This window comes from Choloepus didactylus, chromosome 19 (genome assembly GCF_015220235.1).
Source record: "Choloepus didactylus isolate mChoDid1 chromosome 19, mChoDid1.pri, whole genome shotgun sequence".
In the NCBI taxonomy this organism is placed as follows: Eukaryota; Metazoa; Chordata; class Mammalia; order Pilosa; family Megalonychidae; genus Choloepus; species Choloepus didactylus.
Window position 1 is genome coordinate 1,203,466 of NC_051325.1, and position 72,089 is coordinate 1,275,554.

General features: G+C 38.1%; 3 pseudogenes and 1 gene segment (V, D, J or C); 2 read left to right on the plus strand and 2 right to left on the minus strand.

Moving 5' to 3' along the window:
* Positions 1–1,173: 1,173 nt before the first annotated feature.
* LOC119515572 lies at positions 1,174–2,230 on the minus strand (annotated as a pseudogene).
* Positions 2,231–33,291: 31,061 nt separating this feature from the next.
* On the plus strand, positions 33,292–53,863 carry LOC119515971. The segment is given in 3 exon segments: positions 33,292–33,383; positions 33,468–33,791; positions 53,556–53,863. Coding segments are annotated over 3 exon segments (678 nt in total).
* Positions 53,864–57,591: 3,728 nt separating this feature from the next.
* LOC119515802 lies at positions 57,592–59,115 on the plus strand (annotated as a pseudogene).
* Positions 59,116–71,215: 12,100 nt separating this feature from the next.
* The window catches only part of LOC119516137, a 1,062-nt pseudogene continuing 188 nt past the window's right edge, over positions 71,216–72,089 (minus strand).

Consider the following 72,089-nt stretch of genomic DNA (forward strand, 5'->3'; position numbering starts at 1 on the left):
CTTTGTGGGTCCTGGGTGACCCTGCCTCCCAGGTTCCTCCTGCCAACCTGCAGGGGAAGATTGTGTCTGAGCTCACACTGTCTTCCTCTCTCTTTTTCTCTCCTACACTGTAATACATGGCTTGGTTCTGGGCAGTCATGGAGCTCAGTTTATGAGAGATCTCATTCTTGGATATGGCACAGATGAAGCACATTTGGCCCATGGAATAAAGTCACAGTTTTTATTCCATGATGATCCACTGTAGTAACTATGAACCATCCATTACAGCATAATTGCTGGGGGCTCACAGATCCTGAGCCAGTTATAGTGACTGGTTCTAATGGACAATTAACAAATAACACAGGAGAGGGATAGGGTCTGTGGGGTCTTCACCAGTTCTTGGCTCCACTCCTACAGGAAACCTTGGACAGGACATGAGTGGACAACATGAACCAATCTTGTCAGACACAACCAATCTGATTACCAATATCCCATTTCTTAAGTCTGCTTCCTTATTGTGCCTTAGCCTTGGTCTAGCCAAGAGCACATCCATATCTGAGCTCATTACAGACAACATAGATCGTTGGAGGGTCAGTGGTGTACATGGCAAATGGCCATCTAGATGAAAGGAAACAAGGGGTTTCCAAATGTTGTCTCTTGTCTTGCTTGCTGTAGGATATTTTAGGGTTTTCTAAAACTGTTGCAAATTTCTTAATATTCAAATGTCAATATACATTTTTAAAAGTGCTGCTATAATTATTTATAGTAGTATTATCAGGCATTCACAGTATTTTGACTGATTTCATGCAAGTGCTTACTAATGGTAGCTTGAGTTTTATAATTCATCAATAGTCAAGACTCAATTAATGGAGACTGGTGTCAATGGAGAATCATCTCAAAGGCATTGACCTGATGTGTAACAATATTGATGAATTCTGGATTCTGATATAAGGAAAATATTGAGAAATCTACATAACAAAATAAAGCAAATTTTCTTTCCCCCATCTTACCTATATCCCATTTCCTTGGCTGTTATTTTTTTTTTTTTCAAAAGAAAACATTGATGCTTATTTTTCATTTCTTTTAAATGCCATACCAATTAGCTATAAGACAGTTCTGGAAAATGAAAATATTTACACATGGAATACAAAATAAATATAAAATAACTGAAAAACAAATTAGTTATCCATTGATTCATTTTGCATTTCCCCTGTTCATCTTCTGGTTCAATTTTCTTTGCCTTTTGTATAACCTTTTCTTTACTTGCTTTCAAATCGACTTTTGGCTCTGGTTTTACCCACTGTGTTTCTATGAGTTTTTCCTCAGCTGGTATAGCAAAAACATTTTCTATGGGATCATGTGAAAGAACAGTCTTTGGTTCTTTCTTTCTCAGTTTCTGCACTTTCACTTGCTCTTTCTCTTTGTATTTTGCAGCTGTGATGGATCTCATGATATGCTGATGCATGTTTGGTGACTAGTAATGCAGATTTTCATATAAAGTTGGTCCTCCAAAACTTCCCTGGAATATCTTTATGAGATTTAAGACAAAATGAGGTCCTATTTCTACAAGAGCAGCATCCTCTTCTATGATCTGAAAGTTCTGAAACCATAACTTATTATCCAAAATGGTGAAAGTAAACACATGGTCCTCAAATGTTTGGCTTTTGGGATGATACCATGGGGTATGAAAAATCTTAATTAGTTCTTTTAACAAAGCATAATGTTGTAATTCATCAAAAACAGGGTCAAAAGACAAAAGAGACCAAGTGCCTTTCAAACAGTTTCCAGTCAGCTTTAGTTCAGTTAAGGTATGAATATTTTGAACAAGGAATTTAGCAGATTGCCTATGAGGTGAATTTGAAAGCCACATATAAAGATCTTGTTTTTTCTTGGCTTCAAAATAAATACATTTATTGCAGTTTTTCATTTCACAGACTTCATTAATAACAAATAACTTATCCTTATAATCAATTTTAGTATCTCCTTTAGAATGAGGCATCAACATTCTTAAGTCTCACATTAAAGGTCTTGTTCTGAAATTTATTTCTCTGGAAGAAAAGATGAGAATCTGTTCTTTATTTTTCCACTGGCCCTTGCAAACACGGCCTGGGACATGGTCTTGCTCTTCTTTCACTGCCTCCTCTGCCATGTCTCTTAGCTTAACAGGTGACCCAACATCATTTTCATTTCTTTTTGGCTTATTGGCATGAATTGCCAGGCCTCCATGCTATTTTCTCTTGGCCACTGCCATCTTGCCTACCAGTCATTGGCCTTTTAAAATATACTGAACTGGAGGATGCAACCAGAACTGCACATCCATATGCAGCTCATGCATTCCCACATCCCTGATGCCATGTCTGGTATCTCAAGGACTCACCCTGCAAGCCCTGATGCTAAGAATGACTGCTGTGCAATATCCATTAAGCATCCTGGGCATCCCTTGTTCACCTCTTCTGCACTGGAAGCTCCTTGACTGGCATTAGTAGCAGATCTTCTTATTTAGCATCTTTTATTTGTGATAATCAACAATTTCTCCTCCCAGATCCTTAAACAATGAGCCAAATAATTACCACTTCATATTCGTGCATATCTATATCTCATCCTCCTTTTCTCTCCTTTAAAATAAAATAACATTTGGAAGAGTTCTGAATTTCTGATTTTATACAACAAAAAAGACCAAAAGTATTCTCATCTCCTGTATACTCATGTTCCTCTACTCCACCAGAACAAAATAATTATTTATTTGGAAGGTTATTTATAAGATTTTTCCTACACATAGACTTTATTCCACAGAAAAGCAAAGGAAGTCCCAAGGGCCAAGCTTCCTGCAACAGCCCAGAGCAAGACTTAGAGGTCCCTCTCAACTATACATTCATGTTCCAGGGCATCTGTGTGATTTCATTTGTAGACCTACCTGGAGAAATCTCTTGAAAAATACTGCACCCCTCTGCCTCTCCAGATATGACTCTGCATTTCTCTTCATAGAAAAAAAAAAAGAGAGAGAGTAGAGTATAGTGCACATCTCAACATCTTTCAAGTTTCATTCTCTCTTTAACTTATTTTAATTTTGGTCAATGTGAACAATTCTACAAACTGCCATGACACACCTAATTAACATTCAAGATATCAAGACAAATCAATCTTCTTCCTGATTCACTTTGCACAACATCCCTTAGCTTGAAATGCTATTGAACACTTTTGTATTATTGAAAAAATCACTTCTACTGGTTTCTCCTTCCATATGTGGAAATCATATCAATCCACTTGAACATTTCCTCCACATCAACCTGAGATAGGAAAGTTACACTTTCTATGACTGAATCTAGTTACCTAGTTTGATAATAATATAAAAACTATAACATTGTAAATTTCAGGTAAATGAGTTGATATTTAAAGTGAGCAAGCCACTGTAAGCTATGGAAAGCAGTTCTGATGCTTCTGAAGGTTTGGGGAAGTCAGAGTTCAATGAACCACCAAATGTATTAGTCCACCAAGTATTTCATCACCTGTTATGATACCCACTAGTTTCATATCAAAGCTTCACCCAGTTTGCAGTTTGGAGTCAGAAAAGGCCTGCCTCCCACACAAGCTGAGCTAGATCCCCCATTTGTGTGTGAACTGAAAGTGACATGAACCAACTGTATCATCCAATCTGACAACATTGCATGAGACCTCACACTAAATTATTGCTGACAAGCCAATTAATTTGACCATATCAACCATGGAAAGGCAACAATTTATCCTTGACTGAATTGATTTCTATTTAAATATGTGTTTGTTTTACTAACCAGGTAATCTCCAGGGAATGCATTCAAAGATACTGAAGGCCAGCATGGATGATATGAAATCTTCAAGTATGACAGCTGAAGTCCAGAAATCTAGTTGCTGCTTGGGGATAGAAGATGAGGACTTGGAGACATGAGAAATGGTCCTAGTCATCTCCATCCTTAGCATTACACAAAAACAGATGGACCAATAGAACAATGGAAGTCCAAATTTATTCCTACAAATGAGCCCACATCTGGAACACAAGCTGACATCAAATCCCATGTGGAAACAGACAATAACCATGCAGATGAGAAGTAGCAGAGGATACTTAATCATAGCTTGCTATAGGGACAACGTCATCAACCAGCTTATCATGTAGCAGAGACTCAGAACCAGGCAGGTGTGAAAAACCAAAGGATGTCTTTAGGCATAGTGTCTTTGGAAGTTGTTGGCATAGCAAAACTGGAATCAGTCAAAGTAGAAGTCAGTGCCCTTTGTTATTCATTAGAGGAGATTTGATTCTTTGATTTATTTGGTAGGGAGCATAGCAGTGGGGTGTATACTCAGAATCAGGTGCAGGGAGAAGCTCAGGAGGGGTTTTGTGATGAATAATTTATGTGTCAACTTACATATGTTCTGGTGCCCAGTTGTTTCATCACTTGATGCTCCTTATGTTACTGTGAAGATATTTTGTAGATGTGACTATCATCTCCAATTAACTGACTATAAATAGAGGTGATGGTCCTCAAACACCTGGGTGGTCATTGTCCACTCAGTTGAAGCCTAAATATCAAGAACTGTGGTTTCCATATAAAGAGGAAATTCTGCCTCAAGACTGCTGTTTCTCATACTCACTATGATTACATCCAGCAAGTTAGTCTATGGATTTTGGAGGACTTCAGTTTCAAGGTTTCAACATGTTCATTCTTACCAGAATTTCCAGCCTACTGACCTGCACTGTGGGATTCCAACATTGAAAAATGGAACAATTGCGTGGAACAATTCCTTAAAATAAATAATACATGCACACACACACACACACACACACAGAAATACAGATATGCAGATATCCTGCTGGTTTTGTCTCTTTTGAGAACCTTGTCTAGTACAGTTTCATTTACTGATGTCTTGGGAAACAGGAACTTAGAGATGTACTTCTTTCTGGATAACATCAGAGATTCTTATAAGTAAGGCCTTTAATCTGATTAGATTTATATGCATTAATGATTCCATTTCCAGTGGTAAATGGGGCACTGTAGGCCATGGTGTGGTGTTGCTGTAGATATAGGAAAAATGTAACCTTTAGACAACACTAACCCATTATTTGTATGAGGTAAGTTCTGAGGGCTATGTACTTTATACATTAGAACATTTGTATCAAAATATCATTTATAATGAAATTGGTTGTTTCAAAATGTGCTATAAAATGTGCAAGAAAAACAATAATACACTAAGGGCTTCAGATTCAGAGCTCATCTGCCACAGAATTGCTGTGCACATTTCTATGTGTGCCTTGAAAGATACCCTGTTCTCCTGTAGCAACAGATTTGTGATATCTTTGTGAAACTTGGAGTCTTACATTGTGAGTAGTTTCATTTAAATACATATTGTATTCCTAAACTCTTAGGTTCTCTGCATTTAAATTAAATGTGGGTGGTTTGGGAAAGAATGGGATTCTGAGAACTGGCATTGTGGCATATCGGCTGATCCTGAAGAAGCTGTGAAATTATACCCCTAAATTATACTCAGCGTCCCTTACTAGTAGAAGCAGCTCATCCACATGCATTTGAGGAAATTAATGCTGTAATGATTTTCCACTTAGCATTCAGTGCAGCCTTAGACAAAGTATTATAGACTAGTTGCCTGAAACAATAGGAATTTATTGTCTTAATTATTTGCTACTCAAAATGTGAAATGTAAAGTTCAGCAGGGATTGGCTTCCTCTGCAGTCTCTAGGGTTCTGATGGTGGCTTGCCCACCAGAATCTTTTCCTTTATCTCTGCTTAGTCATCTGTAACTCTTTCCACATTTATCTCTTTATAATTGTCCTATTCATATAAGTGTAAGGTCTTAATTCAGGTGAACCTTAATGCAATCTGGTCTCCTTTTAACTAATAGTATATTCAAAGATCCTATTTACAAATGGCTTAACATTCACAGGGCTGAGGGTTAGGACATAAACTTACGTGAGTACATGATTCATTGCTTAGCATTCTTTGGCCTGCATTTAAATTAGTTCAGGTCTCCAAAAGACAGGACATTCCCACTTGCACATTCCCCTCTTCTTGTACCAACACACCAAAATTCTTATGATATTTCAGTAATAAATCTATTGAAAAATCTCTTATATATCAGTTTTGGGTAATGTCCATTATAGACCATGGTGTGGTGTTGCTGTAGATACAGGAAAAATGTAACCTTTGGACAACACTATAGGTAATATTCTTCTCTCTCTTGCTAACTGTGAAATTCAGAAAATAACTCATTTGCTTCCAAAGTACAATGGTAGGACAAGCATAGGATAGAGATCCTCATTGAAGTGGAAAAAGAAAGGGTCACATTTATAAAGCAAGCCCAAAATCCTCTGAGACACATTCCAGTAGATCCAAAGACCAAGAGTCACCTGTGACTGGAAGCTCTGTCCTCCCAGCTGGCTAGGGAGCAGCCCTACACTCTCTACACAAATGCATGGCAGCTACTTTCTCCCTGACACTTGGGTGGCAGGAACTATATTTTCTGAAGCACACTAAATAATATAAATAATATGGTCAGTTTATTTACACCCTAACTATATGGAATTTTGAATAGGAGGTGAGATCTTGTAGGTTTGTACAGGATAGTGTAAAATTAATTTGGGCAGAGCATAAAAATGTATTTGCAGAGATCCCCTGAGTAACTGGGAAAATGTGGAAATATTCAACTTCTCCACCAGGGTCATTACTGATATTCTCACAAACATTGAGGACTGCCAATTTAGTAGGCCAATTCCTCAATCTTGGGGCATTCCCTTGTGAAGCCTGTTCCTACAAAGGAGAGGCTAAGCTGGTCTCCCAGAGGTGTAAATCCCACTGGCAACACAGTCATGTCTCCTGGGGATGAGCCTGTACCTGACATTGTGGGACTGAGAAAATCTTCTTGACCAAAAGACGGAAGAGAAATGAAGCAAAATAAAGTTTCAGTGGCTGAGAGATTTCAAATGGAGTTGAGAAGTCACCCTGGAGGTTATTCTTATGTGCTATATAGATATGTCTTTACCATTTTTAGTGTGTTGTAATAGCCAGAGGGAAACACCCAAAGATGAAATGTAACCCAGTAGCCTTGATTCTTGAAGATGATTATATAGCTGTAAAGCTTACACACTGTGAATGTATGATTGTGAAAACCTTGTGGCTCACACTACCTTTATCCACTGTATGGACAGATGAATAGAAACATGGGGACAGAATTAAAAGGAAAATAGGGTGGGCTGTGATGATGGAATATTTTAGGTGTTCTTTTTTACATTTATTTTTTGGAGTAAGGAAAATAAGTGTTCAAAATTGATACATATTTTGAAAGTGATTACTGTTAGGTATATAGATTAAAGTCCACAAAAAATATAAATAAATAAAAATAAATGATTCTGGTGATGAATGCACAACTATATGATGTCACTGTGTACAATTGATTGAATACTGTGGATGATGGTAGGGTATGTGAATATATCTCAATAAAGCAATAATAAAAAGTGAGTCCTTTCCTAATGCACACAGATCCATTCAGTAGATACTGAGATTTTGAGAAGGAAATAGTTTATTTAGCAATGGCTAGCCTCTTGAAGACAGGAGGATAATACTTTCCTCGGATCTCTCTTCTTCAGCTGGAAAGGTGAGGGATGATTATTGTAGTAAACACAGGGGGGCTCTGAATATGGATTTTAGGGCCATTGGCACAATGCGGATTGTTATTAAATTGTCAAATTAAGGATTTCAAGCTGGTTTTACCATTGACACTGTCCTCCTTAAAATTTTTGTTTGCAAGTTGGTTATTATTACTGACTGATCACTTTGTTAATATTGAGGGATTGGCTTGTGATGATGCTGGAATTTATGATGGTCAGACCCCTTGCTTTTTTCATGTCTGGTACTCCTTTTTCCTGTTGTTTCTGCACTTTGATTTCTCTCACAGTGTATCTTATGACCTGTGGTCATCCTAAGTTCAGGTCTGTTCTTTTCCCCACATGTTCCACTAGTTTCAGTTAATTCTGTGTGGAAAGAAAAGAGCAGTATCTTGTCCTGGGGTTAGATAAGGCCCTTGTTATTCTTGAAAGAAAGAATGGAAATTTTTAACAAGTTAGTAAGAGAGGGGCTATTCTAGAGGGTTAGTAAGTTGCAGTTTCAGTGTGGGTGATTTTTATTGTTATAGTTAGGCAAAGTTTTTTTTATAGGTGAACTGTCTTTTAACTGTGCATGTCTCTACAGTAAAAGCTCATTAAGGATGGTATGGCTGAAACTGTTAAAAATGAATTTATTTATGGGGTATGTAAGTGGGAATATTAGAGAAAAGAGAAATGAAAGCTTTCACAACCTAGTTAGGGAGGGAGGTTCTTAGGCATTAGGGGTAATGAAAAATGGCCCAGGATCCACTACATATGGACATGTGCCTAGTTTTCTCCAGGACATCTAGCCTCCTGGTCTTGAAAGAATAGATTCCTCTTTTTTGTGCCACCAAGTTGTGGTGTTTTTCTTAGAAAGAGTATAAATCTAAGACAATACACTGGCTATAATGTATACACCCAAGTAAATCTGATGATATTTTCAGCTCTCTAATTCTGATAGTCTATCTCCATATGAAGTAAAAGTTTATTGTTGGGTTTCTTTTGGACTGTTGAGGAGGAGACAGAGGGGATAAATTTATGGTAGTACTAGTCTGGATCCCTCTAAAGGTACTCAAAGCCACCCTAACCTTGAAAGACATTGGAAAGTGTGATGAAGAAAGAAATTAAAAGCCCAGATCAGATCCATGAGTGAAGAAGGTTGTATTATGCTTAAATGATGGGTAGGCTTTACGCAAATGCTAACATCTTGGTAGTAACATGTCCAAATTCCTACTTGTGTGTGGAAGCCCCTTAAAACAAACACTAAAATAATAAAGTCATTTTCCATTGGAGGGCATATTAGAAGAAAATCATATACTTTTATTTTCATTCTTCCTATACTTAATTTAAGCATTATGACATAACTTATTGTAATAAAGTTAAAATGTGAAAAAGAAAGAGAGCAAACAATCCAATGTGAACCCAAGGAATCAGTACCTAGAACCCAGATCCCTTAATTGGCAGTTGCATCGACTGAGAGGCAATAAAGCCCAGTGTCCCCAGTCACATGTCCTATCCTTAAGGCCCCAGGACATGCATTGCAGCCCCATGATTCCAGAAGAAAAACTGGTGTTTCTATTGAGAATCTGTGTCTGGGAGCCCAGAATACTTAACACCTTCTCTAAAGAGACAGAGAAACTCCCTCAATATCTGGATCCTCTGCTAGAATTGAATTGGAACTTGATGCCCCTGACCACACGGGTGCCTTGGACTGCAGACTCACTAGTCTTTTATCCCATCTGAAGCACTTTGTGTACAGTGAAGGTGTTCATGTTTTCATTTATTTCAAAAATTTTCCAGCAGAAAACAGGCAATGTTGACAGTCAGTCAACAAGTGTTCACCATCAGGCTAATTTTTGGTTGATCTTCTCTTGTTCCACAGATGAGACAAGTCAGGGACAAGAAGAAAGCAGGTGATACTTGCAAATTCCTGGTCAGAGACAAGGGCTCACACAAGCTCAAGGTAGTTTCAAAGGATTTAATACTAATGACAGTGACAGTAACATCTAACATGACTGGAATCCTATGAAGCTCACACAACATTACTACTGAAATTCCCAATTTACTTCTTTTCAGCTTGAAGCACACAGGGCTGTGGTCACATATTCAGGGTGAAACAGCAAGGAGGGGATGGAACTGTGCTGTGTGATCTCCACCTGGACTAACTTACAGTATCTCAGATACATTCCCAGGATTCAGTGACACAGGGTCTCACAGGAGCAGCCCTCAGGTGATTTTTCAAGAGTGTGTTACTCTCACACCATGGGATGCTCAAACCCTCTGCAAACCATCCATAGTATAAGTCTATTTCCAAGGTTCTTGCATATTAGTTCACCTTAGGGAGTGGAAAAAATTTCAATGAATTTGAATTCCATAATCATAAGTGTTAGAACTGGACACTTCTAGGATTCCTGGTACATAACACCAATTTCCTGTATATAGGTGGCTGGCCTCCTTCAACTAGCTATCTCTGTTTTAACCCTGAGTTTTTGAATTCCCAAAAATTCTCACTCACTGACAGAGTTCTACATATAATTTTCTTACTGATAAACAATTTGGATAAGAAAAGAAACAGATTAGGAGGCTGTGCATGATTTGTACAAAACTGATTGATTAGCAATCTAAGCATAAATGTCTATGCCTTTTCAAAAATAAACTTATTGATAGGCTTATGTCATCAAATTAAAACTCACAGTTAACCTTGAATATGCATTAGAATGAAGGTGCTTCAATTGGCAGTATATTACTCCAAGTTAGTGATTTACTGAAAGACACTCCTATTCACAGAAAAATGAACACCCAGTTGTCTCGGAATTCACCCTTTTTGCAAACTTAAGCTCTTCCCTCAAAATTTTGGAATAGATAATATACTTTGGAAAAAAGTAAAGTAATGTGTAAATATGTTTTTCTACAATTTTAGGTGAGCCTGGACCTGTGGTGGGTACTAGATATGCAAATACATCCCTGGGAATAGAGGCACATTGAACATATTCCAAAGCCATCCCTGACCTGTGACAAGATCTGGCTCCCTGATCAGCTCACACAGCATAATTCTTGTTTGGCAGAATATGAACCTGGGCTTAGAGAAAGAGGGAACTGGGAGAGGATGAGACAGCCCCAGCTGAACTCTCACAAGGCAGCACCAGAGAAAATCACCTTCCCTCCCCTTTTCAACTTGACACAGAAAGATAACACCTACATGCAAACGACCACGTTTGTCACCTGATGAAATGACTGGGCACATTGACTTCAACTCAGGCTTCTTCTCATTCTGGAAAAAATGTTTTCTGAAAGTCAAAGAAATCACCCATAAGAAAATGAAACACTCATGGTTCTTCTTCTTTCTTGTGGCAGCTCCGAGATGTGAGTGTCTCAGGATTCAGACATGAAGGTAATGAGGATGATGCCTCTGAGCACACGACTCATTTGTTCCCCTTGTCCTCAGGTGTCCATTCTGGAACTGGCCTGGTGAAACCTTCACTGACCCTCTCCCTGATCAGCTTTCTCTGGTTTTTCTTTATCCAGCAATTACTGGAGCTGGATCCACCAGTCTCCAGAAAAGTGGCTGGAGTGTGTTGGTAGGATAACTACTAGTGGAAGAACAAACTATAACCCAACACTTCAGTCACAACTCAGCATCACCAGGGACACCTCCAAGAACAAAATTTATTCACAACCAAGCAGCATGACACCCAAGGACATGGGCACATATTACTGTGCAAGAGACATGGAGAGGGGAAGTCAGGGTGAGCCCAGACACAAATATCCCCTAAGGGCACAGGAGGGTCTGGGCTGCAGGGGGTGCCCTGGACCAGGAGGGGTTGCTCAGGGGCCATCCCCAGCAACAGATGCAGAGAAGGAGGGGCTGGGAGGGGTTTTCTGTCTTTGCCTGTGGTTCCCTCTTCTTGCTTCAGTGCATGGAACTCCCAGAGAACTGCCTTTGCCCCTTTTCTGTGAAGTGCTATATTGTATCCAAGAGTCAAACTCAGAACAGGTTTATGTTTTTATTGTTGCCAAATGAGTATTATAATACAACATGCACACATAATACATAAAATTTTATGTGAAATCTGGTAATTTTTTTCTGTTCTTTATATGAAAGAAAATGTGAATGAAATTTGGGTTTGCCATCACTGTAAAAGTATTCCCCTCAATATAACTCACATATTTTGAGAATGCACAGGGAAAGAATCCCCCCAATCCTCTTGTGGAGCCCCATGTCCTCATGGGAAGAATGTGGAGATGGGAAAGCCTTACACTCCCTATGAGCAGCTTTCAAGGGCCTCAGTTTGATCCCTCCCTCTAATGTTGCACCAGAGATCAGGTCTCTGCTCCTATACTAATGTCCTTATCTATTATGACTCTATTACATAAAATGCCAACATTGTGTCAGACACACAAGTTTTACATATATAATAAAAGATATATATATATATATATAGATAGATAGATATATATATATGTATATGTATAAAGAAACAAGTTCAGATTGCAAAATTTTTAAATCTCATTGACATTCCTGATACAATTGATATTTACTAATTTCATTTCATTGATTTTTTCATGCCTGTACCAGTCATTTGTCACACATTATTTCTCCCTAAAATCATTAAATATTTTTCTATGAATATATCATGTGCACCATTATAATTTTATATGAAGAGGCTAGGTCAACAGAAATACTTTTTTCTTATTCCTAATATTCCCTGCATAACCACAGGCTTCTGAGTCAGAGCTTACCCAAGGGTCCTCAGTGGAAGACAGATATACTCAGATGTGTACTTGTATCTCACATTCCAGCAATCTTCTCCAAACTGCCATAAATAGGCAGGAAAAAAGTATCATCCTCTGTACTGACCACTGGATCCACCATTGCCTAACACCCTTGCCCATATGCACAGTATCATATGAATAATATTTTCAAGCCATGGTTGGTAATTTCCAAAATATGATAGACAGCATCAGGCACTCAGGGCCCTGCTTAACTCACCGGGAGCTCAGATCTCCTTACATAAAGCAAGACTCTCCTCATTTCTCAATTTGCAAGAAAGGATAGGAAAATTTACATACTCATTAAATACTGATGTTTGAGCCTCATCTTGATTCTCTAGGTAGGTGATGCATCCCATGGACATTCCGTTACTGTGACATCTATGCTGACAACACAGTTCATGTCTCCAGGGAGAGACCAGGAATTTTTTCAATTCTGGGTGATATCATTGCTTCTTCCACCCTACACCAGGTATCTATTATACCTGCAATCATCATTAACTTCCAAGCATAGGACAATAGTTAAATGGACAGTGAGAACAAGTATCCTTGGAATAACAGGTATTTTCAGCACTGAGAAAAATGATCACGTGTGATTCCACTGCCAAGGTCATATTCACTTGGAAAACTTTTGAGCCAGAAAAACATGCCAAGTAAGTCTTTTTGGCCTTGCATCCTCTCTGTCATATGACTCTGTTTTCCTTTCCCCCAAGCTGATACCTTGGCACTTCCACAATCAGAAATTTATTTGAATTTTCTGGAAGCTTTTCCAAAGATTGTGAAACTTCATATACATTCACCTCTATAACCAGATTCCTTTATAACTCCACAAATTATTGTCAGTACAGCTTGTGCCAAGGTAATTATGGTCCCCTTCACCATGCTATAGATGGAAGTGGAAGAGTTGTTTTCCTCTTCAATCCTCAGTATGCACCAATATGATTATTCAACATCTTATGGTCTAATGTCCCTGTTTTATGCAGATATAATCTCTGTGGGTTTCCACTTTTTATCTTACCACTTCTCTCTCAGTTTACCATGTTGATGTGATAACTGACAAGTTGGTTCCTAATTTTCTCAATTTCCCCAAATTGTGCCATTGCCTTCAGTCACTTCAGTGCCCAATTTGAGCCCTGCTTACCTTGCCTCACTGCCTCCCCCACTTGTCACTGGCTGGTGATGTACCTTCTACACCCCATGTTCCCCAGACATATCTAGTTGGCCCCTCTCATGCATTTCTCCTCTGGAATCTGGTGCACCTCCCATTATCCCACTTTCCCAAGGATGACTGGCACTGCTTCCCTACACACTTGTCTCCAAGTTAGTGATATATTTTCCATAATCCACCTTCCCTAGGGATTTCAGCCCCTTCTGTTTAACTCATGTTTCCCTACAATAGTGAATTACTCCCATACTCCTACTCCTCCATGAATGTCAATTTCTGCAATTAAAAAACATCCTCATTAGTGTGATGTATGTACCATTTCCCTTTTTCTCCAGGTATGAATGGGGTCACAACTTCATCTGCTTATCACCATGATAGCAATATACACCCCAACTGTGATATTAGAAATATGCTTTCTGCTTCTAATCTACATAATATCATAGGAGGTCAAATCTGCCTCTAAATCATCTCCAGCCTTGAGGTCCACAATAAATGGACTTCTGTTCTTAGTAAAATCTTGTGGTTTAATCATGTCTCCTTCTTGGCTTATGCTGACAATATGCTCATTCAGATATCTGATTTTAAAATCTGTTTAATTATATCACAATTCTTATTCATTATGATTCTTACAGTGTTAATTGAAGAAAAGAACACAGAATGCATAAACAATGAGTAAATTTATGATCTAATTAATAAGATGCTGAGATGTGATCTCCACCATGTCAGTGAATCCAACTGGCATACACTTGGGTATTTACCGTACATAATTTTACTTTGAAACATATGGTATGTGAGTTTCATCCATCAGTGGATGCCCATAATTTATGGACATGGTGACACAACAGCAAGGTCTACATGAAAATATGATGATGGCTTTGCAAGTCTTGGGTGTCTTTCTTGTGATGTGCCCTTCTAGAGGTCTAGAAATACCCCAAGAGACAACCTTTCCAGCCTTCCTGGCTAGAACCATGTCACAAGCCCACCAAGACAAAGTTCCTTGATGGGGTATATGAGATTACATCATTTAGGCTGATAATTTTAAGTATGAACTGATATGATTCAGCTCACCTAAATGTAGTTATTTGAATTATTCTGTGGTATTAAAATCAGATGTCAAGAAGAAAATGTTCTTTAGAAGAACATTGATACCCTTATTCCACCTTTGAAATGGATAGCTACATTACAAGTAAGATATTGTTGATAACCTAACTTTATCCCCATGTTGGTATGTACCAACTCAATGAAAATTTACCAGCTATGAATGTCATTCTTACATATTTTTAACTGGGCTTAGAAGACACCTAGAAAATACATACATGAGGAAATTGAAACCTGTATACATCAGCAAAACATAATTCAAGCCAAATGAGTATTCCCAAGGGACACTATTTTGGTGACTACATGATTTTGTGATTTCTTTTCATAATGTCTCCAACCAGAATCAGTCAATGTAAAGGCTCTGGGAGGGGTGTTGACCTGCCACTGTCACACAGGTGTGAGAAGTCAAGAACAAGAAGAGAGCAGGTGATACTTCTAAATTCATGGTCAGAGACAAGGATTTACAAAAGCCCAATCTAATGTCAAGAGAGATAATATTATTAATGACAGTGAAAGTAACATCTAACATGACTAGAAACCTATGAAATTCACCCTGTTACTACTGAAATTCCCAACTTACTTCTTTTCAGCTGAAGCACAGAAGATCAAGGTCACATATTCCGAGTCACCCTGCAAGATTGGGAAGGAGCTGTCCTGTGATCTCCAACTAAACTAACTTACAGCATTTCAGATATAATTCCAGGACCCAGTGACACAGGGTCTCACAGGAGCAACTCTCAGGTTAGTATTCATGTGGACCTGCTTCCTCCAGGCCATTTTAAGCTCAACCCTTCTTTGAACCACCCAATGTGCAAGTCAATTACCAAGGGTCATGCATATTACTTCTTAGGAGGGAGTGGAAAAATTTCACTGAATCCAAATTCCATAACCCCAATTGTCAAAACTGGACACTCCTAGTAAACCTGAGGGGGTACATGAAGACTCAGTTCCTGTATATAATTGTTTGATCTTCCATTAACTCTCTCTATTTTAACACTTAGGAGGGTTTGACATATTAAAACTTTCCCTCACTGACAGAGCTCAATGTAGTTTCTTACTGACATGCAGTTTGAAAAATAAATGACAGGATTATGGTGCTGTACATGATTTGCACAATACTGAGATTAATTATCCACTTAAGCAGAAATTTCTATGCTGTTTCAGAAATAAATGTAATTAATAGACTTATAATACCAAATTAAACCACAAAATAACTTTGAATGTGCACTGGAATAAAGTTGTTTCAGTTGCCAATATGTACAGCTTTGTTAGTGATTTGCTGAAAGCCATTACAGCTCACAAATAAATGCACCCATTGACTCATAATTCACTCTTCTTCCTACATTTCATTGCTGCCTAAAAGTTTCTTGTAGACAGCATATAGATGGGTCCTGTTTTTTAATCCATTCTGCCAGTCTGTCTTTTTATTGGGGAGTTTAATCCATTTACATTTAGTGTTATTACTGTAAGGGCAGTACTTTCTACTGCCATTTTGCTTTTTGGAATTTATATGCTATATCTTATTTTTTCCTCTCTTTTTACCTTCCCTGATAATCTTCATTTCTGCACTCTTGTCCAACTCTCTCTCTCTCCTGACTTTTCCTATCAGCCTGTAGCACTCCCTTTAGTATTTCTTGTAGTGCTGGTCTCTTATTCACAATCTCTCTCAGTGTCTGTTTGTCTGAAAATGTTTTAATCTCACCCTCATTTTTGAAAGAAAGTTTTGCTGGATATAGGATTCTTGGTTGGCAGTTTTTCTCTTTCAGTGTCTTAAATATATCATGCCACTGTCTTCTTGTCTCCATGGTCTCTGCAGAGAAATCTGTACATAGTCTTGTTGACCTTCCCTTGTATGTAATGGATCACTTTTCTCTTGCTGCTTTCAAAATCCTCTCTTTGTCTTTGACATTGGACAATATGACCAGTAAGTGTCTTGGAGTAGGCCTATTGGGATCTATTCTATTTGAGGTACGTTGTATTTCTTGAATCTCTAACTTTCTGTCTTTTATAAGAGTTGGGAAATTTTCAGTGAATATGTCTTCTATTACTCTTTCTGTCCCTTTTCCCCTCTCTTCTCCTTCTGGGATACCCATAACATGTATATTTGGGCGTTACATGTTGCCACTCAGCTCCCTAAGACCCCGCTCGTATTTTTCCATTTTTTTCATCATCTGTTCTATTGTGTGCATGAATTCAAATTACATGTCTTCTAGTTCACTGATCCTTTCTTCTGCCTCTTCAAATCTACTGTTGTGTCCCTCCATTGTCTTTTTCATCTCCTCCATTGTGGCCTTCATTCCCATGAGTTCTGCCATTTGTTTTTTAAGTTTATGAATTCTTCTTTATGGTCATCCAGTGTCTTCTTTATATCCTTCAGCTCTTTTGCTATATCTTCCTTCATTTCATCAAATTTATTTAGCATTAGTTGCCTGAATTCCTGTGTCGCAGCTGAGCTATCAGTTTGTTCCTTTGGTTGGTGCATATTTTCATGTTTCCAGGTATGGCTTGTTATCTTAAGTTGTCCAGACATCTGATTTTCTTGATTAGTTTATTTTGGGGCTTGTTTTCTGTCTTTTACTTAGTGGTTTTCTTGTTGGTTGGCTTTGTTCTCTGACCTCTGTTATTCAGTTCAACTTAATCTAGACCTCTAACTTAGGTTCTATTTAGTTGATCAGAATTTTTCCCCTCTTGTGTTTTCTGTTTCTTGCTCTGCCACTATGTAACCTTTTTGTGAGTGGGTCTCCTCAGATATGGTCAACCCTAGTCAAATTTTCCCAGTCTAGTGAGGCCCAAGTCTCATTGGAAGGGTATGGAGTTTTCCTGAGAATGAGACCCTCCTATGAGGCCTTTAGAATTTGTGCTTTTCCTCTGCTGTCCAGCATGTGGCCCTTGCCAGCCTGCAGCTCCCCCACCAGTGCAAGGAGGTATGGGGACTTTAGTTCTCTTGGTGACTGTAATCCTGTTGGGGGCATGGCTGACTGAAGCCAAAATCTGAATTTCAGCCCCTTGGGGTCTGAGTTCCCAAAAAGAGGACTGCCAGTTGAGCTGGACCTCCCTCCACTCCCCCAATCCTCAGAACTCCAGTTGTCTCTCAGGGGCACTATTCCCTTCTCCCCTCTCCTCTTTGGGACATCTCCAGCTAGATTCCTCGGTCAGCATGCTTTGCCAATTAAAAACGGTGGTGGAGACCTTCAGTAGTGAATATGGAACTCAAAGACACTGTGGGTACTCCGTCTCCCCCAAAGCCCAGCCTAGTCCCTCAACCTGGGCTTTCTGATAGAAAATAACCACATATATTACTTTTAGAATTAAAAAAAATAGAAAAGAAAAACAAGAAAAAGAAAAAAGGGAAAAAAAAAAGAGTCCCTTTTAAAAGTCTTTCCCCAGCCTGGAAGTTTTGTCAGTGTCAGAATAGAGCATTTAAAGATATGCTTTGGGCTATTGTCTGATAATTACTGCCCAACAGCTTCAGTTCCACCCCTGCCTGGGGCTATTGAAATGCAAAAAGATAAGGGATCAGTGAGAACCCAGATGGGACAAAATGTAGGGGGAAAAAATTGGCTTTTCTGGAGTCTGGGAATGGGTGCCCACATTTACGTGCCCCCACTTCTCAGAGCCCAGCCCTTCTTTAGCACCCCAGCTCCCAAAATTAGTTGATTTGTTAATTATTTCTGCAGTTGAGGCTGAGTTGAGCCCCCCTTCTTACCTTCAACAGATTGCTCTTTTAGGGGTTTTTTTTCCCCTTTCAGAGAGCCGGCAGCAAGACAGTCTGAGAGGTCTGAGTGGGGAGGGGCACCAGACACCTGGTCTGGGGAACTTACAATGTTTGCTGCGATCTCAGCTTTTCCTCCAATTCCAAACTTGCATCCGATGTGTGACTGGTTACAGGAGACCCCGAAAACACTGTTTCATATGGTTCTTGGGTAATTGCCAGCTGCTCTAGGGGAGAGACGAAATTCTGCACCTCACCACTCCACCATCTTGCCCCGCCCATGTATCTCCTGCTTGATTTTTATCTGTACTTTTTTTCTTTTAATTTCAGTCTACTAAATTTCTGTTGACCTGTTTTCAAATACATTGTTTCTGAAAGCTCTGCCAGGTATGCAGAAGACATTATAGAAATCCTTTGTCATATTGCTTTATTATTTATTTCATTTCAATTGGTACTTTCCTACATACTTGTCTATCCATTGGAGTTACTTATCAGGTTCAAATCTTTACCTATCTTTTCCCGTAAAATTTCTAAACCTAATAATCATATATTTGAAGCTTCTTGTTCAATTTTATCATTATGACAACCTTTTCATATATGAATCATACTCTTATAATTAGCCAAAGAGTGTAATTTCTTGCTCTTGTTTATGCCTTGTATTTTGTTGTTATTGCATATAAGAAGTGGAGTATAGAATAGTATTTGTGGAAATCTATTTTGTTTATTTGTGGATTTATTTTAATTTTTTGTCTTACATATGAGCACACACTTCATTTCCAAGATCTTTCTTATGAATGTTTCTGTTAATCTATTCAGTCATATATTTGAAGTTTTTGATGCCATGGATGCCAGTATTGAAGCCAGATTTTGGTATAGGCACCAGAGACTTCAGATTCCTCTTACCATAAGTGGATCCTGTCCTCCTGCTTAGCTTTGGGACTTAAGCTTCTTGGTTCTTTTCCTGATGGTGGTGACAGGGTTAGGGGGCATTTTTGCTCTAATAAGAGACTTATGTTTGTATAGGAATTTTGACAGTAAATTGGACAAGAGGAACCAGTCTTCTTGTCTCTTGCCCAGAAGCAAGGATGGGCCTCCCCATCAAACCTGACCCTGCCCCACATGGAATATTGTATTGTTTTCCCATATATTCCCTCCTGGGATGCAGTGACCATTTCACAGTTCAATGTGATGCTAGTATTGCTGAACTTCCCTAGATATTAAGGCCTTTATTCTTCAGGGAATAAGGAGGGTAATAAGGTTTACATGTTAGATTCTGTTTCTGTAACAGATTCTTCTGGTTTCCAGTATGTGAATAGGATAAAGTTCTGACACTTTCACCCTGGTTCCTAAGCAGCTAGTGGAAGTAGGTTTGGGTCATTTCAGCAGTGGCCTTGTTACTCTCCTGTGACAGCAGCAAAGGATGTTGTGGGAGCCTTACTGGAATCATAGACTGCAAGATGGTGGGAATGTGCTAAGAATGTGCCACTTGGGAGCTTCTCACTTTAATGATATCTGCACACTTGACATTTAGGAATTCTTTATTTCTCATTTAATCTCCCACAAGATTAGCTAGCACTCTGTGCCATTTTTCCCAGGTAAGTTAACATTAGGGTCTCATTTCTCCCTTCAGTCACCTACTTGTATTGAATTTCCAACATTATGTTTGTTCTATCACTTCAGTTTTATGAGGTGTTGACAAAAACTTGTAAAGTTGCAGTTATTCCATTTTCCTTATTATGTTGTTATTGCATTTGATCTGAGAAACATAGCAAATACTTCCACAGGTTTGTGTATCTCCAAGATGAGTAAAAGCCTTCTATACTATAGTTCAAAATTGCAAACATCCCCAATAATTATTGACAAGTAAATTGGTAAACATATTGTGGTATATGCATTTAGAAATTCTACTCAACATTAAAATCAGTAAATGCTTGATATAAACAAAACATGAATGTATCAATTGCAGTGATATCTTTCCATGTTTGAATTCCAGAAAGCACAGCTCTAAAAATCTCACTTGTTATACCCATCTATGCCCTGTATTTATTATTAAATTATTATTATTATATCCAGAGTTGAGGAGCTCAGTCTCAAACACAGGACCCACCCTTACCAGATACAAGCTCTTTGTCATATCACACATTATGTGATGCCTCTGTGTATGCATTTAATTGTAAAATTAATATCAAAGCTTTCTTTACATGTTCTCATCATATATTTAAAATGATATAAAATAATGGGAGTTAATTTTCCAACCCAGCACAATCAAATAATGAGAATTCATAAGTTCCTGAATGGCACCCATCTCCCCTAGGACACCCACAGCTTCTTTGAGCACAGCCATTCTGCAGGACTCCCACCCCAGATTCTGCTATATAGGAGGAGGACAAGCAAGTAGGGAAGCACCATCTGTTTATGGAAACCAGCCTAGTCCCAACCCTGCAGCTCTTGGAGACAATCACAAATCCCAGAATACCCATTTGTTAAAATCCTGAGATTGGGACTGAATAGAGAAGATTAAAACATGTAATGAGCATGCATAAATTGTTCATGATGATTAGATTAAAGGGACTTAAAACTACATTTATATACCACTACTCTCTTTCATCTAGAACATTTATCTAATTTTTAATATCCAAAATTGGTGAGCATGTTGAGAAACTTGAACTCTTTTGTATTTCAGACACTGAATACATATATAATCATGAACTAAGATGATGGGTGCCAAGTATTTAGTCCAGCAAAATTACATAATAAGAATTCACATTTCAACAAATGCTACCATTACTACATTTGTTCCTCTGGTCACACATGTCTGCTCTGGTCATTGTCTTCTCTGAAGACCACCAAGCATATAACTTGCTGCATGGAATGAGAAAATGCAACTTGGGAACCTCCCTCTGCTGGTGAAAATCATCCCAGTTCTTATCATGTGGCTCAGAGAACCTCCAGTCTAGGAATTTCCAGATGTTCCCTTAGTGACTTAATATGAACACAAATGGGAGTTTGTGCTGAGCTGGGCTTTCCTGATGGCTGTTTTAAAAGATCATTTTCTGGAGAACACATTATATTAAATATGTTGTTTCAATTGGATATGACTGAGTAAACAATTGGATATATGCAATAATTTTCCTGCTCAGAGTATCTGTTGCTTGCAGGTATTCAGAGGGAGGTGAAATTGGTGGAAGCTGGGTGGAATTTTGTACAGATTGGGGGGACTCTTACCCTCTCCTGGGCAGTAACTGGATTCAAATTCAGTAAATACTGAATGGACTTGGCCCTCCGGGCTCCAGGACAATGGTTGGAGATTCTGAAACAGATGGGGGTACAAGTGGTTTGCAAATTGCATGAAGTGCTGTTTCACCATTTATGGAGACAAGAAGGGTTTTTATCTGTTAATAGGCAAAATTATAACTGAAATCACAGTTATGAATCATGTATGAAATACACAGTGAACAAGAGTAATTGGGAACTCAGATTCAAGGCTCCCCTCCTGGGAGTTGGGAGTTGACTGGTCTGCAGGGGGTGCTCAGGTCCCACTGAGCACAGGGTCCAGCCCCAGGGAAAGGTGCAGATGTGAGGCTGAGGGCTGGTTTCCTGTCAGTTTTTAGGGCTTCCTCTCCAAATTAAAGTTTCACCCTTGGGATGATCTAGATTTTTTCTGTGTCTTCTACTGAAGACCCCAAATGGAACATTTTTTTCCCTATAATAAGAGGAAATGTTCACATTTTTTAACTGTAGACTCCCCAACATAATTTGACCTATGTCTTCACTTTTGGGGGAATATATCCACTAAAGTGGTTAGAAAACAGGGCACAAAAATAAATTTCTCTGTTTTGGAAATTCTATTTGTTTAGCATTCTCTACTGTTTGGCCTGTTCTGAGAGAATAAGGGCATTTTGCATTTCCTTCTGAAATAAACTTCTCTTTTTCTCAATCAGATTGCCCTCTTGGTATTGTCATGGAAATCCTTGTTGAAGAAGCCATCTACGTTAGAGTAATTTAGGATATAAGAACTTTCATACTTACACACCAACTTCCAGGCCAACTACATATTATCCTCTAATGGAAATGATGTAATATTAAATTAAGAATAAATTCATCACAAACTGCAACTGGATAAACTCTCTGAATATCTCTCCATTTCCTTGTCCCTGGGACAATGAGGGCTTAAACCTCAAGCTCAACTCAGAAAATTTTCATGCCCAGGTGACTTCTGGAACCCATGATGGTTGACCTCATCACTGTGGGTGACCAAGGGGCATCAGCCCATCTGGACAATGCTTGGGGTGATGAGACATATGGAACTGGAAAAGAGGGGTCCGGGGCTGCCTCAGGTATGTTGTGGATAGTAGGTCCCATCTTGTCTTATTTTTAAATTTTAAAGAATGAGAATGAAAACTGATGAACTCAATATATTGAGGGTAGGTACCAAAATCCCAAGTAGATTCCTTTATGGAGATATCTTTGCTTACAACACAGCACCAGTCTTCATGATCAGATCCATGTTTCTTGAATTCTGTGTGACATCATTCCTTCTACACCCTACAAGAGATGCCTCATAGAACTGCAATTATCAGTAACTTCCAATCATAGCACAACTCTTAAGTGAAAAATGAGGACCCATTCACACTGGAATAGCAGTTATTTCCAGCATGGAAAAACTGGTCACATGTAATTCCATTGCCAAGTTTCTATTCTCTTTGAAACTTCTGAGACAGCACACCATTCTTTTTGATCCTGAATGTTCTTTCTTATACTACTGTAAAGCTGCCACCCTGTGCTCTTTCACCATAATAAGTTTATTTTAACTTTCAGGAGACTGTTTCAATAAATGTAAGTCTTCAAAACCTTCACCTCAAGGAGAATTTAAGATGGCAGCTAGAAGAGACAGGGCAAAAAAACACCTCCATGAAAAGTACTAGATAAAAGCCAGAAAGTGACCCAGAATACCAGTTCCAGCAATGCACCAGCTGGACAAGGTCTGTTGATTCCACAGGAACCATGCACTTGGTGAAACCAGGAGTCAGTGTTCTTAAATATTAAGGCAATGAATATCCAGCAGCCATGCTGCAGTGTGGTGAAACTGAGGGTTAGGATTTGGAGGTGGACTAGTTCTTCTTTAAAAACTGAAAAGCAGCTGCAGATTCAACAGCAAGAACCACACAGTGAAGAATGCCAGGAGTGTGCTGTGTGAATGCCTCAATATCTGTCATGGAAGATAGCCTTTTGCATACTTGCCACTAATTTTCTCAGTGTGGGGAAGACAGAGGTGAGCCAAAAGGGGAAAAATAACCATGCCCTTTGCAGCCATCTTCCAGGCAGGCTGGGAACACTCCTGCCCGGTGACAGAGCCACAGCTCAGAGCCATGCCAAAAAACTCAGTGTGACAGGAAGTGTTTCCAGTAACATGTACACACCATGATATCAGGCATGGACAATAGCCTTTTGTGTACCTGCAGCTAATTGTCCCAGAGCTGGGAAGGCAGAGCTATGTGAAAAGGGGGAAATTTGCATGACCCATTCATCCATCCTTTCAGCAGGCTGGGAATGGTCCTACACAGCCTGGCAGCCCAGAACATCCCTTGAGGAATGGCATGCACTTGTGATGTTGCCCACCTTCCCCTCAGTAGAGGCCATAGAAAGGGCATGGTTTGGAAGAGGTAACCACTCAGTAATCCCAGGGACCATATGCCAATACCAAAGACTTGTGTGTCAGTGGCAGAGACAATCTGTGATTAGACTGAAATGAAGGTTTAGACTCTTGCAACAGCCTTCAATCTCCAAGAACACATTGGAGGTTTGATTGTTAAAGCTGCCCACCCTCCCTAACTGCTCAGACACACACCCCACATTCAGGGCAGACAGCAACAAGAACACACCCAAACTTGGTGCACCAATTGTATCCCACAAGAATCAGACACCCACATAACACAAAGACAAAGTTGGGGAGAACTGACTTGAGGGTAATAGGTGACTCACGGATGCCATCTGCTGGTTAGTTACAGAATGTGTATGCCAAAAAAGCTGTAGCTCTGACAAATTAGAGATTTGTCTTTGGATAATCCTACATATCCTAAAAGAACCCTATCAAGTAAAGCAAATGCCAAAAGGCCAAAAACAACTGAAAATTTAAAAGCATATGATAAAAACAGATGTTATGGATTACCCAAACCCAAACACCCAAATCAAAGGGTCAGAGGAGACACAGTACTTGGAGAAGTTAATCAAAGAACTAAAGACAATGAGAATATGGCATAGGGTATAAAGGACATGAAGAAGAACCTTCAAGAGCATAAAGAAGAAATTGTAAGAATAAATAAAAAATAGATGATATTATAGTAATAAAAGAAACTGTTGACCAAATTAAAAAGATTCTGGATACTCACAGTACAAGATTAGTGGAAGCTGAACAATGAGTCAGCAATCTTGAGGACCACAGAATAGAAAATGAAAGAACAAAAGAAAGAATGTTGAAAAAATAAAAAAAATAAAAATGTACCACAAGTATATGGTAGATAAAATAAAACATCCAAATATAAGACTCCTTGGTGTCCCAGAAGGGGGAGAGAAGGATAAAGGTCTAGATAATGTATTCAAAGAAACTGTTGGGAGAAACTTCCCAAACCTCTTACACAATATAAACACACAAAGCATAAATGCTCAGTGAACTCCAAGTAGTATTAATCCAAATAAACCTACTCCAAGAAATATTCTGATCAGAATGTCAAATACTGAAGAGAAATCACAAGTTCTGAAAGCAGCAAGAGAAAAGCAATTCAGCACATACAAAGGAAATGATGTAAGACCAAGTAGTGACTGCTCAGTGGCCACCATGGAGGTGAGAAGACAGAGGCATGATGTATTTAAAATTCTCAGAGAGAAAAATTTCCAAACAAGAATACTTTATCCAGCAAAGCTCTCCTTCAAATTTTAGGGAGAGTTTAAATTTTTCACTAACAAATGCTGAGAGATTTTGCTAAAAAAATTCCTGCCTTACTTCAGCTACTTAAGGGAACCTTACCAATAGAGAAACAAAGAAAGGAGAGAGAGAGATGGGGAAAGGTTCATGTTAAACAACCTTTAGTATGAAGAATCTCTTCATAATAAAGAGAATCAAATTGGTTCATTAAAAGACGTTAAGAGAGGGAAAATATATCTGAAAAATATAAACCAAAGGATAGGATGGATGATTCAAGAAATGTCTTCACAGTAATAACATTGAATGTAAATTGATTAAACTCCCCAATTAAAGGATATAGATTGGCAGAATGGATAAAAATATAAACCATCACTATCTTGCATACAAGAGACTCATCTTAGACACAGGGACAGAAAGAAATTGAAAATGAAAGGATGGAAAAATAATTCATGCAAGCTACAGCCAAAAGAAAGCAGGAGTAGCAATATTAATCTCAGATAAAATAGACCTTAAATGCAAGGAGGTTCTGAGAGACAAAGAAGGCCACTACATATTAATAAAAGGGGCAATTCAACAAGAAGTATTAACAATCATAAATGTTTATGCACCCAATCATTGGGCCACAAAATACATGAGACAAACACTGGCAAAACTAAAGGTTGCAATGGATATTTCCACAATAATTGTGGGAGACTTCAACACATCACTCTCTCCTATAGATAGATCAACCAGACAGAAGACCAATAAGGAAACTGAAAAACTAAACAACCTGATACGTGAATTTGATTTAACAGACATATATAAACATCACATCCCAAATCACCAGGATTCACAGTTTTCTCTAGTGATTATGGAACTTTCTCCAAAATAGAACATATCCTGGGACATAAAAAAGCTCCAATATATTCAAGAAAAAGAAAAAAAAAAAAAACTTCCACCTTGATTCTCAGATTCCTTCCTATCCCCCCAAATTATCATCAGTCTAGCTTATTCCTATGTAATTATGTACCACTTTCCCATGTTCCATAAGGAAGTGTAAGAGTTCTTTTCCACATTTATCCTCATTGTTGCATGAAAATGTCTATTAAATAACCTCTTAGAGACTAGTATCTATTCTTGACTGTGCCATGCAGATATTATCTCTGTGCATATCCAATTTTATCTCACTACTCCTCTCGCATGTTACCCTGATGATGTGGTAACTAATATGTTGGCTCTTAATTTTCTCCATTATCTCCAAATTGTGCCCTTGCCTTTGGCCAGTTCAGTGCCCAGTGTGAGTCCTCCTCAACTTGCCTCACTGCCTCCACAACTTGTCCCTAGCTGGTGATGTACCTCAACACCCCATGTTCTCCAGACATATCTAGTTATAACTTCTCATGCTTTATCCTCTTGGCACTGGTGCACATCCCATTCCCCCACTTTCCCAAGGGTGACTGGCCTGCTGCCCAACATATTTGACTCTATGTTAGTTTATATTTCCCAAATCCATCTTCCCTAGGGATTTCATGCCCTGCTGCCTCACTCACATGTCTCTACATTAGTAGTATACCTCCCACACTCCTTCTCCATTATTGTCAAGTTCTGTCTCTTCACAAATTATCCTCATTATTGGATGTAACTCCCATTTTCTTTATTCTCCAGGTACATATGGGACAACTGCCTCACCAACTTAAAATCATGATAGTGATGTACATCCCATCCCTCTTCTTACTGAGATACAAATATGATTTCTGCTTCTAACCCATGTGATATTAGAACAGTTCAATTCTGCAAGTAAATCAATTCCAGCCCTGATGCTCTCAAGAAGAGGACTTCCATTCTGAGCTCAATCTTGTGATTTAACCACATCTCCTTTCTGTCCTATGCTGACCATACACTCACTGAGACATTTTATTTTAAAATCTGTTTAATAATATCTTAATGTTTATTCATTCACATGTATGATCCTAAGTAAAGGAAAGAGAACACAGACTGCCTGAAAAAGGAGAAATTTCTGGTGTAATTAATGTGAACCTGAGATGTAAGGACCACCAGGTTGGTTAATCCAACCAGACACACACTTGGGAATCTACCCTTCAAAATTTTGAACTATTATTTTTATGGCATGTCAGCTTCATCCTCCTGTTGATGCCTGCCATTTATGGACATGGTGACAGCATCCCAATAATGGGATTGGCAGGGATAGCCATTCTTCTGAATTGTTCTTCTAGAGGTCTGGGAATGCCCCAAGAGGAAATCTCTGCAGCCTGCCTATCTAGAACCATGTCACAGTCCCACAGAGGCACAGATCCCTGATGTCAGAAAATAAGATTGCTTCAATTAGACTGATTATTTTAGCATATGTACTGACATGAATCAGAGTCTATGTGTCTAGTTATTTGAAGTATTCTTTGGTTTTTTAATCAGTGGACAATAAGAAAATGATTCTGTTTAGAACAATAATGATACCTATTTCATCCTCTTCCTCCACCTTAGAAACTGACATTTACATTATCAGTGAACAGTTTGTGATAACAAAAACTTTAGTATCCAGACATCCGAATGTACCAATTGAATGAAAATTGGTCAGGTATGTATGTATTATTTATCTTCTTCAGAACTCTGGTTCAGAAGTTTTAAACCTATTAATCACTTATTTTAAATTTCCTGTTCAAATTTTTCATTCTGTCTTTGTCACATAGGAATCTTACTCTAATACTTAGCCAAAGACTGTATTTTATTGCTCTTAGTTTGACCTGTATTTGGTAATTACTGAACATTAGAAATGCAGTATAGGGCAGTATTTATGGAAATACATCATTTGTTTATTTATTTATTTTACTTTTTTTGCTGTGGAGTTGATCACCCACTTCCACTGCAAGACATTTGTAGTGGATGTTTGTGTGAATCTAGTCTGGCCTGAAATTTAAGTTTTTTGATGCCATGGATAGCAGAACTGAAGATTGATTTTGTTATAGTCACCAGAGACTTCAGATTCCTATACTAATTCATGTTATTTTCTCTCTGCTTAGCTTTGTACATTTTGCTTCTTGGTTGTTTTCCTGATTGTGGGGGTAGCATTAAAGGACATTGTTGCTCTTCTAAGAGACTTAAACTTGTACAGGAATTTTGACACTAAGCTGGACAAGAGGAAGTGTTCCTGTTTCTTGTCCAGAGGACACTCTGGGCCTCCCCCTTTTTCTCGACCCTTCCCCACAGGGAATAGGGTACTCTTTTCCCATCTGTTCCCTCCAGGGATTCAATGGTCATTCACCAGTTCCCTCAGCTTCCAGTTTTGAGGACTTACCCTGCAGATTAAGGCCTTTAGTCCTCAGGGAGGAAAGGGAGATAGGGTTGAATTGGTGGAATATGTTTCTCTACCAGTTTCTATCAGATTCCACAATGTGCATAGGATAAAGATCTGATAACATTCACTCTTGTTCCTAGAGAGTTAGAGGAGGTTTTATTTGGTAATTTAGACAGTGACAATATTCCTATCACCTGACAGCAGCCCAGGATTATGGTGGAGCTTCTACTGTAATCATGGACTGCCAGAAGTTGTGAATGGCCTGGGAATGTCCTGGTTATCTGGGAGATTCTCACTCTAATTACTTCTGCACAGTTGGCATTCAGCAATTGCATATTACTCATTCAATCTGCTTCCTAGTTTAATTATCACTCTGTGCCATCTGTCCCATGTAAGCTAATGTATATTTCTAGTTTCTCCCTACAGTCACCCACTATTGTCCAATTCTCAACATTGTTTTCTGTCTTCTGACTTCAGTTCTCTGAGAAGTTGGCAAAAATTTGTAAAATTCCATTTACTCCAGTTTTCTTGTTAGGCTCTCCTTACATTTGATCTATGAAATAGAGGAAAAATTTTCACCAGTCTATCTCAAAGCTAAGTAATGTCCTTCTATAGTATATTTCAAAACTGTGACTATCCCAAATAATTATCATCAAGTAAATAGGTAATGATAGTGGGGTATAGGCATATAAGAATGCTACTCACCATTCCAATCAATAAATGATTGATGTGCACAAATTATGCATGCTTTCCCAAATATTTTTCTTAGTGAAGGAAACTAAATAAATACAAGTATATATTTCATAATTGCATTCCTATAAGATATTAGAAGAAATCTAAAGTAAAATGAATAATTTCAGGGGTCACTTGGGACATGGTGGAATGTGTAAATACAGAGGAACAACAGGATAATTTTGTGGTGATTGATTTCCTAACTATCCTCTTTTCAGTGATCATTGCCTTAGTGTGCACATTTATCATTATTTAGCAATTTTTACACTTTGAATAATGTGCAATGTTTCATATAGTTACATGCCATAGAAACTATTGTTAAAATACACAAATGGAAATGTTAGTAGGAAAAGACAGATAAAAAGAAAGATAATGAAATGTGGAGTCTCAGAAACAACTGAAAATTCATCTGTCTGGAAATTTGTCTTCCTATACTCTGTGTGTAAGCATGGATTGCAATTGTACCTTGCCCTGTTCTAATTCCAAGAAACACAACCCTAAAAATTTAACTTCTCATGTCCATCTGTGCCCTGCATTTACTTCAGGGGAGCACTGGTGTTCAGAGATGAGGAGCTCAATATCCAGACTCTGCAGCTCATTGTTACTACATGAGACCTTTGGTGTATCACACATCACTCTATGCCTGTTTGTATGCATTTAGATCTGTAAAATTAACATTGACACTTTCCTTACATGTTCTCTATATATACTTAAAAAAGAAATAAGATAATGGGAGTTAAGCATCCAGTACAGAACAATCAAACAATGATAATTCATAAGTTCCTGAATGACACCCATCTCCCACAGGTTACACACAGTAACTCTAGACATATTCTGAAGGGCTCCAATCCCAGAATCTGCTATATAGGAGGAGGGTATGCAAGTAGGCCTCCACTCTCTGTGTATAACAACCAGCTGAACCCCAACCCTGCAGCATTTGGAGGTATTCCCATCCTGGTATTGGGACTGAAGAGAGAAGATACAGATGTGTAACAAGTATGCTTCAATTGCTCATGATTATTACATTAAAGGAACATAAATTACAACTTTATACCACTTCTCTCCCTCATCTAGAACTTTTATTACCTAATATTTAATATAAAAACTTTGGGGTAGGCATGTGAAACTTAAACTCTTATGTATTTTAGACACTGGATACATATATACTAATGAACACAGAGGATGGGTGCCAAACCTTTAGTAAAGCAAAATCACATAATAATTCACATTTCCACTAATGCTACCTTTACAATATTTGTCCTTCTGATCACTCACGTCTGCTCTGGATATTTTCATTTCTGAAGATCAGGTACCATAAAACTTGCTGTATGAAATGAGAAAATGAAATCTGATGCCCTCCCTCTGCTGGTGGAAATCATCCCAGCACATTCTCTGCACCTATGAGAGAGGAACTCCAGCCCAAGAATTTTCAGGTATTCCTTTAGTGAATTAGTATGAACACAATTAAGGAGATTGTGCTGAGCTGGGATTTCCTGATGACTGTTTGAAAAGATCATCTTATAGAGAACACACAATATTAAATATGTTCCTTCAATTGTATACAAGTGAGAGAAATATTGGATAAATACAATAATTTTCCTGACCAGTATACCTTTGTGCTTTCCAGCATCCAGAGGGAGGTGCAGTTGATGGGATCTGGGGGAGATTTAGTACAGCTTTGGTGAGTCTTTCACACTCTCATGAGCAGTCCCTGGATCCAACTTCAGGAATATTGAATGGACGAGGTGTTCCAGGCTTCAGTAAAAGAACTGAAAATTTTAAGACATATGCAGGTACTAAGAGGTACACAGCTTCTGTGAAGTCTCTGTTCATCATTTCTGGAGAACAGAGAAGAAAGGTTGTATCTGTAGATAGTCAAACTTATAACTGTATTAATAGTAATGTAGAATTCAATGAAATACAGAGTGAAAAAAGGTCATTGGGAACTCAGACTCAAGCCTTCACTCAAGGGTTTGGGAGGTGGCTGGTCTGCAGGGGGCACTCAGGACCCACTGAGCACAACCTACAAGGGAAGATTGTGTCTGGTTCACACTGCATTCATCTTTCTGGGTGTCTCCTACACACAGTAATCCTCATCCATGTTCTGGGTTGTCATGGAGTTTTGTTTCAGAGACTTCTTTCTTGGATATGGCACAGGTGATGTATATGTAGCCTTTGATAATAGGGCACAGTTTTTATTCCATGATGATCCACTGTAACAACCAGGTCCTATCCATTGCAGCATATTCAAAATGACATTCTCCAAAATGTCTATGTCAGCTCCCAATGGCTGTCTTCAAAATGTCTGTCTCAGCTGCAGGAGTGAGCTCCTTTTGTCTGAGATTTTATATGGCTCCAGTTGAATAATCAAGGCCCATGCTCATTGAGCAGTGTCACACCTCTATGGAAATTATTTAATCAGTTATCACCTACAGTTGGGTGGATCAGAACTCCATGGAAACAACTCAATCCAATATTCCAACTTAATCAACATTAATATGTCTGTACCCACAAGATTTCATTGAAGTAAATGGAGTTTGGGGGACATAATTCATCCAAACCAGCACAACTCACATACAGAATATGATCTCAACTTTACATTATATCCACAAAAAAGGTGAGAAACCAGTGCAGAAAATTGAGTCATTTTGGGATTTCTCTATTTTGGGAACTCTTTTTGTTTAGAATTCTCTTCTATTTGGCCTTCTATGAAAGAATAAGAACATTTTCCTTTTTCTTCTGAAATAATTTTTTTTTTTTTCTCAAGGACATTGCCCACAAGGTGTTGTCATGGAAACCCTAATCCACAAAGCCATCTATGTTAGGTTATCTATGTTAGGTTAATCTCATCCTTATACACTCACTTCCAGTCAAATTAAGGTTATAAAATTAAGTTAATAAATTATATATTACCAATATAATATACAAAAAGTATACATTATCTTTTAAGGGAAAACAGTGTACTGTTACATTAAATATTATGCCTTCACAAACTGCAACTGGATAAACTCCATGAATTTCTCCCAACTTCCATGTCTCTTGGAAAATGAGGAGGTAAAACCTCAAGCTCAACTCAGATAATTCTCCTGCCCAGGTGATTTCTGGGAAATCTCTGACCTCAACAGCATGAGTGACCAATAGGCCACTGACCTGCTGGACAACACTTGAGGAGCTGAGACACCTGGTACAGGAATGAAGGGCCATCAGGGTGCCACAGAGATATCATTGCAAGGCATGTCCCATCTCTTTCTCATTTCTCATTTTGTAAGAGGGAAAAGGAAAATTGATGTACTCATTATATACTCATGTGGGAGACTCATCTTGGTCCTCCAGGTAGGCAATGCACACCATGGAGATTCCATTTCTACCCTTTTACAAAAATAAATGTAATTTATAGTCTTACAATACCCAATTCAACCACACAGTAACCTTAAATCTGCACTGCAATGAAGCTGTTTCATTTGACTAGATGTACACCCTGGTGAATCATTTGCTGAAAGCCATTACAATTCACAGATAGAAGAATGCACCCACTTGTCCCATAATTCACTGTTCTTAGTATATTTACTTTCTCCTCAAAATTTTGGAGTATATCATGTACTTTCGTAACAGAGAAACTTAATATACAAGCACATGTTTCCACAAATTCAGAGGGTCCTTTACTTATGGTGGTTATTTGCCATATAAATACATCACTTGAAGTACAGTCAGATTGACTCTATTCCAAAGCCATCCATGATCCCTGAAAAGATCTGACTCCTGATCATCTCATACAGCATCTTTCCTGTGTGCAGGAAGAAGAATCTGGGCTTAAAGAAAGAGAGACCCTAGGAGAAGATGAGGAAACACCAGCTTAACTCTCTCAGGGAAACACCAGAGAAAATGTCCTTCTCTCCCCCTTTCACCTTTACATAGAAAGATACCACCCACATGCAAATCACCACCTAGGTAACCATATGAAAATCAAGACACATTTTCTTAAATTCAGGCTTCTTTGTTTTCTGGAAAAGTGTTTTCTGAGAATCAGAGGCATCATCCCCAAGAACATGAAAGTCCTGTGGTTATTCCTCTTTCTGGTGGCAGCTCCCAGATGTGAGTGTCTCAGGATTCAGACATGAAGGTAATGAGATTGATGCAACTGAGCACCAGACTCACTACATTTCTTTTTGTCCTCAGGTGTCCTGTCCCAGGTGCAGCTGAAGGAATCGGGACCTGGCCTGGTGAAGCCCTCACAGACCCTGTCCCTCACCTGCTCTGTCTCTGGATTCTCTTTATCCAGCAGTTATATGGACTGGATCCGCCAGGCTCCAGGAAAGGGGCTGGAGTGGGTTGGTGCAATAGGTAGTAGTGGAAGCACATACTACAACCCAACGCTTAAGTCCCGACTCACCATCACCAGGGACACCTCCAAGAATGAAGTTTCTTTAAAAGTGAGCAGCCTGAGAACCGATGACACAGCCTTGTATTACTGTGCAAGAGGCACAGTGAGAGGAAGTCAGGGTGAGCCCAGACACAAACCTTCCCTGAGGGCACAGGAGGGGCTGGGCTGCAGGGGGCTCTGTGACCACCAGGTGGAACCCAGTGGCCAACTCCAGGGGCAGATGCAGAGAGGCAAGGAAGGATTTTCCTGGCCTTGCCTAGGGTTCCCTCTTCTTGCTCCACATGTAATCTCATAACATGCAATCAGTGATAGGATGAAACTAAGATTCAAACTCAGGAAAGGACTTTTGTTACTAAATGCATGTTTAAATACATACATACCTAAATTATTTACAATGTTATATGAATTGTATGAATATGCCTGAAAGTTAGAACAAAATTTGCATTTATCATCTCTGTGAAATTGTTTCCCTCAACTTAACTAACATTTCTGAAAATATTCAGGACAATTTTCCCAACCCACCATCATGTTGAGCCCATATGCTTAGGGGAAGGATAAGGGGGTGGGAAAGCCTGTCCCTCCCTAGGAGTAACTTCCAAGTGCCTCACTTTCTTCCAACCCTCTCATGTTGCATCAGTGACCAGGTCTCTGCTCCTTTATTGAATTCCTTATAAAATATGATTCTATTACATGAATTGCCATCATTGTACCACAAACATGAGTTTTCACAATATATTTATAAAACTATAAGCTAAAAATTGGAGATTCATGTCTCATCTTTAATCTAAATATCATTCCTGATACCATTTATACTTAATAACTTTCTTTTTATTATTCATGTCTCTATAAATCAATCATTGTCACATATTTTATTTCCCTAAAATCATCAAACTTTTTCTATAAATATAATATAAAGCTATGTTTACAGCTTACTTAGAAATAGTTAATGTCACCAGAAAGAACTTGTCAAAATTCTAGTACTCTCTGCACAGCCACAGGCTTCTGAGGACAGAGCTCACCAGAGGATCCTCACAGGGATGCCAGATCTAGTAGATGTGTTCTTGGAGCTCACATCCAGTGCATCCTGGGAAGCTGAGCCTGCTCCCGACTGCTTCTTCTCTGCCCTAGCTCTGCATCTGGAAAAGTTTTCTCTTCACTGTGACTATTGTTAACAGTATGAGAGTTCCTGTACCAGCTGTGCAGGACAAGATTTACCTATAGGGTCCAGCACCTTTTCAGGACATGACTATCATCTGATGCATACCTGGCTCTGTACCTACTGGATTCTCTGATTCTCAGATCCCTGGGGAGAGGCTGGGATAGGGGCAGGATGGACAGTGGTGAGAACATCATCTGCATGAGGCAATGCTTGAACTGTCATATATTTCTTCCCCTCCCTGGAGGAGAGTGTTTTTTATCTGATGTTCCTGGCTAAGCAGCAATGTTTCTTTCAACACTGTCTTCAGCTGTCAAATTCAGATCTTTCTACTCAGGTTAAAGTTGCTATTCCTCAGTGAGGAAAGAGGAGGTTTTTCTGGGCATACTTTCCATGGTGGACTCAGTTACCGGCCTCTTTCTACAGCATCCCACTAGTTCCTATAGGATGATAGTTTCTTTGCTCTCCATATTTGCATTAATTGTTTTGATTTGTGGTGGAACTCTGGAGGTGGTTGTGGAAGCATTTCTACCACTGTATCCCCAGCACCACTGAGGTAAATAGCTTTGCTTTTTTTGTGTGTTCTGTTAAGGTTTTTCGTGGATTATTACTTTTTTTTTTTTTTGGAGGAAAAGCCTGCAAGAAAGCATGGTTATGGCCTCTGTGACATACAATCTAGCAATTTTATCTCAATTAAAGGTAGAAATTAATTAATGGAAACTTTTTAATCTTCTAGCTAACTTATATGTAATCTGGCAATATTTGCACCGACTAGAATTTAAATTGAGTCTTCTTTCTTTTTGGAGCAATATTTTAGTATTATTTACACTGTGTCTTCAATTTGGTGACGTTTTGAATACATTTTGATATCTTTTTGTTACTATTCATTTTGTTATTATTTTCTTACTATTTTCTTACTATTCACTTTGTTTGAATGTATGTTTTGAATACATTTTGGTATCTTTTTGTTACTAGTCATGTAAAGACAAGAAAAATATTTTTCACAACTGCTAGATGTTCAAGATGATTTGCAGGTTGCATTGTATTGTCCATTAATTGGAAACAAAAATACCATCATCAGGGTAAACTATAAATAAAATTATGTAAATGGATATATTGAAAAACTGTTTAGTACACATATCAACAGATGCTTGATATGCAAGTACATAAGAATGAATTACAATAAATATGCTGAAGGATAGTATCTACAACAGTAAACCTGCATAAGAGGGGTTTCTTCCCAGGAAGGGCAGGACACCAACAGGTCTCACCCTGACCAGATGCTACTCCTGACACTAAGTGCAGAGTGAGAGAGATTCAGGAAAACTGCTTCTTTCTTCTGCTCAGTGCACACTCATGGATTTGGAGTTCAATCTTGGGTGTGGGTACCTAAGAATGTGCCTTTTTTGTTCAAGGGTTCATGATCCCAAGCCAGGAAGGCAAGCATAGAGGAACTCAATAGGTTCCCTCTCCTTCACCAAATACTCAGTTCCTAGTGTTGGGGTCTGTCTCAAAGTGAGATTTCATTTCTCATCCTAGCTTTTAGTTCTGATCCAAGACCTTGGTAAGATCTTCGTACAGACTTGGGAGCAGTTTAAACCCAAGAATTTTCACAGAAAGCATGGGCACTGTGAAAGGAATTGGAATAAGATCCCAGCATCCAGTGATTTAATAGTCTACACTGAAGACCACATAGTTTACAAGTGAGGAATGGTGAATAAGGCAGATGAGAGTACATCATTTTTGTGAGAAAAAAATCACCAAACACTGAATTCACAAGCAACTATCAGAAGTTTCCTAATTCCTTTTCTTTAGATAGTAGATGCATTTAGGCTTCAGGGTAGGATACTAAGGAGTAGAACAATTAGCCAACAGTAAATTTTGCCAAATAGTGATGTGTGCCTGAGCTTTTCTGGTGGTTCCTGGAATATGGGAACAAAATCCTCAAAAACAAAACAAAACAAAACATTTCAGCTCTCATGCCAGGGTAACTGTGGAAGGAACCAAGTCCTCCCTGAGTTAAAATATCAGATAATCAGCACAGTGGGGCAGGGACACACCGTTGAATTATTCCAGCTAGTCATTAAACTAGGAAGGAGACAAAACACAAGCAGTGAGGGGTGGGCTGGCAGTATCTGGAGTTGCTGTAATATATTTGCAATGAGAAAATTCCAATGAGAAATTATGAAATATACAAATATGTATGAATATAGGACCTGGGTGCTTGAAAAAATGCATGCAACAGAAACTGCTTGTTGTTAGGTCATATGTCATATTTAAGAAATTAGTATTTTAAAGGAACTATTATAATTCTTCTACAAATCTAAAGGAAATCTTGACTAAAGAAGCAAATGAAGATATATACTGGCACCAAATATTTAATATAAATAAATTATAATAATTTTTAAAAGAACCAAAAGGAAATCATGGGGATGAAATTAATAATTGAAAGTTAAAAAAATACCAGACTTTTAAAATGAGAGAATTATGTGAATTTCTAGAGTTACTAAACAGATCACATTCCTGAAAACAAAACATAAATAAAAATGATTATCTTGAACACTTTTAATAATTGTGAGTCAAAACATTAGAAAGTTTAGATGAAAGGGAAACATTGCTAGAAATACAAAAGGAGTAAATAACATGAATACATACATTAAAATAAATAGATTGAATCAGTAAACTTAAATAACTGTGAATAAAGGTCAAGGAGAATATAGATTCACAACTGTATTCTACCTATCATTCAAAGAGGAATGAATCACATTGCTTCCAAATTTGGGACAAATTGTTCCAAAAAATAGAAGAGAAAGGAACACTTCCCCAGTCATTATATATGGTGCCTATTTTGCTAACTCCAAAGCCAGAAAGAGTCATCAGAAGGAAAGATAACAATATACCAATATCTCCTTGGAAAAAAAATTACCAGATAGAAAATTAAAGTAACATAAAAATAATTATGTGTCCTAAACAATTGACATTTAACCCAGGGATGCAAGGTTGACTTATCATGCATCAACTACTATAACACAGGAAATCAATAGAATAATGTGTAAAATCACATGATCATCTCAGTAGAGATGAATGGCCATCTCCAGGGGCACGTGCAGAGAGGGGATGAAGAGGAGATCCCTGGCCTTGCCTGGGGTTCTCTCTTCTTGTTCTACAACACAAAATCCCCAGACAATCGCCACTGCACCTTTTTAAGCAAGTTGTTGATCAATGCAAGATTAAAACAAAGTAGAGCTTTTGTGTCTTTTAAAACCCTTATTACATGTGTGTGTGCATGTGAATTTTTCCCCTTCTTCTAGATTTGGATGTAAGCATAAATAAAAAGATCACTTAACTGATTTTGTGAAATTTCATTCTCTGAATTTAAGTCAGTGTCCAGAGAATGGAAACAAAAAATAACTTTTCCCTACCATCAAGCAGTTTTTGAGTCTTCGGGTGGAAGTAGGAATAGATGGAAAAACTTACATGGACTCAAAGGCAGCCTCAGTCCCTTGTGGCATCCAGGATCAGGTGCCTTTGCTTATTTTAAATCTCTTATAAATTCAGATTATGTTATATGGGATGTTACAATTTTGTTGCACACACATAAAGCACACAAGATTTCAATGTATACATTACAAGAGGATAGTAGACAAAAATAACAAGCTCATATTATTTTTCACTTTTCCAAAATGCATCTCTGATTCCATTTACATTTAACTATCTTTCATTAATTTTAAGATTTCTTGGATATATTTCTAAGATATTACAAAAATCAGTTTGTTAATATCTAAACTATATCTTCAGGTATTTATTTGCATTACATTTTATTTCATGATCAAATAAGGAAGAAATGACATTTTGAGTTGTTTCCAATCAATAAATATGGTATGTCAAATGAGATAATATTTCCTTTTTGTTTCTCTTAAATGAATTTGGATTACCTAAGTTCTTTAGTATCTCTACATCAATATCTAGGAGAGATATAGGTCAGCAAATTCATGCTCTTGTTATGGACTTGTCAGTTTTGTTTCTTTTTTTTAATCAAAGTTATACTTGCAAAGGAGTATTACTGTAATTGTGACTCTGACAAATGTCTCAGCTAAAATCTCCCCATCTGTGGTTATCTTTCCTTTTCCATGTGACCTGTTTGCACTGTCAGGAGATCCCTCTACCCTTGGGGAAAATTCTTCATAAAGTAAGGAAGACCAGGGACAGCAGCGTAAAAGGCAGGTCACAAGTTTGACACCAGGAATTACTAGCATCCTTTTCCAGACAAAGAGAACATCCTCCAAAAAATTCCCACAATGCACATAGAGAGGTGCAGAGAGGCACTTGTTATAACCTGTCTGTACTGTCATTGGACAAGGAGATCACCTGAGCTCAAGTCATTGGAAAACATGTACTGCTGTCGTGTTTACAAGATCTGCATTTCCTTTCATTCTCTACAAACACTTTACACTTTTGGGGAGAACAATGATTTATAGCCCCAACTAATCTAGATACTTGAGTGGGAAGTATAAGTCCTCTAGGCATGTTTCCTTTTCAAGTCCTTTGTGATTTTCCTTGGTGATGAGTTCATACCTTAAAAGAATCTAGACAATGTCCCATTGGAGAAAAGGAAGGGGTGACAGACAAAGCAGCTGTGCATCAGGTCCCACAGATCCTATTCTACCTGCCTTCTATGGGATCCAGAGCCCGGTGAGGGAAAAGCCCTTCTGGGCACTCATATTAGACTTTATGGAGAAAGACATTCAACTGCCCACCTCAGCCTCTGTCCTTCCTTATGGTCCACCACCATGGGGGCTGTGCAGATTTGGGTTTCTGTTCTCCTCACTGTCAAATGTAACATCCCTACTGCATCAGGATCACCTGTGACAACTCTACCTGGGATGGATTTCACTCTGTTTGCTCTGAGTTGGCAGATGTCCTGTGTGAAGTTCAGCTGGTGGAGTTGGGAAGATATGACACTTTATTTTGTTTCATTTATCTTCCATCTTTTGGTCCAGCTTCTCAATCATATGGTGCCAAATCTAGGCTCATCCCCAGAAGTCATGTCCCATGTTGCCATAGTGATTTACTCCACTGGGTGTCATGTCCCATGTAGAATGGAAGACAGTGAGTTTACCTGCTGAGTTGACTTAGAGAGAGGCCACATCTGAGCAACAAAAAGGGTTCTCTGGGAGTGACTCAGACACAATTATAAGTAGATATAACATCTCCCTTGCAGTAACAAGCTTCATAAGGTCAAGCCCCAAGATTGTGGGCTCAGCCTGCTAAACTGGTGGTCCCCAATGTTTGCAGTAATATCAGGAATTTCCCAGTTGAATTTTAATATTTCCACATTTTTCCACAGTCCCTCAAGGGGGCTTTGTAAATACTTTTTATGTCATGCCCAAATAACTCTGGGATGTATCAGGTCTTCAAACTAACCTGTACAAACCAACAAGAATTCACTCCCTATTCAAGGTTCCATGTAATTATGGGGGTTGAGTAAACTGACCATATAAATTAAATTATATAATGTGCCACAGAAACTATAGATTTTGCCCCAAATAAATGTCTGTTCCTTACTTCCTACACAAAAGACAAAGCTTTACACACAGTTAATATCACACCCCTTTAGTGTGATCCACCCCAATCTCAACCAAGACCATTTCTTTCAAATTTCCAATTGAAGTCTGATCTCCTTTTCAGCCACTTTAACAGTTGCTGCAATAGGCAATGCCTACACTGCAGCTGTTTTAACTCTGGCTCTGATTCCCAGTTGCCACACAGATACCCTAAGCTCAAGGAATTGACCAGTCACACCAAACAGTTCAGCATCCAGAAATTTAAAAATAACTCTCTCAACTCATGAAGAGATGCAACTGCTGTAAGAGCTTACGATCAAGAAATCCTTATATAAGCCTTCCCCTGATAACCCATGTTTCCAGATTCAAATCTCAGAATTTGCAAGTTATTGTTAGTCCATATTAATGTGACATTATAATGTTTCTGTTTTCATTTCTGACTTACTTCAGTCAAATCACTGTCCTCAAGTTTGATTCACATAGTTACCTACCCCACAACTTCTTTTCTTCTTGCCACCACTCCATTGTATGTAAGCACCACAGTTTACCATTAACTTTATCAGTTGCTGAATCCTTAGGCCACCTCCATCCATTGCAAATCATGAAGACTTGCACCACAAACACCAGGTGTAAATATCTACTCATGTCCGCACTCTCATTCTATCCATGTATACAACAAATATACAACAAAAAAACAGGACAAATTACAGGACTGTATGGACACCCCACACTGCCCTCCAGATGTGCTGTACCATTCTTATTCCCAAACAACCTGAATATGTTCATCTCTCTTTACACATTTCCTCCAGCACTTGAATCCCTCTGTTTTTAAAGCAGATTTATTTGTAGAGATTACAATCCTTCCTGAGTAACCAAACAATATTTCCCAGGATAATCACATAGTTATGCATTTAATAATGCAATCTATTTGTTGATATTTCTATTTCTTCTACAATGAAGAATGAGGAGAAAAAATATTGAAGAATAAAAAAGAAAGAAGAAAAAAATAAAATATAATGAAAACATAATACACCACCAGCACTAAGAATCCCACAGTACTCCCTTGTGTCCCCTTCTTATAATTCTTTAGTTTAGTTATTTTCTCTGGATTCCTCTGAGGACTCTAGACTCTGTCCTTTTTCTATCCTGCTCAGCAGGTGATGCTTGTCAGCATGCAGTTCCCTGCTAATGTAAAGTGCTCCTGTTATGGCCATGGGCTGATGGTGTCAGAAGCTAAGCTTAAGTTGTTTGTGTTTTTGTTGCTGTTTGTTGTTGTTGTTAACTGAGGTGCTGAGCTCTGAATTCCCTGAGGGATGGCTGCCAATTTAGCTCCCCACCTCTTTTCTTAGGGAAGATATGCTCTTAGGGAATTATCTCCTATACTTTGTCTCTCTGACTGTCTCAATTTCTTGCCTGGGTCAGGGCTGACAATCTAAAATTCCTAAGGCTTTCTCTAATGAGCTACTTGGAATGGGAGAAAAAATTATGAAACAAATCTGACTTTCAGAGACAGCCCCCAGCCTCCAAGTTACACTAATCAACCAAAGATGGTACCCAGTTCTAAGTGTCCCCTTTCTTGGGACAAAACAATTTTCCAGTATTCTGAGCTCAGCTGTCTACAAATGCTTCTGTATTTATTTATTTATTTTTCCATCAGTCCCACTTCCCCTCTGCCAGCAGAGACCTCAGGGTTACTTTCCTGCTTGCTCTGGGTTTATGTGTGCTTGTAGCTTGTATTTAGCAGTGCAAATTTGTTAATAAAAAATGAAATTGGTGTTTGGTTGAATTACTTTCCCTCACTCATAATAGCCTACTTCGTTTTACATAGGTAAGTTTGCCAACTCAGTCTGCCATGCCAGTGGGAGAGGGGAACCAGCTGAGCTCTGCAGTTTGGGGTTAATTCCTTACACTTCTATGCTGTGATCTCGGTGCTTCCACCATTCCAGACCAGTGCATGATATGGGCCCAGTCATGGATGTCCCCCCAACAGTAGTTCCAAACTATTTACTAGCTGTCCCTGGCTATTTAGTAGTTGCTTTAGAGGACTACCTAATTCCACTCCTTCCTATGCTGCCATCTTGCTCCACCTCCATTTGTATACCACTAATATCCTTTTAAAATTATTTTTATTAAAGGAGTTGTAAGTTTATAGGGAAAACAATACATGTAACTCATCTATAATTCCTATATACAACCCTCATACACTTTTCTCTATTTTTGACATTTTGCATTAGTTCACATTAGGACTCTCTCTTTGCCTACTATAGTTCTATTACTTTTTCATTTTATTCTGGTTATGTAAATATGCACACACAGTCTGAAGTTGGCATTTTTTCTCTTTCAATGATTGTGTAAATTTTGGAGCACTACCTCACAGTATAAACAAAAGTGACTACAACTGAATCCAATACTTAGAAAATTCATTAACTGTGTTTCTGTGTTTCTTTGTGTGTGCTGTGTGTGATTATGAGTGTGAATGAGAATTTCTAAAATATAAACCTATCTGATTATAAAGAATCTAAATTTTTAACATGCTGAAAGGTCATGGGATGCAAAAATCATTAAATAATTGTGAATTTTAATAATACAGTAAATAAGGAAGTTAAGGTGTGATATTAAAAATGGAAAATACATAGATTTGTTGGAAAAGTGTAACTTGCGGTAGAATATGCTATTTTGCAATTTAAAGAATATCATTAAAAATTCCTAAATATAGAATGTACTCATAGTCACTGTTGGATGAGGAAATGCTAAGAACAGTAATAGAATTCATGCTTCATATAAGAGCAAATAAAATGAATGAATAAATATAACTTCCATCTGTGGAGTTCAGAATGTTGTGCACTGCATATATTGCTGATAAAAATGTATATTTGTCAGTTTTCTGATAGCAATTTGACAATCTGTCTCTGTTATCAATTCTGTTAGGTATATGCCAGGAAGTGGGTATGTCTGGTCATATTATTAATATCCTCTACGGTTTTACAAAAATAAAATCTAGGACAGCACACTGTGTTTAGCTTTTGCATCTCCTAATAATTATGGCCAGTCACATTTTGTGTATTATGTTGTTTTTCCATGACTCTTCTATAAATGATAATTGAATCAAGGATGCTGAAATTTCTATTTATGTCATATATATCTGTTCTTATTAGCTTCCTATTTTATTGAACAATTAGAGAGAGTGGAAGTTTTTAACCATAATGTGTATTTGTCTATTCAATTATTAGTTCAATAAATTGGTATTTGTAGAATTGACCTCTATTTAAGTATGCAATGTCAACCTATATTACCGATAACCAATATTTTAAGAACTCTGCATTGTCCAAAATTAACATTGTAACTTAAATTTTCTTTTGGTACATCTATTCATGGCATAAAAAATTTTACAGTTTACCCCTTGATGCATTAGAATTTAAAGTGGCTTTCTGTTAAACAACATATATTTAGCAGATTTTTGAAGCAACACATAAAAATAATATTCAGTTGCCTACTTTTCTTGTTGTTTTTACAATAACAAGAACAATTTTTCTCAGATTTCTATGCCATCAACATGAAGAGTAGAGTCTTCTGTACATGTGGAAAACTGAAAAATATCCAAGTACTCATCAACAGATGAATAGACAACCACAATGTTTTATTAGTAAACATTGGAAAAACACTAAGCATCAAAATCGTTGACAGCCAGATACCCTCTAAAAAATGTGAAATCTTAAACAATTATTCTGTGAGGTAGAAATTATGCAAAAGTACATACTGTGCAATTCAATTTATGCAAGTCCTGGAAGATGCAGGCAATTAAAAAAATAATATGAGTAGATGCATTGGAACACAGTAGGAGGAGAGAATGGTTTGTAGGAAGGAATTAAAGATGAATAAGGGAAACTTTGAGGGTGATAAATTTGTTCACTGTCTTGATTGTATTTATGATTAATGAGTATACACTTATGTCTTTACTTACCAAATTGGAAAAAACAAATATGTGCAGTTTATTTCTTGTGAGTATACCTCATTATGCTTGTTGCAAATAAACAAATGAATGTGACTGTGCAGAGGACACAATTGTAAGAGTTGAAATATCAGAAAATCCTGCAAATTCATCTGCATGAACATTGGTGTTCTAAATGTTCTTGAAATAAACACAGAATGGAACAAAATCACACCATGCTCTCATTTTAAAGAGGGGTTTCCTGAAACCCTCACTGGGAATGTCACAAGTTTTCCAGTTGCTGGTTCAGGGGAGCAGATGGGTCCAGGGTGAGGAGCACAGGCCCAGACACTGGAGCTCTCTCACCAGATGGGAGCCCTTGGGCACATCAACAACCCTCTATGCCTCTGTTTTAAGATTCATATCTGTGAAATGGAGGTAACATTGACACTTCACATGTTTTGTGGACTTTTATGTTAAAATGCAATATTAGCAAATTAATAATATTCAATTATTTGTTTTTATATTTTATTTCCAGTATCAGGATCACATATTAATCTCATTCCAATAGATTGTCCAGTAAGACTGCTCTCTTTCTCTGATTTACCCTAAAGTTTTTGTTGAAATCTACACATATTGCATAACATAGTGGACATTGTTGTGTGATTTTATTTTATTTATTATTAATTTTTATTATAAATCAATTTTTTCATGCTTCAATATGATCACACCTTACCTCCTGCAAGCCTTCATTTTGTGAGTTTCTGTAAGCCTCATCATAGTAGATTGGCAGTTTATTGTTCCCATACAAACAAGAGTTGAATTCTTTTCTGTTCTGTGCATCAAATGGTTACTTTCCTCTAGTAATAAATTTGTATATCCCTGCTAGGCTTGAATTTTTTTCATTTTTATTGATATATATTTACATACTACAAAAGATTTTTATTGAGATATATTCACATACCACACAACCATCCAAGCTAACCCCTTGTGCTATAACATGGAGTGCAGAATCCCCGCTTAGTGGGTCCATATCAGTAAATTCAGATGATTGTGTGGTATGTGAATGGTTGTGTGGTATGTTAATGGTTATGTGGTTGTGTGGCATGTGAATTGAGATATATTCATATACCACACAACCATCAAAGCTAACCCCTCAAGCTATAACACTGAATGCAGAATCCCTGCTTAGTGGGCGCATATCAGTAAATTCAGGCTGAACCAACTTTTTATTCCTTCCATTATTCCACACCCTTAATATCCATTCCCACACATGTTCTCTTGATTTCTGTCTGTATAAATTGGAAAACTCATGCAGTTGTTTCAGAGTATAGCATACTACCTCCTGGGTCGCATTCTTTGGGGCCTATTGGGACTTTATCTGGGGCTTCCTCTCCACCTTACAGTTCACAGAACAAACATACTAAGATGTATGATTCTGTGCCCATTGTTGAAGTCTCTGAATTAGAACAGTTTGTTTCAAGAGGAGAAAACATTTTCAAATGCACACAAAATAGACTGTCCATTATGGAGGCAAAAATGCCTCTGCCCTTGTTCACCTCAGAGTTCTGGGGCAGCTCAGGGATCCTACTGTGGCTTTTCCAATCAGTCTCTTTACAGAAACCTCATGGGGTTCCCTGATTTGAACACTCTGGGATTCAGGTAAGAGTCAAGAAAGAGGCCATTTCAGAGTAGCAACCTATAACTCCTAATGGATTTCAAATCTGTCACCTCCCCCTCACAAGAAGTGAGCACATCAGATTTAGTTTAATTTGCCTCCAGAGCTTAGAAAGTTGTTAACAGATATAATTCTCTATTATGCCCTATAATCTGCTCATATTTTAAATTGTCTTTATCCAGAGAGTCTTAGTGAATACCATCAGTTTTAGAGGCCTCCTCATGGCAGTAGCTGAATTAATAAACCTTTGGCTGTGGCCGAGGGTCCATGAGGGTTTTCTCCATAAACTGAGTATCAGGAGCATCCATCAAGATAGAGGCACAGGCAGCAGCAGCAGCAGGGAGACAGACATCTTCTGCTGTCCTGAGGAGCCAACTGACTTTAGGAGTGTGAATCTCAGTTTTCCAAATATTCCAACTCTTCCCCAGCTTCAAATAGTAATTGAATTGGCTTCCATGCAAGCTGCCACCAGAAGGAGTCATGTAACTTGTGGGGTATAGTATTTCCAAACCAAGCACATTGTAAAACAGAGGAAAATGCCTGGTTGAGACTCAGAACTAGTCATTCAGAGGGTCCGAGTCATTACCATGAGCCCAGCATTACTCAGAGGTTGTGTTGGAATCATTCCAAAAACACAGATGCATCTGGGCCAAGATACTTGCCAAAGGGCCACTCTAATGAGAGTGAGGAGAGCCTTCTCTGGCCCACAGTACAATGAATCATTGAAAACTCCACTTTACCTTGATTAAATCCATAACAGAATTTCATTAGAATGAAGAAAATGAAGCATAAAGTGGTGCAGCTCAGAGTTCATGCTGGTCCTCAGGCAGCAGAGCCAGTTAGCTGCCAAAATCAGGGAAGAAGTCCCTGGTGTGGGGGTCATCATCTAGGAATCCTGCCTGTGGTTGCATTATTTGTGAGCACAAAATAGTAACAAGGTGAATCCAAAGACAACAAAATTTAGGCTGATTGTTGACAATGATGGCATTTGATTCACCAAGAGAATTCTAGAGACAATTTACTATCAGTGGAGTGAATCCCTTGGAGATCTGTGTAGGCACAAGCATGTCTGAGCTGACTTATGCAAGGCAAAGGGATTGGGTATGGCTTTGGTTTATTTTTTTTCAATAGTTCATTCAATTTTATTACTGAGTATTATTGCACTACACAGATAAACCACAATTTGTTTATCTATTCCCTTGTTGATGGCCATTGTTCTGTTTCTATTTTTCAGTGATTACCAATAAATCTGCTATGAAGAGCAATGCAATTGTTTGTATGCAATTTAGCACACATTTCTCTGGAGTAAATACATAGCAGTGAAGTGGCTGACTCTTAAGGTAAATACATGTGAAATATTGAAGAAACTTGGCAATTTCTTAAAATGTTTTCCAAAGTAGTTTTGTGATTTGACCTTTATTTTTGACTGTATGTTGGAATGGATTAGAGTGCCCAGGTATGCTGGGTTTATGTTCCCTGTAAGCTCCATGGGAACACACACACACATGGACTTTATTGTGCCCTGCACAAATATGTGCCAAAAGAGGGAGGGGATTAATAAATAGTGAAATTTAAGCATTAGAGTTTCCATCAGAATTTGTATGAAAGTGTTTTTGCATTCTGGTTTCTTTGAAAAGCACCCAAATAAAGTTTAAATATGCATGGATTTTTTAACTATTTTGAGGAAACAGCTCTGAGAGAGAAAATGGAGAGTGTTAGATGGGAAGCTGGGGAGCTGATTGTCAACAATGGATGTCTGAGCCCAAGTGAGGGAGAAGGGAAGTATAGGTTGGGTGGAACTTTCCTATACTGCCCTTCAAACAGAGGAAGGGCCATCAAGGGCCTGAATGTTCTGAGGACAATCCCAGGATTCCCAGGTGATACCATCTTGGGATTGGGACTGAACAAGAAGACACAAATGTGTTATAAGAATACAAAATTTGCCCAAGAGTATTAAAATAAATTAAAACTGCAATTGCATACCACATCTCTCCCTCTTTGAGAACTTTTATTTTGTAATATATAATATCCAGAATTGGTGAAAAGGTTAAGAAACTTTACCCTTTATGAATTTCTGATACTGAATATATATATTAAGATGATGGGTGTCAAGTGCTTAGTTAAGGAAAATCACATAACAAAAATTCACATTTCCACAAATGCTACCATGACAAAATTTGCCCCTCAGGTCACTCATAACTGCTTTGTGCATTGTCATCTCTGAAAAAAAAACAACTACAATTCTTTCCCTATAAAATTAGGAAATGAAACTTGGAATTCTCCCTCTGCTGGTGAAAATCAACCCAGCTCTGAACCTGCAGCTCTGAGAGAGGGCTACTAGCTAAGGAATTTCCAGGTGTTACTATTTGGTGACTTAGTATGAAGAGATTTAATATAGCAAGGATTTTGTGCTGAGCTGGGTTTTCCTTATTGCTGTTATAAAAGATAATTTTCTGGAAAGTACGTGGTATTGAATATTGTGTTTCAATTGGATATGACTTAGAGAATTATTGGAAATATTCAATATTTTCCTGATCAGGATATCTTTGTGCTTGCAGGCTTCCAGTGAGAGGTGGATTTGGTGGAAGGTGGGGGTGATTTAGTACAGACTGGGAGGGTCTCACTCTGTCCTGAGGACTCCCGGGTTTCAATTTCAGTAACTACTGAACTGGCCAGGTCCATCAGGCTCCATGAGTAGATCTGGTGATTTTAAAACCCATGTAGTTAACAAGAGGTACACAGTTTCCATGAAGTGCTGGTTCATCATTTATGGAGACAATACAAGAGCAGGATTTTATCTGTAATAGCTAAACTTAGGGCTGAGGTCACAGTCATGTTTCACTGTAGAAAATAAATTGTGAAAAAAAGTCATTGGGATCTCCACCCTAAGTCTCCCCTCCAGGGTGGTGGGAGGTGGCTGGTCTGCAGGGGGCACTCAGGACCCACTGGACACAGTGTCCAGCCCAAGGGGCAGGTGCAGAGTGCAGTTGAGGGCTTGATTCTGGTCAGTGTCTGGGACTTCCTGTCCAACTGAAAGCTTCTCCCTTGGGATCACTCTAAAAATGATCCTGTGCCTTCTACTGAAGTTCCTCAATTGGAATACTCTTGTTTTTATAAGAAGAAATGTTCCTATATTTTAAAGGTAGACTCACATTCAGAACTCGATCTAGGCCTTGCCTTATTCTGGGATATATTAACTAAAATGGTTAGAATACAAGGCAGAAAATGATGAGTCATTTTAAGGTTTCTGTGTTTGGGAAAATCTATTTGTTTAGAATTCTCTTCTGTTTGGCCTGGTCTGAGACTAAAAGAGCATTTTTCATTTCCTTTTGAAATAAACTTCTTTTTCTCTGAGGGAGATTGTTCTCTACATATTGTCACTGAAACCCTACTTTAAGAAGCCACCTGCATTATAGAAATTTTTCCTTCCCTGTTTACTTCTGGAAAATCTCTTGCATGTGACATCAACACCATGGGTGACCAATGGGCAAGCAACAGCTGGACAACCCTTGGTGTGCTGAGAAACATGGTAGTGAAATAGAGGGCTGCCTCAGGGACATTGTGTCTAAGCAGGTACTGACCTCATCTCATTTCACAATGAAAGGGGAGAAGGAAAATTGATGCATGATTACGTAGTGAAGTGTCCATCAGCCTGGTACACCAGGAAGTTCCACCTCACAAAGATTCCTTTACAGAGACATCCTTGCTGATGACACTGTTCCTGTCTCCAAGGACAGATCCATATCTCCTGAATTCTGAGTGACATCATTGCTTCCACTGCACTGCACCAGGTTCTCTTATACCTGCAACTATCATTAACTTCCAATCATAATTGTTAAATGAACAGTGAGAACCAGTCTCACTGGAATAGCAGGTATTTTCAGCAGTGAGAAAACTATTCACACAAGGTTCCTCTGCTAATGTTCTATTCTCTTGGAAAACATCTGAGCCAGCACTCCGTGCATGGTAAATTTCTTTGCTTTTTTTTTTTTTTTTTTTTTTTTTTTTTTGATCCTTCATCCTTTCTCTCATTATGATCTGATTTTCCTTTTCCCCATGCATTTACCTTGAGCTCTTTCACCAACAAAATTTATTTCAACTTTCAGGAATTTGTTCTGGTGGTTTGCATTCTTCATATACCTTCACTTATATACTCAGATTCTTTTCTATCTCCACAAATTTTCTTCAATCCAACTTTTTCCTAGGTAAATATGTTCTCCTTTCACATGCTCCAGAAGGAATTGGATGAGTTCTTTTCCTCATTGTTCCTCAGTGCTGCACCAAAATGGATACTAAACAAACTCTTGAGACTAGTTTCTGTTTCTTCACTGTCCAATGCAGATACTATCTCTGTGAGTCTATGCTATTATCTCGCTACTTATTTCTCATTGTCCCTTGATGATGTGATAACTGATAAGTTTGCTTCAAATTTTCTCCATTATCTCCAAATTGTGTCATTGCTTTTGGTCACTTCAGTGTCCAGTATGAGACCTTGTTAACTTGCCTCACTGCCTCCCCCATTTGCTGGTGAGTATGTTCTCTCCCTCGTGTTCTCCAGGCATAACTTTGTGTGCCCTCTCATGCCTTTTTCCTCTTGACACTGCTGTACTTCCCATTCCCCCTCTTTCCCAAGGGTGATTGGCACTTGTGCCTTACACATTGTCTGCATGTAAATGATATATGTTCCATTCATCTTCCCTAGGGATTTCAGGCCTGTTATCTCACTCACATGTTCCTATATTAGTGATAAACCTCCCATACTCCTTCTTCTCCACAAATGTCAAGTTCTGCCTTTTCACATATACTCATCATTGTGATGTACATCCAATTGTCTTATTCTCAAGGAATAAATGGGTCCACTACCTCACCCATTTATCTTCATGTCAATAATGTACACCCCATCCCTCCTCTTACTTGGATATACATATGCATCTACTTCTATAACAGGTGATCTCAGAACATGCCACTTCTGCAAGTAAAGTATCTCCAACCTTGATATCTGCAAGAAGTGGCTTCTTGTGATTTATCAATGTCCCCTCTATGCCCTTTGCTGACCCTATGTTCACTCAGACAACTGAATTTTAAACCTGTTTAATTATAGCACAATTCTTATTCATTGTTATGTATGACTCTTCCAACCTTAACTGAAGAAAAGAAAACAAAGGCTGCATAAACAGTGAGGAAATTCATGATCCAAATAATAAGAAGGTGAGATGTATATGTCACCATATTGGTTAGTCTAATGAGAATACACTTGGATATTTAACCTTCAACATTTTACACTATGCTATATATGGTGAGTCAACTTCATCTACGAGTTTAGGCACATCACTTATGGACATGGTGACAGCACCCCAAGATCTACATGAAGATATGATGGTGGTTTCAGGAGGGGGACACCTTTCTTCTGAAGTGTTCTTCTGGAGACCTAGGAATGACCCAAGATTAATTCTCTCCAGCCCCCTGGCTAGAACTGTGTCATATGCCCATAGAGTCTCAGATATCTAATGGGGAAATGAGATTCCTTCAATTAGGCTGACCATGTTAATATATGAGCTGAAGTGAATCAGCTCCTGTAAGTGTAGTTATTTGAATTATTCTGTGTTTTATACTGAGTGGCCAGGAAGAAAATTATGCTGCTTAGTAGACTAATGATACCTTCATCATCCATTTATTCCACCTTAGAAACTGACAGCTACATTAACAAACATTTGTGATAACCTAAAGTAGTTAGCAACAGATCCTCATGTACAAACTCAATGAAAATTTACCAGCTGTGAATGTGATTGTTCCATATTTCTAATGTCATAGCTGGGCTTCCAAGTGAGGATAGAGAATACAACATTAAGAAAGTAAAGATATTATAAATAAACAAAATGTATTTCAAGCTAAATGTGTACTACCCAGGAATACTGCTCTGCTTATTTGCAGAATTCCTGATATTTTTTGGAAAAGGCTGCAACCACATTCAGCCAATGTACAGGCTAAGGGATGGGTGTGAGAACTCAGGGGCAAGAAGAGTGGATGATACTTCTAAATTCATGTTCAGAGATGAGGGAACACAAGGCCCATTCTAATTTCAGGGGAGATTATAAAACTAATGACAATGATAATAATATCTAACATGATAGGAAACAAATTATGTTCACATGAATGTTACTACTGAATTTCCCAACTTCTTTTCCATTTGAAGCACAGAGGAGTGATGTCACATATTCAGGGTCCCACAGCATAGGGGATGGAGCTGTGCTGTGATCTCCACCTGGACTAACTTACAGGATCTCAGACACAATCCCAGGATTCAGTAACATAGGGTCTCATGAGGGCAGCTCTCAGCTGATTTTGTAAAGGGAAATCTTTCCCTCAGGCCATCACAAGGTCAACACTCTGCAAACCAACCTCTTTGTAAGTCTATTGCCAAGGCTCTTGTGTTTTACTTCACCTGAGTGTGTTAAAATTTTCACTGAATCCAAACTCCATAATCCTAAGTGGCAGAAATGGACAACTCTAACATACGTGAATTGGTACATGAAGACCACTTTCCTGTATATGCATAGGCTGAAATCCTTCAACAAGCTGTCTCTGTTTTTATGCTGAGGAGAGTTTAACATCCTAAAAGTTCTCCCTCAAGGAGAAAGCACAAAGTAGTTTTCTTACTGATATACAGTTTGAAAAAGAAAGAACAGTATTAGGGGGCTGTGCATGATTTGCACAGTACTGAGAATGGTTACCAATCTTTCTGAAATATCTACCTTGTCTCAAAAATAAACATGTTGGTAGGTTTACATTACAAAAATCAACCACACAGAAAACATTGAATATGCACTGGGATGAAGCTGTATCAGTAGCTGATATGTTCATCCAAGTTATTGAATCACTGGAGTCATTCCAACTTATGGAAAAATAAATAGTCCAAGTTGTCTCTGAATTCACTGTTATTTCTACATTAACTGCTGCCTCAATGTTTTGGAATATATCATATAGTTTGACAACAGAGGTAACTAATTTGCCAAAATGTGTTTCCAGGGATTCAGAGGTCTCTGGACTTGTGGTGAGTATTTGATATAAAAATACATCCCTGGGAGAAGAGGCACACTGAATGTATTATAAAACCATTGCAATGTTTGAAAATATCTGTCTCCCTGATCAGCTCACACATTATATTTCTTGCATGGAGGACAAGGAAAATGGGCTTAGAGAAAGAGGAACCTGAGAGAGGATGAGTTGGTTGCTTAACCCTCACAGGGCAGCACCAGAGAAAATGTCCTTCCCTCCCCCTTTCACATTTAGTTAGAAAGATATCACCTATATGAAAATCACCACCTAGATAACCAGATGAAAAGACAGGGCACATTTGTTTAAAATTAGGCTTCTTCTGATTCTGGAGACATATTTTCTGGGAGTCAGAGACATCCTCCAAAAGATCATGAAAGCTTTGTTGTTCATCCTCTTTCTGGTGGCAGCACCCAGATGGGAGTGTCTCAGGGATTCAGGTATGAAAGTAATGGGGATGATGCATCTGAGCACATGACTCTCTGTGGTTTTCCTTGTCCTCAGGTGTCCTGTCCCAGGTGCAGATACAGGACTCAGGACCTGGCCTGGTGAAGCCCTCAGAGACCCTGTCCTTCAACTGCTCTGTCTCTGGATTCTCCATCACAACCAGTCCTTACTGCTGGGTTTGTATCCACCAACAATGGAAGGGACTGCAGTGGTTATCAAGAGTATGTAGTAATGTTGACAATTACTACAATCTTTCCCCCAAGAGCCTACTCTCTGCCTCCAGAGACACACTGAAGAATCATTTCAATGTTCAGCTGAGTTCTGTGACTGCTAAGGACATGGCCCTGTATTACTGTGTGAAATAGTGAGGGTAAGTCAGGTTGAGCCCAGACACAAACCTACCCATGCAGAACTCAGCTGGGCCACAGGGGGCACTCAGGACCACCCAGAGCAGGGACCAATGCCAGGCTCAGGTTCAAGGATGTTGTGGTGAAACAGGATATTCCTGCAATGATATAGTGTTTAATCTTCTGATTTAAAATCATGTAATTCCTTGAAATTCTCCATTATATCTTTTCTAAGTAATGACAATAGTATTCAAGTTTCATACACAGAAAATGTATATGAAATGCTACTATATATTATATGATATTTTGAACACAAGCATATAAATCATTTTCTTAATTCTGTTCTTCTGGATAAGGCTGGAAATCTAAATAAGTTTCCATTCAATTAACACTCTGACTCTGTGCAGAAAGTCTGGAATTAATTGTCTCTCCTTGCTTTGCCCAGGGAAAATATACTGCTACAACTAATAGTAATAATAATAATAATGAAATGTGAATTTTCATGACTGTTTTGTCAGCATGGAGGCAGATGACTTTATGGTAGAATAATTTCATCCAAAATGAAAATTCAGCCCCCAAACATCCTGTTCTCAGAATATGAACATATATATCCATCCTTTCCCATGCTATTAATTTTCTTGTTCCACAGCCTTATTTCTCCACCACCATGTAATTTTCCATGACCTTATGGGAAAGGAGGAGGAAGAGGAGACAACCTGGCATGGATTTTGCCATCAGAAGATATGTGGTGCATGGCAGGTCTGAAGCCTGGATTCTGTGTAGACAGGCTGGCCTCTGACAGAGGAAGATCTTGGGCTGACCTGCCCCACTTATTCACTGGAGCCGTACTTTGATTGAAAATTGTACCTTCATCATCAATTGCAGGGCCCAGTGGGTCTGAGCTGGATCCCCTGAAAGACCCCACTGGGAGAGGTGGACCCCCCTGTGGGATAACACCTTGAAATTAATGTGGAACTCAGAACCAGATTCAACAGACCAAGATGATTATTTAAGTCCAATACATATCTCCCTCCTTTCAGGCACAGAAATAAAATATGAACACCACCTTTTTTAAAGATTCTATTCCAATCCATTTTGTGGAACACATTGCCTACTGATATGGGCCACGTTTTTCCTTGCCCAACCTATCCCTGCCTCCGAGACCTTCACCTAATACAAAGCATTCTATCCTTTCCTCTTACAGAGGCCAAACATCATTTAAGTGGATGTTTAGGCTTTGCAGGATATTGTAGAAATTGGATGCCAAATATTCTTTTAAAGATTCAACTTTCATTTGACTTGCTTAAAGCTGAAATAATTGATCACCTTATTTGGGAAGCATGTAGTTAAAATTCTTTCAGGACATAAAGAATGATTTTCTCAGCTCTCTTATCCTGGGACACCCTAATTACTAATTCCTTTTTTCTCTTTGTCCATGATTAGGAAGTAATGTGTTAGGTGTCCTTACACAAAAGCATGGAGACCACCATATATGTCTTGGATATTAGAGCCAGCAAATGGATGCTGTAAACATGGGAATTCCCTCTTTCATGAGTTCCATTTCTGCAATGACAAACTTTTATTAACATAATTTATCAACACAATTTATCAACTTTTAAGTGTTGATAATGTTATCTCCCTTACCATTATTCTGTGAAGCTTGATTTAACCACAGATTAATATTATATGAAATACTCTTGCTTCCCCCTCCAATGTCTCCTTTGTTTTGTCAAAAAATTAATTCTACTACTTTACTTCTTGCTATTTCTGATGAAACTTCTCAGTACTGCATAGCTTTAACTGATCAACACTTACCCTTTCAAATAGAATTAGAAGATACTCCAATAGATATTGTAGGTGGTATCTGACATACAGATTGCTTGTACCTTAATGATAATTCAGAAATCCATCATGTTGGATCGGATGTAAGAGAAGCAAAATAGTAAAATAATGCCATGTCATCAAGTTGAACTCTTTGCCCTGAAAAACCTTTGTACTTTTGGGAGGAAAAACAATAAATATACATACTCATAGTCACTATGCTTTGGGGGTTGTTAAAAATTTGGGGATGTCATGGAAGCAAAGAGGTTCTTTAACCTCCAATGGAGGAAAAGTGAAAAAAAAAAGCAGTTATTTTGTAATGGAATTGTTAGAGGCTACAAGTATAGCAAAGGCTTTGCTTAAAATTAAAATTCCTGGTCATTCTTGGTAAAATGTGGAGGAAAGCCCTAGCAACCTCAGGATTGTTGTGCTTGTTTGAAAGTCTTATGTACCCCAGGAAATACTATGTTCTTTAATGCAATCTTGTCGGGGCAGGCTTATTACAAGTGGGATCTTCTGATTTGGTTGTTTTCATGGAGACGTGACACGACTGTAGTAAGCATCACTTGATTAGAAAATGTGTATGGACTTTTGATCCAAACAATTCAGAGTTAACCTTGATTAGTTTACTGGAGATCCATAAGAGAATTCAAGTATAGAAGGAGCTCTGAGTAGCTGACAGATATTTTGGAGAGAATATAAGATATGAAATCCAGAAATTGCCCCCCGGAAAACCTAAGAATTGGTACAGATCAAGAAACTTGGAGATGGAGATTGAAATATGTTTGGAGATGCTAAGCTAAGAGTTTGCCCCAGAGAAGGAAAGAAAGGACAAACAAACACTTAGAGGGAACCACCTTGTGAGAACATGCAAGGAGGCACAGGAGCTGAGAAATGCTAAGAGAGTCAGAAACCCAGAGACCTGTGGAGACAGAACCCAGAAACAAAGGACCGGCAGATGCCAGCCACATATTTTCCCACCTGATAGAGATATTCTGGGCACCACTAGCTGTTCTTCAGTGAAGGTATCCTTTTGTTGATGCCTTAGTTTGGACACTTTTATGGCCATAGAAGTGTGAGTGCATAACCTAACAAACTTCCTTTATAAAAGCTAATCCACTTCTGGTGTATTCTATTTCCAGCAGCTTTAGCAAACCAGAATAGCAAGTAAAGCTGCGGAAACTGTAGCTATGAGTTCTAATCCAGTTGGTCATACAAAGACTTTTGAGCCAAATAACATTATTAGAAACATAAAAACTTACTCCTAGATTTGCCTTCTTGTAGATAGAAAATTGGAAAAGTGTTGGGTGCTTTGTGAAACTGCAGTTAAACCATTTGACCCTAATTTTAAACCAATCATCCCTAATTGTGACACTGAAACAGATTTTGAAGTTAATAATATGACTCCACAATGGTGATAAAATGGTAAGCAGAGTGAACAGTATTTCTGGAAAACATCCCATAATATAGTGTTGAAATTATATCCCAATTGTTTAATTTGTCCCAAGCATAACCCTGGAAGACATTTCCATAGATCTTAAGGGCATTTTCCTGTACCATCTGGAACTGTTTAAATTTGTTAATTGGGCTTAAATCAATTACCCCCCTCCAAAGTCTACAAATTAGGTTTTATAATTGTTCATATATATTCCTAGTTGGTTGAAGCCTTTCCCTATACAGAGGATACCGCTGCTAACATTGCAATGTGTTATTATAAAAGTAATACAAAATTAGGGAATTTTGTTTGAATTTCACAGTGAATAAGGGGGGCACATTGAAGGACAAATTATGAAAACAATCAATTAAATATGACCTATTTTTCAATATTATAACTCCCATTCCTCAACCTTAATTGTAATAAAAAATTGTATAAGTAAAACTCAATTAAGAAGTCCTCTGTCCTTTTTTTTGCTGCTGTGGATATTCTGGAGACACTACAAAAGCCTCTTGAGGATTCTGGGCATATGGGGAAAACAGTCATCATTCCTAAAGAGGATCAAGAAAAGATGAAAAAGATGTTTAAAATCAATCAGTTAAATTTAATGGTAAGTGAGGTGATTGCACTCAACTGATCTTACCAGATGTTAGTTTGGAAGGGTGTAAAACACAGATATATCTGGATAATCTTCCTAAAACAAGTGTGGTGATTGTTTTCCACAATGAGGCTTGAAGCACACTTCTGCAAACTGTACATAGTGTCATTAATTGATCACCAGGACACATGCTAGAAGAAATTGTTCTGGTAGATGTTGCCAGTGAAAGACACTTTCTGAAAAGGTCTCCAGAGTCCTGGGTTAGGAAATTAAAATTACCAGTTCATGTAATTTGAATGCAACAATATTTTGGATTGATCAGACCTAGATTTAAAAGAATTGCAGTGCCTAAAGGTCAAATAATTAACTTCTTGATGCTCATTATGAGGGTACCATGGGGTGGCTGGAACCTCTCTTGGCCAGGATCAAACATGACAGTAGAACCATTGTGTGACCTATCACTGATGTAATCAGTGATGATACTTTTGAGCACATGGCAGGCTCTGACATGACCAATGGTGGACTCAACTTGTATCTCATTTTTCACTGGTATTCTCTTACCCAAAGAGAAATGGACAAATATATAGGAGATTGGATTCTTCCTGTAAGAACACCAACAATGACAGGAGACATTTTTCCAATAGACAGAGATTCCTTTCAAGAACTGGAAATATATGATGCTGGAATGGATATTTGTGGAGGAGAAAAGACAGAGATTTCCTTTAGGATGTGTCTGTGTGCGGGTAATTTGGAAAATATTACATGTCACATGTTGGACACTTTTTTTGTAAAACTACACCTTACACACTTCCAGAAGCACAGGGAAAGTTATCAATAAAAATAACAGATAGCTTGCAGAAGTTTGAAGGGATGAATTCAAGAATTTCTTCTATATAATTTCTCCAGGTGTTACAAAGTCAGATTATGGAGATATATCAAGACTTGGTCTAAGACACAAGTTACAATGCCAAACTTTCTCTTGGTACTTACAGGATATTTATCCTGATTCTTAAATTCCATATCACTATTTCTCTTTGAGAGAGCTACATAATGTGGAAATATATCAGTGTCTGAATAAAATGGCTAGAAAAGAGAATGAAAAATTTGGAATACTTAACTGTCAGGTGTGGTAGGTATTCAGGTGATTTTTATATTACCAACAATGATAGAACAGATAACCTTTGCTTGGATGTTTCCAAACTTAATGGCTCAGTTACAATGCACAAATGCCATCAAAAAGTCATCCAACTGTTGGAGTATGAGCCAGTAAAATTAACCCTGTAGCCTGTGAACAGTAATCAGTGTCTGGATAAAGCCACAGAAGAGGATAGCCAGGTGCCCAGCATTAGAGGCTGCAATGGAAGCTGGTCCAAGAAGTGGCCTCTTAGCAATGTCACCCTTCCAGAAATATTCTGAGACAAGATTTACAAAAAAAAGAAATAATAAAAATAAGTATTGACTGTGCTACTTTGGCATACATTTTCTGCCACATTCTTAAGTAGCACAAAAGGAAATAAGTTTTCCTGCCCTGTGGGATGTAAGGTTTATCAGCTTTTAAAACTTAAGACTCTAGCTTTTCACTGGCTGTGAACCAGCCTTCCTGTCCCAGGTTATGAAAGTACATATGAGTGAGATTCTGCACAAGATGGAAGGTGTCTTTCATTAAGAATCATACAAATATTCAGACAATGAAACAATAAATAAAATGTTCCTTCTAGAGAGCTGAACTTTTTATGGTTTGCCTGCATATCAGTAATTTCTGCTGATTGGGCTATCATGATGAAGAGATTTCCAAGATTTTTTTCCTGATTAGAACAGGTAGCCAGTATATTAATATTGGTATAAAACTAAATGTATAAAACTGGAACCAGATACAAAATCGGGAAACAACATTTTCACAAAAACTTAAAACCTATATCAAACAGGTTTAAAAGAAAATTAAATCAGATCTATGAGAAGTATAATTTGAAATAGTGTAGTTTCAAATTTCTGTATAAATTTTATAACTCAGTGAGGAAAAATAACTGTTACCAATGACATTCATTTTGTTTTCATCTGTCATGTTCATGGATGCTTTTATTTTTACTTGTAGTGCTGAAATTAAGCTGAAAAAATATTTGAACATAGATTTAAATTATTTCTCATGTTTTTAAGTTTAATTTGGTTAGTTGACCCTTGAAATTATATTTTTTTAAAAATTAAGTTCAATATTATTGAGATATATTCATATACCATGCAATAATCCATGGGGTACAATCAACTGTTCATGTTACCATAATATAGTTATGCATTCATTACTCCAATCTATTTTGAACATTTTACTTACACCAGAAAGAATCAGAATAAGAATAAAAAATAAAAGTAAAAAATAATACCCATATCTTCCCCCACATCCCACCCTATTTTTCATTTGGATTTTGTCCCCATTTTTCTACTCATCCATCCGTACACTGGATAAAGGGAATGCAATCCACAAGGTTTTCATAATCACAGTTACCCTTTGTAAGCTACATTGCTATACAATTGTCTTCAAGAGTTAAAGCTACTGGGTTGGAGTTTGATAGTTTCAGGTTTTTACTTCTAACTATTCTAAAACATTAAGCCTAAAGATGGTTATATATATAGTGCATAAGAATGCCCACCAGAGTGACCTCTCAACTCCATTTGAAATCTCTCAGCCACTGAAGCTTCACTTTGTTTCATCTCACTTCACCCTTTTGTTCAAGAAGGTATTCTTAATCCCACAATGCTGTGTTCAGACTCATCCCAGGGAGATTTCCAACCCCTGGGAGTCAGATCCCATGTAGGGGAATGGCTGTGAATTTACCTGCTGAGGTGACTTAGCTCCAGGGAGAGGTCCACATCTGAGCAACAAAGAGGCACTCAGGAGGAGACACTTAGACACTTTGCATTTCCCTAATAGTCAGTGAAGTTGATCATTTCTTTCATATGTTTGAGCCATTTGTATTTCCTCTTCAGAAAAGTTTCTGTCCATGTCTTTTGCCCATTTTTTATTTGGGTTGTTTGTCTTTCTGTTGTTGAGTTGTAGGATCACTTTACATTTTCAGGAAATTAAACCCTTATCTGATATGTGGTTTCAAATATTTTCTCCCATTATGTAGGCTGCCTTTCTACCTTTCTGACAAAGACCTTTTTTGTACAAAAGCATTTAATTTTAAAGAGATCCCATTTGTCTATTTGTTCTTGGTTGCTCATGCTTTGGGTGTAAGGTCTTGGAAATACAAATGGCTCAAAATCATGAGAAAATGCTCAACTTCACTGGTTATCAGGGAAATGCAAATCAAAACCACAATGAGATATCTTCTCACACTTACCCAGAATGGCAATTATGGAATTATAATTTTTAATGATTTTCTAAAAAATTGAGTTTTAACATAAGGTCTGGTCTCAAATGAACAAGTTAGATACCTCATTGGCTCTCAGGTCAACTGTACTGCAGAATTTCACATTCAAAAAGTTGTTTCCAGTTTCTTAACATGACTCAAGTCATCATGCTAAATACAAAAGATTCATACTGCTATACTAAAAATTTGTTTTCACAGCAATACATCTTCAGTTCCTTGTTTATGATTTCACTCAATGAATGACCTACATAAGTGATTTATTATGTGGATATTTGGAGATGATATAGTTTATCTTTTTCAAAAATCTTTTATGCTCCATACTCAGATGTACTTAATTGTCAAGGGCATATTTAGATTCAATTCTTGAATAGTAATGTTGATTTGCTACTTTTTTTAAATGGTGTTGGAATTGAGCAATCAGTAGAGTCTGAATGAATTGCAAAGTGCTTTATAGAGAAAGCCTAAATTGATTTTCACAAGAAAATTCATAGAAATATGATATCTCCAGTGAGGACATAGAATGAAATTATGTATTTGTTATTGGAAATTGGAGGAAAAGTAAGAATCACTCTCAAATAGCAGATAAGTTATATTGGAAGTGGAAGTTGTATGCAATGACTTTGGATATTTAGCTGTGGATATTATCAAAGAAAGTGGAGAAGTTGTAGTCTCACTTTTCCTTGTACCTTATAGTAAACTGTGAGAGGAAAGGGTTAATCTGAGAATTAAACTTGTCAGTACAGAGTCACCAAATGATGATTTGGGAAATTCTCAGGGTATTCAAATGTTATGATCTGATACTAGAGACAAAATTGGCTCTCTCAGGGACCTCTCTGATTTCTGAAAAATGAGGCCCCAGGGAACACAGCTCCATGAGAAGGTTTAATTGAATAACATTTTACTAAAGAGCGTGTGGCTGCATATTGGATCTAGTTAGATATCTAAGAGGATGACAGTATTGGAAATGCAATTATCCAGGAAGGATCTGTAGAAAGTAATTTTGTGTCATGATGTGGATCCCTTTGAACTACACATGAAGCTGAGAGGGATTTTGGAAAATATTTATGAGTAGAAACACCACCACCCTAGACTAAAAGGAATAGTGAAGTGATGAATTGAAGTAAGAATGATTTGTGTGAGGAACATTGAAAGCAAAGGTCTGGGCAGAAAATGTATTCTTGGACAAAGAGAGACAGCCTACACACTTGTGTGGAAATTTGGGTCCACCCTAGCTTTTGAAGGGCTTTCTTTCAGCCCAGATATTCAATGTTCATGGGAGATTGGCTTCCATAGCAAAGTTTTCAGACAGCAGTGTACTCCCAGTGTTCAAAAAAGGGTTCAGGGATTGTTTTGCTGCCAACAAAATGCATAGAGAGGGTGGGGCTCAGACCACAGTTTTCAGGTAGAGTGAGGCTACCATTCCAATGCTCTGGAAGGGTGATATCCAGGTCCCAGCATTCAGGGAGAGCATGGACACTGTGAAAGTACCAAGGAGGAATTTGGCTGGTGCTGCAGCATGTCTGGGGTACAATGCATCCATCTACAGATGACTCTCAGACATTGAATTATAAAGGCATTTTCTCTATTAAGTTGCTTTGGACACATAAATCTGTTTTCTTTCCAAATTCCCCTTTTTAGAATGGGAATGTTGGTTTGGACACATAAAACCTATTTTATCTCCAAATTACACTTTTTAGAATGGGAATGTCCAACCTATTTTTCCACTATTACATTTTGAAAAAAGAAAACTACTTTTCTAGTTTACACCATTAGACAGAAAGAGAAACATTGCCCCAGGACAGATCACACCCATGAATGATTTGAATGAGACTTTTGTTTTGGAGTTATTTTAAAACAGCTTTATCATTAAGGCCATGTGATCTTGTGATTTAATAAATGTATTTCCATGTGGGAATAGATTTTAGAATCTTAGCAGCTAAAAAATTAGAAGAGGTTGGCTTGACAAAGTAATTTATTGGCTCATGGTTCAGAGGCAAGACAGCTTGCTTCCTCACAGGGTCCCCATCTCCTGGCTTGCAGACAATAATTGTCATTCTATGACCTTTTTGTCACACAGAAATGCACCTGACAGTGACTTCTCTTTTCTCTTCTATACCCCCTTGACTCTGCTCCATGTGACTTTTACTCCATGTCCATTTTCCTTTGCATATAATGACTCCAGTCATTTTAGATTAAGGACCACCTTCATTTGTTTTGTGCCACCTTAACTTACAACATCTTTGGAAGTTCTCTTTCAAATGGGTTCTTTGAAAATTAAATTGTTAATGAGTACATTCATCACCTTAATTTCTTGAGTTTCCATTTATCTGGGGAATGATGAAGATCAGAAGAAGGCCAACTCAGTTATATTGACATAACAATAACACTGCGGCAGTGATGAAGTCTTCTTCCCCTGTAAAGAAGGGAAACTACAGCAAGGAGGCCAAGTCCAACAATAATCTGCCAAGAAATGCCAGAGGCTGGGAACTTGCACAAACATGCTGCTCCTTCAGCTTGCTGATTAACCAAACTTTTCCTGCCCAAGAAAATCCAACTGAGTTAACACATACACTCCTTCACTTCCCATTTCCCCCACTCCTCTTTTCCTTGAAAGCCACAAAATCTGCTTCCACAGCCCTTCTTTTCTAAGAAGAAGTCCTATTTGGTGCTGCTAAATATGTATGCTTGTTCTTGCTAAATAATATCGGTCTTCTTTCAGCAGCAAAGTCCTCTGGTGTTTTTATTTTTAGGGATGTTGGGAATCTAGTTTCTAGGGTTTTAGTTAGTCAGAGTTTAATTTTTCACACCCACAGGTCCAGGGTTTGGGACCTGAATGTGTTTTTCATTTGGGACATGATTCATTTCTAATTGAAGCACAGGACTTTCTGGAAGCCAAAGAACAGACTGTTGGGGCTGGTGTTATATTCTTTAAATTTGGACCTTCCAGTACCTGAATCCATGAGAAAATAAATTACTATTTTTTAAACCAACTCGTGGGATATTTAACACTGCATAATGGAAACTAAGATGCATAAGCAGTGGAAATAATTAAATAATTAAGGATTCACTGTTCCATGCCCACAGTAATGCAGGATTTCACAAAAAGGCCATAGCTGAGCACAAGGTATCCTGAGAGAGAAAGAAGAGCTTGGAGAATTGGGGCCCCTCATGATATCCTTTAAATAATAGAGTCCAGGAAGTTCAGGATGAGTGGAGATGCTGCTTGGGTTTGTGCAGGAAGTATGAGCAGATCAAGGAAATCATCATCTCTTCACAAAAGCATATTTTCCATTATTGAATACAAACTCCACCAAAATCCTGATGGATGGATCATCATCCATTTTTCCCTAAAATACAGAAGGCATATATACATGTACCCATAGTAAATGGGGCAAATTCCCTAAGACTGGTATAGTGAGCTGCCCAAGGTCATGCAAATATCAGGAGCTGAATTTGAATGGGAAAACACATTCCTCAATATATTCTCTGAAATGTTCTCTCAGATGGTACTGAGTTGGGTGTTGAGATGAAAAAAATGGGATGGGTCCATCGCAAACTCAGTATCTAAGAGGAGAGCGAAGGGAAAGTCAGGTGATTTTGTGTCAGTGAGGGATTCTCATAGGTTCAGAATTTATTTTCACATCATCTTAAAAGCTTTCTCTCTCTGGACTGGTAATTTTCTCTCCTGGATTTCCAGGCTCTGGACTATCAGTAAAGGAAGGACCATCTCTTCAGAAGGACTCAGACTTCCTTTCCCAGATTCTAAAACAGATCCTGAGGTCTCCTTGAATTTTCCCTGCTTTATTCCTGGGTTTCCCACATACAAATCAGCTGCCAAGTTAAATCTCTATATCTGGCCACCATTTCTAAACTACAGGAATAATGGATTCTTTCCAGAAAAAAATATGTGATTGCTGAGTATGTTTTTTTTGTTGTTGTTGTTGTTTTTGGGGTTACTTCTCACTGTGAGTGAATCTGAGATTTCCAAAAAAGTTGACCTGGTTGATGTGAATGATATTCACCACAACTGATTTCATTTTCTTTGTTGTCCCTATATTCCTGGCCCAGTTCAGCTATAGATGCCAGACCCAAACAAAGAGAATTCCTCAAAGATCCAGTTCCTCACTTCCATGGTGTATGGATTCTCCATCACAATCTTTGGCTATTGCTGGTACTAGATCTACCAGGCCCCATGAGGGAATGCAGTGGTGATAAGAATTATGTCATAATGGAAATGCACAGTATTATCCATTTCTCTGGAGTTGATTCTCCATCTCTGGATACATATGCAAGAACCAGATTCCCTGTAGCTGAGCTGTGACTCCTGAGAACACAACTCTGCATTACTGGGTTTACATAAAGTAAGAGGAAGGCTTGTGTTAGCCAAAACACAAATCTCCATGTGCAGAGATAGGGCTTGTTCAGTAGGGAATACTGAGAACACATGGAGCACAGGGAAGGAACCCAGCTTCAGGAGTAGGAGCAGGTGGAGGCTGTGGAGGTGTGTCCTTCATGGAGTGGGGTTTTGCTTGTCCCTCAACTCCCTGAGACCTTCCTGTACTTTTTATTTTGATGATTTTATTTATAAACAAAGTGTATCTAGCAGTCAATTCTTTCCCCTGGGTATTACATCATTAAAATTATCTGTACATATATTAACTTTCAAAAATTCATTATATTTATTGAGTTCATATATACATCCAGATGCCTCTGTTGCTTGATTTTCTGATCATAAATCTCTATCGTGAGATGACTCATTCTACCTCATCCTGCAGACACCAAAATGGTGCTTGTATCTAGGTATAATTCATTATACTCCTGGCAACATCTCTTTATGCTATGATTATTAGCATTATAAACTTCTGTTAAGATGATCGCTCTCTCAGTACCTGAATAGTTTCAAGATCCCAGCTACCAGTTTCAGATTATACCCGTTTGTATTGATTTCATTTTCAGACAATTATTTTGAAAGCTGACGAAATTGACCAAAATTATAATCTCAGTTGATGGGTGCTCAGTCCACCTGTTTCAGCCACTTGTGGCACCAAATGAAAAATATTCAGTTTTACTTTTAGTCTACATTCAATATATTCTGTTTCCATTCAATACATGTTTGACTCTCCATATATTTGTGAGTGAAAGAATTTTCAAGTGGAACCAAATTTTAAATTATATTTCTCTGCATTTATATTATTTCTAAACATTTTATTATTCAGGTTTTCAGTGTGTATCCATTAATTAATTAAGGATTATAGCTAAGTTATACTGAGCTAATGTGTAATGTTCAACCAGGGTATTGCCCTATAATTTCTTGGTTGACATGAACATACTGAAACATTAATCACTAAGCTTAAAAAACTCAACTTTTTTTTGGCCTGCATTTCATCACTGAGGTAAATATTTTCCAGTGTGGGACATCTGAAATTACTTAGCATGTAGATGTCTTGATCTACATTCAATTTATGGAAATTATAGTTTCTGCAGAGCAATGCCATGCCCATACTTTCTTATCAATTAGCAGAGCCTTACAGAATATCATGTTATGAAGGTTGTTTCAGAGAATGAAAATGTATCCAGCCCAAAGTAAAAACTATTTTCAAAAGTTTTGAAGAAGGTAAATATTTGAAATTTTGTTTTCTCCTCACTATATAGACTAAATAGTATGCACACAATCCTAGCATTCATGTAAGGTAATGTTATGGTTTGCTAAATTGTGGGAATGCAATATGACAGAAATGGTTTGACTTATGCATGGAAGTGTATTATGTTACTAATTTACATACCTAAGATGTGACATCATTGTTGATGGCCTCTGGGACACCATGGTCACATGGGAGGCCCATGGCCAATGTCTGATGGACCTTCTCTCCTGGGTTTCATTTCTTTCAGCTTCTAGCATCAGTGGCTGCTTATCTCAACTTCAGTGGGTGTAATCTTGTCTCTTTACTTCTTTGTGGCTTCTCTGAACTCTCTAGACTTTTACTGTTTGTCTTTTATCCTCATATAAAGAACTGCAGTATGGAGAATAAGACCCACTCTGAATGGTGTCAGTCACATCTCTGTTGAAATAATTTAATCAAAAGTCCTATCTATGGTAGGTCTGCACCCACAAGAATGGAGTTCCTGGCTCACCCCAAGCAGCTAAGCTTCCCTGTCAGTCTCCTTCTATCTCAAGACCTTCATTCCCAGCCTTCCATGACTTTGGGATGTCTTGCCACTTGGCTCCAGATATTGTCCTTAATTCCCAAACCCTCCTATCAAAATTGAAAACTTCAATGTCTATATCTAGTACTGTTTACCTCTAATCACTGCATCCAGAAATTCTTGCAGTGCTAATGATAGCTGCCTTGTAACTTTTTAAAATCATTGATTACATTCATTAATATAATTGTTTTACACTATGCTGCAATCAAGGTCAGATCATAATATAATAAAATGGAAGGGATGTTTTTATGTAGGTGGTTATAAATCCATCAATGTCCTGGTGAGGACACTGAAACTGAGGTAGTTTACCTGGCTGATTCACTCAAGTATGACAGATCAGGGCAGGAGCGGTTGTTCACATGCTCCTTGTGCATTCATGATGGTCAGAGCAGATTGCAGTCAGGTTCCTTCTGGCATCTAAGAAGGATTGATAATAAAAATAACTGTGGTGGTCCTAATAGCTCTGACATACTTGTATGTATCTACACTTAACCTGACCTCTGTGTACTGACAAAAATAAAATTCTGAGAAAAGAACCCTAAAAATGTATCTCTCCACAAAGATTTAAAAACAGGCAGAAATTGTAAGAACCAACTAGATCATGTATTTTTATGTATATATATCCTCCCTAGAAGTAGCAGAACAATGACAATAAACCCAAAGCCATACTTGATACTTTACAACATGTGGCTCCCTGACCATCTCATTCAATACATTTCCTGCCTGTAAGTAGAACACGCTGGTTTGGGTGTGGGGGCATCCCAGGGAAAGGACTGTGTTCTCCCAGGTCTCAGCCACCATCCTCCATCCAGGGTGACCTAAGACAAGGATGACCACTCATCTCCTTTCACTTTACTTAAAGAGTTATTTCCCAAATGCAAATCACCACATGGGTTAGCAGACGAAATCACAACATGCAGTTACTTAAATCAGATTCCTCCTCAATCTGGATAATATTTTCTGGGAGTCATAGGTGTCATCCAGCAGAACATGAAAAACCTGTGGTTACTCCTAATTATGGTAGCAGCTCCCAGAAGTGAGTGTCTCAGGATTCAGGCATGAAGGTAATGGGGATGATGCATCTGAGCTCTTGACTCAACTGTGGATCTGCTTGTCCTTAAGTGTCCTGTCTCTGTTGCAGCTGCAGGAGTTGGGACCTGGCCTGATGAAGCCCTCACAGACCCTGTCCCTCACTTCTGCTTTCTCTGGATTCTCTTTAAACAGCTATTATCTGCTGGCTCCAGGAAAGGGTTTGGAGTGAGTCAGTGTAATATGGGCAGCTGGGAGCACAAAATATAACCCAACTTGTCAGTCTGGATTTGACATCTTCAGGGACACCTCTAAGGATGAAGTTTATTTTATTTAAAGTTGATCTGCCTGAGACCTGAGGACTCAGCCATGTATTCCTGGGTGAGATACACAGGGGAAAGGAGGGAATAGGAGGGGCTGGGCTGCAGGGTCTGCTTGGGACCACCAGGGCATGCCCAGGGACCATTCCCAGGGTCAGGAGCAGAGAGGGGTTGGAGTCATTTCCTGGCTTTGCCATTGGTTCTCTCTTCTTGCTTCAAAACATCTCATCCCCAGAGAACCACCTTTACATTTTTTCTAAAAGGGCTATGATATATTCACAGAACATATTTTTATTATTACCCCCTGTGTTGTATATATATAGATATACATATTATATATATTAAGATATAATGTAAATTTATATGTAATTTGTAGTATTTTGTTCTCTTCTGAATTTGCCTGAAAGTGTTTTAAAAACTTGCATTTACCATTATTTCTCTTACATCACTTTTCTCAAATCATTTTTGCACACACACCATCCTGTAGAGACCCATGTCTGCAGGGGGAAGAACAAGGATGTGGGGGATCCTGAACACTAACTTGGGTGCCTCAGCCAAGTGCCTTACTTTTCTCCCTCCATCTCTGTTAAGAAATGCATTAAATGTGGAATCAAGGACCAGGCCTCTGCACTTACTTTAAGACCTTCATAAACTTATGATACTATGCAAAGACCAACCTTGCAGTAAATTCCACCCATGTTTCATAGAAACATGGACACAGAAATATATCAAACTTTCAAAATGTATATTAATATACACATAATTTAAAAAATAGTATCAAAATATAAACTATTTTCATACAAAGTGCATTCATGATGACATTTATGTTTAATTTAGCACTTCTTTAATATTTCATGCATGTGCCATTTATTAGCATACACTTTTTTTCCTAAAATAATCAAATGTTTTAATATAAATATAATATCAAGCTCCCTATTATTTTCTTGCACTAGGTTGGTAAAGTGGAATAACTTGTCATGATCCTAATACAATCTGCACAGCCACTGACTCCTGAATGCAGATATTACATGACTGTCCTCATGGTGTGGCCAGTCCTACTAAGACATGTGCTTGGACCACACATTGCAGCACATCCTGGGAAGCTGAGCATGACTCCAAAATGATTGCACTCTGCCAGACAATTGCATCTGGGAAAGAGCTTTCTCATTGCACTGTCTTATGTTAAAAATGTGTTAAAAAGAAGGAGTTGAAGAAAAACACCTTTACTGAATAAAATTCACAGCTGCAGGGAATGTAACTTCTGTCTGTGTTGCCTAATGTGAATATGTGAAAAATTAGAGCTAGAAAGAACAAAGAAATATCACTGGGGGCATCTGAGAGCTAGCAGCAGATAGACAACACCTGACCTCAACAAGAAGCCCCTCCTCAGCCCTTTCCTGTACCTGATCCTGGAACTGGGCCCTTTGCTTGGTGGGTCCTGCATGACCCTGCCTCCCAGTTTCCTACTGCCAACCTGCAGGGGAAGATTGTGTCTGAGCTCACAGTGTCTTCCTCTCTCTCTCTCCTACACAGTTATACCTGGCCTGGTTATGGGCAGTTATGGAGCTCAGTATATGAGAGCTCTCATTCTTGGATATGGCACAGATGAAGCATATTTGGCCCATGGAATAAGGGCACAGTTTTTATTCCATGATGATCCACTGTAGTAACCATGAACCATCCATTGCCGATTAGTCACTGGGGGCTGGAAGAGCCAGAGCCAATTATAGTGACTGGTTCTGATGGACAATTAACAAATAACACAGGAGATAGACAGGGTCTGTGGGGTCTTCACCAGTCCTTGGCTTCACTCCTACATGATACCTTGAACAAGATATGAGGGGACAATGAGAACTGATCTTGTCAGACACAACAAAACAATCTGATTACCATTATCCCATTTTTTAAGTCTGTTTCTTTATTGTGCCTTAGCCTTGGTCTAGCCAAGAGTATGTCCACATCTGAGCTCAATACAGACAGCATAGATTGTTGGAGGGTCAGTGGTGTACATGGCAAATGACCATCTAGATGAAGGGAAACAAGGGATTACCAAATGTAGGCTCTTCTCTTGCTTGCTGTAGGATATTTTAGGGTTTTCTAAAACTGTTGCAAATTTCTAAATATTCAAGTGTCAACACACATTTCTAAAAGTGCTGCTCTAAATATTGAAAGTAGTATTATCAGGCATTCACAGTATTTTGACTGATTCAGGGAAAGTGCTCACTAATGGTAGCTTGAGTTTCATAATGAGTCAAGAGTCGATAAATGGAGACTGGTTTCAATGGAGAATCATCACAAAGGCATTGACCTGATGTGGAACAGTAATGATGATTTCTGTATTCTGATATAAGGAAAATATTGAGAAATCTACGTAACAAAATAAAGCAAATATTCTTGCCCCCATCCCATCTATATCCCATTTCCTTGGCTTTTTTTATTTTTTTTTATCTTTTCAAAAGAAACCATTGGCATTTATTTTTCCTTTCTTTTAAATGCCACACAAGTTAGCTATAAGACATTCTGGAAAATGAAAGTATTTACACATGGAATACAAAATAAATATAAAATAAGTGAAAAACAAATTAGTTATCTATTGATTCATTTTGCATTCCCCATGTTCATCTTCTGTTTCAATTTTCTTTGGCTTTTGTATATACTTTTATTCTTGCTTTCAAATTGACTTTTGGCTCTGGTTTTATCCACTGTATTTCTATGGGTTTTTCCTCCACTGATATTGCAAAAACATCATCAGTGGGATCATGTGGAAGAACAGTCTCTGGTTCTTTCTTTCTCAATTTCTGCACTTCTTTCACTTGCTGTTTCTCTTTGTATTTTGCAGTTGTGATAGATCTCATGATATACTGATGCATGTTTGGTGACTCATAATGAGGATTTTCATATAAAGTTGGTCCTCCAAAACTTCCCTGGAATATCTTTATGATATTTAAGACAAAATGAGATCCTGTTTCTACAAGAGCAGCATTCTCTTCTATAATCTGAAAGTTCTGAAACCATATCCTGTTATCCAAAATTGTGAAAGTAAACATGTGGTACCCAACAGATTGGCTTTGGGGACGATACCATGGTGTACAAAAAAATCTGAATTAAGAGTTCTTTAGCAAATCATAATGTGGTAATTCATCAAAAACAGGGTCAAAAATCAAAAGTCTGAGAACCTTTCAAACAGTTTCCAGTCAGCTTTAGTTCAGCTAAGGTATGAATATTTTGAACAAAGAATTTAGCTGATGGCCCATGAGGTGAATTTGAAAGCCACATATAAAGATCTTGCTTTTCTTAGCTTCAAAATAAACACACTTATTGCAGTTTTTCATTTCACAGACCTCATTAATAACAAATAACTTATCTTTATGATCCATTTTAGTACCTGCTTTAGAATGAGGCATCAACATTCTTAAGTCTTGTATTAAATTTCTTGTTCTGAAATTTATTCCCATGGAAGAAAAGATGAGAC